The sequence below is a fragment of the Zootoca vivipara genome, chromosome 7 (assembly GCF_965207765.1).
Source record: "Zootoca vivipara chromosome 7, rZooViv2.hap1.1, whole genome shotgun sequence".
In the NCBI taxonomy this organism is placed as follows: Eukaryota; Metazoa; Chordata; class Lepidosauria; order Squamata; family Lacertidae; genus Zootoca; species Zootoca vivipara.
The window spans coordinates 56,167,456-56,238,535 of record NC_142590.1 but is presented as its reverse complement, the minus strand read 5'-3'; the positions used below and the strand labels follow the sequence as shown (position 1 = coordinate 56,238,535).

General features: G+C 42.9%; 4 protein-coding genes across 11 annotated transcripts; 3 read left to right on the top strand and 1 right to left on the bottom strand.

The window, feature by feature from the left end:
• The first annotated feature begins 16,685 nt into the window (after positions 1-16,685).
• AVPR1B (arginine vasopressin receptor 1B) lies at positions 16,686-19,829 on the top strand. The gene is made up of 2 exons (XM_035123662.2): positions 16,686-17,661; positions 19,065-19,829. Exons 1-2 carry the CDS (start codon positions 16,686-16,688, stop codon positions 19,385-19,387), a joined length of 1,299 nt encoding a protein of 432 aa, XP_034979553.1. The 3' UTR covers positions 19,388-19,829.
• A 1,719-nt stretch (positions 19,830-21,548) lies between these two features.
• Positions 21,549-32,735, bottom strand: LOC148685088 (uncharacterized). The gene is made up of 6 exons (XM_088673557.1): positions 32,602-32,735; positions 29,828-29,902; positions 27,512-27,612; positions 25,448-25,649; positions 24,638-24,674; positions 21,549-23,970 (listed from the first exon to the last, which is right to left on the bottom strand). Exons 2-6 carry the CDS (start codon positions 29,836-29,838, stop codon positions 23,824-23,826), a joined length of 498 nt encoding a protein of 165 aa, XP_088529683.1. The 5' UTR covers positions 29,839-29,902; positions 32,602-32,735; the 3' UTR covers positions 21,549-23,823.
• A 3,205-nt stretch (positions 32,736-35,940) lies between these two features.
• CTSE (cathepsin E) lies at positions 35,941-48,100 on the top strand. Of its 2 annotated transcripts, none has more exons than XM_035123991.3 (9): positions 35,941-36,021; positions 36,530-36,686; positions 37,687-37,804; positions 40,900-41,018; positions 41,832-42,031; positions 42,260-42,382; positions 43,707-43,848; positions 45,901-45,999; positions 46,702-48,100. In XM_035123991.3, the coding sequence occupies exons 1-9, from the start codon at positions 35,966-35,968 to the stop codon at positions 46,864-46,866; spliced, it is 1,179 nt and encodes a 392-aa protein (XP_034979882.1). In that variant the 5' UTR covers positions 35,941-35,965; the 3' UTR covers positions 46,867-48,100. The 2 variants fall into 2 exon arrangements, with proteins under 2 accessions (XP_034979882.1, XP_088530458.1); XM_088674332.1 differs by having other exon boundaries at positions 45,901-46,113.
• Positions 48,101-56,673: 8,573 nt separating this feature from the next.
• Positions 56,674-70,838, top strand: RAB7B (RAB7B, member RAS oncogene family). Of its 7 annotated transcripts, none has more exons than XM_088674330.1 (8): positions 56,674-56,895; positions 59,156-59,220; positions 62,254-62,341; positions 64,842-64,903; positions 66,382-66,508; positions 67,418-67,633; positions 69,133-69,258; positions 70,065-70,838. In XM_088674330.1, exons 4-8 carry the CDS (start codon positions 64,851-64,853, stop codon positions 70,143-70,145), a joined length of 603 nt encoding a protein of 200 aa, XP_088530456.1. In that variant the 5' UTR covers positions 56,674-56,895; positions 59,156-59,220; positions 62,254-62,341; positions 64,842-64,850; the 3' UTR covers positions 70,146-70,838. The 7 variants fall into 7 exon arrangements, with proteins under 7 accessions (XP_088530456.1, XP_088530455.1, XP_060133101.2 ...); XM_088674329.1 differs by having other exon boundaries at positions 62,254-62,378; XM_060277118.2 differs by lacking the exon at positions 59,156-59,220.
• The last annotated feature ends 242 nt before the right edge of the window (positions 70,839-71,080 follow it).

Genomic DNA, 71,080 nt, shown 5'->3' with positions numbered 1-71,080 from the left:
TCATTACCAAGCTTAAAACCATGGAGCCACCTGGGATGAATAGAGACATCGGATTCTTATCTCATTATGCATGATCAAGCTTTCTTTAGCGCCTCAGCCCTTGCTTCCCCCCCCCCAGGACTAATTGCAGTCACCAGCAGCCGTTAACAGCCATCCACAGGTTTACCACTCCCATCAGCCCATCACCCATTCCCACCCACCCCCACCACCCTCTGTATATATACAGTATAAGGGTCTGACACTTCTGTTTCCAGTGTATCTGAAGAAGTGTGCATGCACACGGAAGCTCATACCAAAATAAAAGCTTAGTTGGTCTTTAAGGTGCTACTGAAGGATTTTTTTTATTCTACCTAATTCCTGTCCTTCTGGTTCCTAGATTTTACTAAGCATTCTCCACACTCTTTCAAGCCTATCTCTGCAGCCATGTGGTTAATAAGATTTAATCTATAAAAATAAATAGGAGATCCTCTGGATGGTTTATTCTGGGCCCAATATCAAATCCCATTCTTGCACTGAATTGCAGAATATATGGATCCCTACATAAGGATTGCCATAGCAACCATTTTTTCTTGCTCTTAAAAAACCCCAGACAGCAGATATAGCAAATGTAGCAGAGTTTCCTCCCATTACAAGAGACTGAAAAACTCTGCTTTGTCAGATGTTGAGTGATGGGGGTGGGCGGAACAGACTCATTCAGTTCTATAAGGCTAATTTTAAAATATCCAATTCCTCACTCAAACCTGACTGAACTTAATGGTTGTTCCTTGCATACATTTCAAAGGTGGAATTTTGGTGGTTTCCTTAAAAAAAACAACCTCAACCCTATCCTTGCAGCAAAAACAGAGATAGAAGCCTGTTTTGCTCAAACATTTGGATGAGGAGAATTTGGGCACAGATCAGTGACAATACTGGGAACATCCACACATAAAGCTAAACAATGGTTGGGTGCTAAAGCTCACAGCAAGTGGGGCTGAAGCACACACAGAGAGACACACATATTCTCTCTCTCTCTCTCTCTCTCTCTCTCTCTCTCTCTCTCTCTCTCTCTCTCTCTCTCTCTCTCTCTCTCTCTCTCTCTCTCTCTCTCTCTCTCTCTCTCTTTCCCCTTCACACATACAGAAGAGGAGAGGAGAGGAGAGGAGAGGAGAGGAGAGGAGAGGAGAGGAGAGGAGAGGAGAGGAGAGGAGAGAAATTTATTGAGAACAACAACACAATTGCCAAGGGATAAAGCTAGTTTATAGAAATGCGTTGATGAGGACTGTGCTTTAAATTCAGCTCTGAGTTTGGAGAGTGTTGAAATGCAGGGTTTGGTTTAATCTCACTGCTACCCTGTTTCCCCTATTTTAAGATGTTGTCATAAAATAAGCCATAGCAGGATTTTTAAGCATTCAATGAATATAAGCCATACTCCGAAAATAAGACATAGTGATAGGCGCAGCAGCAAAATAAGACATCCCCTGAAAATAAGCCATAGTGGTTTTGTTTTTCTTTAGGAAAAATAATATAAGATGGTGTCTTATTTTCGGAGAAACACGGTACTTTGCAAATAAAATGAAAACAATCCACTAGCTTTGATGCTGCTTGTAGATGTGAGGAACCAAGTTCAAATCTCAGCTATAGTTCTCTTGCAGCGCAAGTTTTGGGGATGGGTGTATGTGGGGGTGAGTGCTTTTTATCATTAAAAAAAGCTGTTTACATTTTAAAAGAATATGAAACCAAACAGCCATTACCTTTGCAGCCTATACTGTAGTTCATTCTAGTTCAGTTATGGGATTCTTTGGAGGAAGTCATGTGCTTTAAATGTCTGCAAAAGCACTTTAAATGTATCCCCTGTGATTTTCATAATGATTGGCCCCATGCTGTTATCAAGCTTCGTTCTAAGTTTAATAGTGATGTCGGGTGGGGGTGGGTTTTCCTCATAATTGTTGGGGGGGGAGTATAAAATTTCCCTCTCCCTGCAGCTGCCAAATCAATGCAAAGATGCAAACATCAGCTTTGTTCTATCCTCCCCATATATATATATATACATAATATGGAACAATTCCCTATTACAGTCTGTTATTCCATCTCAGACCACTAGCTGCACTATTCTATACAAGTTTATTCATATCTAAGTCCACTGAATTCAAGCCACTAGCAGCACAATCCCATGAGTCTACTCATTGAGTTCAATAGGCATATTTCTAAATAAATGGGAATAGGGTTGTAACTTGGAGGTCATCCACACCTCTGTTTGCCCCAGCACTTTCTCCTGGGAAAACCCTGGCAATCAGGTTTTCTGCGGATTGCCATTTGTTCCAATTCAGCACTAAAGTGCTTTCTAGGCACAGGACAAGAGAAAGTGTGGACAAACTCAAGAAATTGTTTCTGCCACTTTCTTAATGGTTGTCCTACCAAAGTATAGCAGCAATAGCTGCAACAAATGGAAAAATCTAGGAATTCATGTAATTTTAACAGAGGCTATGCAGATAAACCACAAAAGGTTCAATTTAGTCCAATCCAATATTAATTTTCTTTGTCTATTTGAAATTAATTTCTTTTGTTAATATGCATTCATAACTTTTTATTCTATCATTGGCAGGCATTTTTTTTACAAAAGAAAAAACTTTCATAAAAATTAAAAATAATAATTAGAAAGACATGCTTGATCAAGAAGAATGTGTGGCCCAATTGACTGAGTTAACTGCAACTCTTGACTTTTTTTTACTGGAAACCAAATAACTATTGATTTCTAAGGGAGGGTTTTCCAGTTTATCTATCCCTAGGATAGCTCAGTTGGTAGAGCATGAGACTCTTAATCTCCTTGTTTGCTTCTCCCATTCCTCGTACTCCAAAGCAGAATTTGTGACAGTGATCATCTTGGTTGATGAGCACAGAAATGGCTCATGATGTAGAGAGCCTTAGTCACAACTTGCTGGACCTTGGTACTGAAAGGACTGAAGAGTCAGTGCGTATTCTGACTTACCGTGTTTCCCCTTTTTTAAGACGTAGTCATAAAGTAAGCCAGGGCAGCAATTTTAAACATTTGTAAAATGTAAGACATACCCCGAAAATAAGACATACCTCCGTGCCTGCCAGCTCAGGGCCTGGAACTGGTGGCTGCTGCAGCAGCAAGCGTGCGGAGCACCCAAGCCAGCGGCTGGTCCACTGCCGAGCCTGTCCGAGGAGCCTTACACCCCGCCGCCCGGAACCGGCTGCTGCTGCAGCGCCGAGCACGCGACATCGCCGAGCACTTGGAGTGCGCGGCAGTGCCGAGCGGAGCCCCTGAAACAGCGGCCGGGCATCTGCTGAGCCCGGCCGAGGAGCCTTCCACCCCGCCGCCTGCAACCGGCGGCTGCTGCAGTGCCGAGCGCGCGGCATCGCCGAGCACTCAGAGCGCGCGGCATCGCCGAGCGGAGCCCCTGAGCCTGTGGCCAGGCCTCTGCCGAGCCTGGCCGAGGAACCTTCCACCCCGCCGCCCGGAACTGGCGGCTGCTGCAGAGCCGAGCGCGCGGCAGCGCCGAGCACTCAGAGCGCGCGGCAGCGCCGAGCGGAGCCCCTGAGCCTGTGGCCAGGCCTCTGCTGAGCCTGGCCGAGGAGCCTTCCACCCCGCCGCCCAGAACTGGCGGCTGCTGCAGTGCCGAGCGCGCGGCAGCGCCGAGCGGAGCCCCTGAGCCCCGAGGAGCCTTCCACCCCACCGCCCGGAACCGGCGGCTGCGGCAGCGCTGAGTACTCAGAGCGCGCGGCAGCGCCAAGCGGAGCCCTAGAACCAGCGGCCGGGCCTCTGCCGAGCCCGGCCGAGGAGCCTTCCTCCCTGCTGCCCAGAACCGCCGCTGCTGCATCGCCGAGCGTGCGGCATCGCCGAGCGTGCGGCATCGCCGAGCGCGCAGCAGCGCCAGGCGAAGCGCCAGGCGGAGCGGCCCACCACCCTGAACCAGCTGCTGGAGCGCACCGAGTGCTCAGCAGCTCGGAGCACCCTTGCCCCTTTCTTCTTCTTCTTCTTCACTCTCTTTTTTTCCCCATACGCCCATCCTGTCAACAGCATATCCTCTGCTTTACCGGTAGGTGATAGAAATAAATGAGAGAAAAGCTACATCAGCAGAAAATAGACAGATTTCTGTCTGATCTTTATTTCCTAGGAAAGTCTTCCCACTGCAAAAGTAGACTGCAGCATTAACTCAGATCTCATGCACATTTAAAGAACTTGCTTTCCCTCAAAGAATTCTGGGCATTATACAGTAGTTTACTCCTCATAAATTTACAGTTCCCAGCCAACCCTTAACAAACTACATTTTTGCATACATTGTATTGTTCTAATACATACAACAGCCTTGTCAGGTAGGACAGAGCCCAGCAGCGCTGTGTGCAGCGCCCTGAGCCAGCGGCCTGGCCCGGCCAAGGAGACCGTAAGGTAATAAAAACCATAATAAAAAAATAAGACATCCCACCAAAAATAAGCCGCCCTGTGTTTTTTTGAGGAAAAAAAGTTATAAGACGGTGTCTTAAAAAAGGGGAAACACGGTAGGCATTGCTCCAGTTTAGAGTGATTAAGGCTGAATGATTTGCGTCCTTGTTAAATGACCCAGAGTGCTTCTGAGCAGGGAGGGAGGATCCTGATGATGTGACCTCAGTGACCTCACTGAGAAAACACTGCTGTGGTATATAATAGAAATTATTGGCCCGTTGGCTGTTCCTCCACTTTGACTGAAGTCTCATTAGTCCCCTAGTTTTCTCTGTTGCAGTCATCAGAGTAAATTAATATCACTGCCTCTGACAGGGACGGGCATTCTGGCTTTCAAAAGCTTTCAAGCTTCAAAGGAAGTTTTCGGCCTTTCTGGGTTAGGCCCACTCTCTGTTGCTTTTCAAGCAAATGTCTTTTTATTTTTATTTTAAAGAGACATTCATGTTCTGTAGTTAACATTTTAATTTATGCTACATGTCCCTGTAGTCAGTTCTACACCATTTCTTCTCTCTGCTGCAACTGTTTGCAATTGCTTTTGACGATGTATCAGCCCAGAAATGGAAAAGTCCCCTTCTAAGCATTTGCTCAGTGGTGCAAGAAGGCTTCGGATTTTGCTGCTACCGTGCAAAGAGATTGCTTTGAAATGTCATTCCACTCCTTTTCACAATAGCTCTGTGTGGGCATTGTTGTTGCTAGTGTTCAGATGGGGCACAGAGGCAACAAGCTTGCCATTTGCCCAAAGCCATACAGACAGTAGAGGCTGGTCCACCGGTGGAGGAAGCCGCTTGGGCGCTTGGGGCAGCAATGCCCAGGGACAGGGCAAGCTGCCAATAGGGGAAGGGTGCACCGCAGGGCCTCCAGAGCCTGCCTGTCCCCTCCCACTCAACCACCCTACAGCTGGGGGGGGGGAAGGCAGCGGGTGGACCCAGGAGAGACTTGTGGTTTGGGCGTGCTGCAGGCCCCGCGGTGAGCGCCGCCCGGCATTTTGTCACGCCCCCCCCCCAGTGGTGACACCCAGGGCGGACTGCACCCTTCCTCCGCCCCTGGGCTGGTCAATTTGGACAAAGAAGGCACTGCCACACCAACCTCAGTCCAAAAGAAGATGGATTTCAAATAAATCTTCACAAGGTTTTATTGGTGTGATGCGGAGTTTAAATAGGAATCAATCCCAATACTGAAGGCAAATAAAGGTAAACAGAGGTAAAAAGGGCAAATCCATGCGTATATGCAGTTTTGTTACAACCTCATTTCCTCTTTCATTTAAATTCTGCAAGCAATTTGAGCTAGCAAGGCAAACATACTTGGTACACTTTGACCTGTGAATCTTTGGTAAGCTAACTCTGTTTATCATAAGCAATATAACTTTGTCTTTAGAAAATTACATGTATTCCTGAAATAAGGATTATCATTTTAAGATGGTTTATCATTTACAGCACAGACAAGCTATTTCTGTACATTATAAGCAATTTAACTCTTTATTTAGAAAACAGAATGTAAGTTTGATGTAAGGTTAGTTACTCACAGATATACCTGTTATGTTCATTTAAACATAGTCTCTGTCTTTTACATATGATAAAACTTTATGTTTAGAGATCTGAATGTATAAAGAGAATTATTCTAAGATTTATTTCAAATTTCTTAATATTCCAGCTGACGAAGAATAGTCGAAACAGGGCCTTGTCCTGATTTTTACTGGAATTTACCTTTATTTGCCTTCAATATTGGGATTGATTCCTATTTAAACTCCGCATCACACCAATAAAACCTTGTGAAGATTTATTTGAAATCCATCTTCTTATGGCCAGAGTTCTTGCAATTTATCGTTTATTTCTGGACTTTCCCAAGAACTCCAATTTCTACTACACCAACCTCAGTCAGCACCTGCCACCCCACCCCCTTCTTATTTACAACCAGCCAGGGGTAGCTCTGCCTGCCATGGGCTCTGACTCCACCTACTGGGATCTTCTGATCCTTTATCCTTGACCTCGATCACCCAAATCCTCAGATGGAGCACACCTGACTTCTGGTGGTTCTTCCCCGTGCCCTTGAGGTTCAATTGTCCTTTACTGTGGGACCAAGGAGTCCCTGTCCTGTGGAACTCCTTGCCAGTACAGGTTTGGCAGCAACCATCCCTCCCTTATTTCAAACATCTTCTGAGATCTATACAGCTTGGACAGGCCTTTGTGATATGAATTTTCTCTTTCCAAGCAATCTGATGCTTTATAGAGGCTTTAAATTATGTTTTTGTAGATGCCTTTGTCTGATTTCATTTTTATATGTTGTATACCACCTTGATGTATTTTTTCCAATGAAAGTGTGGGTTATAAATATGCAAATAAATAAGAATAATTGTGCTCCCTGTGCCCCCTGGCTTCTGCCTATCATTCCCAGTAATCACAAAGTTTGACGGCTGCTTTACAGTCAGGGCATTGCTCATAGAGGTGGGTTCTGCAAGTCCTTCTGCTGGACTGAATTGGTTAGGAGTCATGGAATACAGAAAACAGCCCTGTGTTGTGCAATTTTCTTGGAAGAGCAAATGAGGATCTTTTTGCTAGGGATTTCAGGATAGGTACTGGCTTGTCTAGGGGTTCTTGGGAGAGATGCAGGATTCCAGGGTTACAGTGACACCAAGGGCTATGTACACCCACTCTGATAAATATCAACAGTAAATGTTAAAGCACCTTAAAATAGACAAGGCCTTCTAAAGAGAGGGGAAACAATGGAAAGGCCATGAATTTAAAATATATTCTGCCCCCCTTTTCTTGGTTCTACCTCACTTTGTATGTGATATTTGAAGCAACATGTCAAAACAATCATTGGGCTTTCCCTGGTGTTACAGCAGCCTGTGTTTCCTTGAAAGCCTCAGAGCCTCTCCTTTCTCCTGTGTATAATTTCATACTTAGTTCACCATATCAATTCTGCCTCTCTGCATGATAGTTCTTAAGGATGTGCATAATTTGTTGAATCCAGAGACTTGCTGAGAGATAAACTTAAGTATGCAATCCTGTTAATTAACTTGGTGCTGTTCATTAATTTTGCAACGAGAGGCAGGATATTGTTTTCACACCAACTCATCTGCTGATCTGCAAGATTGGCCATCTCAAATCCACCTCCTCTTCACCACCTTTCAGTACAATCTCTGCTCCTTTTGTACCTCTCATCCTTGCACATTCTGGTAGGTACATTTCAGCTGTGGGCACTGTTGCTAGCAAGCGATGCTATTTTATTTGATTGTTCCAAATTACTCAGAAGAAAAATAAGCTTGTATATAGCTTGACAAATACAGTTCTGCTCATGGTTCATCAAAGCCGTATGTTCCTAAATTTGTATTGCAGGATTAAATGCATCTTTAAATTACCCCAAAATAACAATGAATTGCATCAACAGAGCTAATGAAAAAAGAATATATGAGGACACAGAGTGACATAACAGGTAGACTCTGTTCTTCTGGCTTTGTTGGACTAAAGGTGAACAGAGGCTTTAGTAGTGCTTGCTTGTATATCTATCTCACCTAGCAGGTAGCTGTAAATCTCCCCCTTGCTGCCTCACCTCCTTGTGGCAGGTCATGAGATGTTCTGGCAAGGGAATCTGATAGTCAGCGTGGGCAGATCAGAATGGTGTGTGTTTGGCCCCCACAATAAAATATTTGGAACACACACACACAAGGTGTGCGTTCCAAAATGCGGCATCACCCCAAAAAGTTCTTGTACTCTGAAGCTACTAAGCAAAACAAAAACTAATTCCTTTAGACATCTTATGAAGGCTGTATTCTTCCTCAGGCTTTTCCTGATCCATAAGATTTTGGTTTTTGAGTCTTCTGGATTTCTGTTTTATTGGCTCCTAAGTGTTTTTATACTGCCATTTTATTGAGTCTAGGTTGTTTATAATGTTATAATTGACCTGTGTAGTCCTTGGCCTGCTCTATCTCAGGCTTCATTGGTGTCATGTTGGTCAGCAACTCATCTTTGACTGAGAGCTGCAGGATTAGATCCCTTTAGTTTATGCCTATTAGCTTGGGAAAGTGGGAGAGAAAAAAGAAAAAAGGCCATTGTGTTAAATTCTTTAGAATTCTGATGGCAATAGGTTTGGAAATGTGCCCTTTTTAATTCAAAACCATCATTGCAATCAAGTCTTTCTTTTCTACATACCGTATCAGAATGTATATTTAATAGGATACACACATGCTTACAACACAGAGACAAAATATTAAATATCCTATTATAGATTGCTATCAAAGGCTTAGAGAACACACCAGTCAGGAAGCCGGACAATAATTTTATTTTCTCTCAGCTGCAACAGGAAGTTCCTGACTCCATCCAGATACAACTAAGTCCAGTGCCACCTAGCAGGGGTGCCAACTTGAATAAAATATTTTCGAGGCACAGGTAAGCCCTGCCCTGCATAACTGATCACATTATGCAGTGTGCACACATCATTTAAATGAGAATGCTCGTCAACTTTGCAGGGGCCTGGCCCCCTTAAATTTTTTATTGTGGGGGCCAAAGCCCCCATGGCCCCTAGAAGTTGGCTCCTATGCCACCTAGCTATTGAATGATACTCTCCATACATAGATAATCAAACAAGGGAGAATAATTACTGGTCTGCAACCTAATCTTTTAGGAACAAGGAGGAATGTTCATGAAAATCTAGATCACCTTCGGTTTAGCAAATGAAAGCATTAAGTTTTCCTATGCCACGGAATCTGTATGACCTCCCCATCACTTCCTGTAAGTCATCAGCACCATCAAAAAGTAAAAGGAACGTGGGTGGACCTGTCTGCAGCCATGACTCTGTCTGTCTGGGCATCAAATGCTTCTGCACCAGTGATGGCAATTGCGTGTTGAACTAATGGCTAAAAGCAAGGGTTTGCAGACAGTGGCTAGAGCCATAAACAAGAGTACAGAGGAGACATCCTCAGACATCTCTCGAAAACACTTTCCCCACCCCCATACATCTGCCTTTGACTTTCCTGAACAGCCTGTCAAATTCAGTGACAGAATGGCCATTAGGAATTAGTCCAATAAACAGCTTCATTAGCATCATGCTCTTGGTGACCCCCTTATGTACTTTTCGAAGACTGTGAATTCCAGGAGTCATTGTACAAGAACTGAAAAACTGAATATGTATATAAAAAACATACATAAGGAAACACCTTTGAAAAGCCTGTCTTCCCAAACCAGGCTGCAGCAGGTGAGGGGGCAGTAATATAGGAAGCTGCCGCCATATACCAGGACATACTATTTGCCAACCCACCCATTTCTTAGCTGGCCCAGCTCCATTTGCCCCTGGCCTCACATTTTGTGAAACGGGCTGCTCTAATGCCTGCCCAGCCTGAACTAAGAAACTTTGCAAGCCCACTTGTTATCAGTGGACCCAGCTGTTATAAGGAGCACCTACTGCAGCTTGTCCAGGAAATGTGTTGCTCTTCAATATGTATGACTGATAAAAGGAAAAATGCTCCACTGGGTGGTAATTGCCAGAAGGTTGCATCTTGCTTTATGCTTTCTTGAACTTTGAAGGCCCGCCACTAGTGCTTTCCATTTAATTAGGTAATCACTGGAGGGCATTTTTCGTGCCTTGCTATCTTCCTCAGTGTCGAGGCCCGTAATGGAGGAGGGAGTCAAGTCATAAGGCCTTTATGTTGTAAGAGATTTTTGCGCTTTCAAAAGTTAGACGAATCCTGGGACTTGAAATCTTTGATCCATTAAGAAAAAAAATGAAAACTTCCCAAGAGCTTTTAGGAAGACCAGAATAACCTACACAAATTTAGCATGTTTCTTCTGTTGCAAAGAGTACCTAAATTGGAGCATATACTGCAGGGCCAGGAATTTGCTTCACTAGCTGAGAGGCTGCGCCGTGTCTCTCTCCTTCTCTGAGGACTCCGTGCTACGCCTCCTTCTTGTTCCCCCAGCACTGGATTCCGCTCAGTCGAGTTTCGCCACCAGCGCGCGCACAGCGCCCAAGCAGCTCTTGCTGGTCCCGCGGTGTGCGCGCTGGTGGCGAAGCTTGACTGAGCGGAACCCAGCGCTGGGGAAACGAGAAGGAGGCGCAGTGCGGAGTCCTCGGAGGTGGCCTCCCGCTGCTGCCGTGGTCCGCTTGGCACTCCCGGGCCCTTGGAGAGGCTCTGGAGGGGGGCGCTGGAGGGACCTAGCGCCAGGGCGCTGGATGGGCTTAAGACGGCCCTGCCCTCAATGAGGCCAAACTTAGATTCACAAAATGTTTAGGCGTAGCCCTGCGTCCCCCCCCCCAGATTAAGAGCATAAATGGAGACTTGCAGAGCAATCCTATATGCATCTACTTGTATTGATAGGATTGCTGCATTGGACTGTGATGACAACCTGGAGACACAAAACACGTTGCTGTAATATGTTCTGTGCATAGATGTAACTGGCTTGCATCTTACTTCATGTGAGAAACTGATGCAAACAAATCCAGAGCATACTATACGAAAACGAAGCAGGAAGGGGTATGGCAGGAAAACAAAAGTTCCAGGAAGTCTTATTCTCAGATCTCTCATATTGCATCTAGTTTGGCCCTGAACAGTGAAAATGCCAGCCCCAGATGCTAGCCCCAGATTCAAGCTTCGTATTCCTTGCTCCGTGAACAAACGAGTTCACACAACAGCACACACACCTTCGCCGAAATCAACAGTACGCTGGCAAATGGCTATTTTCCACCTAATTAGGTCCTTGATTTAATTAGGCCCCATACTAAGAACAGTCCAAGCCTGTAGGGAGATGAAGAAACAAGAGCTGTAGCTGAGCTAGCATCATTCAGTTAGGCATCTTCCTGGAGCGAGAGCAGATACTGTACAGCTGGCTGATAAATAAATAGATCAGTCTGAATGCACTCTAGGGGGTTCAGCTGATTTCATTATATTTTCTTTCAAACAAACAAAAAGGAAGCACTTGCAAGTGGAGATGGAAAGAAAACCAGGAAACAAATTGCCCGCCATGCAAACAGACATGGTTGTATCTGCAGAATAATAGCTTCTTAATAGGGTAGTGAATCATTGCAGCAGGTCAATACTGCCTCTGGGAGATGAGCGGTAGGATACAAATCAGCATTGTTCGCTTAGCCATTGGAATTATTTCATTAGCACATGCCAATAAATAGTCCTCCAACCCCCTTGACACAGTTTTATATACTTTACTTTTTTCACATACCTACTTGTGGGGTCTGAGTTAGGGGGCGTAATTGCCAAACGCCTTTTGAAAAATGCACCTTGTTTAAAAGCCGGTGATAAGAACCAAGATTCTAAAGTCAGATTCTAAACCCTGTGCAATAATTCTTCAGGTACCCGGTGTAGTATGACAAGGCAACGCTAGTCTCTTGCCTGAGCAAAACTAAAAGCAAAGAAGAGAAGGAATTTTATCGCATTTCAGAATTCTCATACCATTTGAAAAGGCAACATCCCTAAATTCACAACTGCCCACAACTGGTACTCCCAAAGATATAGTATAAAATGATGTTGGTGGCTGGAGGTACGTGACCAGTTGTCAGGCTGGGGCCTAGTTTGCAAAAGACCACCACAAGGTCTGACATGGTCTAAGACAGCCCTCCATTATTTTGGACTACAACACCTATCAGTTGCACTAACTGGAGTTGATGGGAGTTATAGTCCAAAACTTGTAGAGGGCACCAGGTTGGTCAAAGCTGCTCCAAAGGACATTATCTTTCAGGGTAACTCCCTAAACAGTGGATATTCCACATACAGCCCCAGACATTAGGTCCAAACTAGCCCATCGTTCCCAATGGAGCATGCCATTGTATCTCACTGGCCCTGTGCCAAGCCTGGGTAGGCTTGAGAGAGAGAAAGCAGTAAAGGTTGATTGCTGGCCAGCTTGAATCCGAGAGTCAGGCGCATGGTTTAAAGCACCCAATGATTTGATAGCTTAATTAAACAGAAGAGAATAATGTGAGAGCTCTAATTAAGTAGAAACAAATAATGGCAGTCAAACTCTAAGAACAGGCAGTGACATGGCTTTAACAGAGCATAATTGTGCATCAGGCACGACCAGTTGTTGTCATTGTTGTTGTTGATTCTAATAAGACAAAGTGCAGGAAAAGGCTTTTCTTTCTCTTCTATAGAACAATAGTAGACCACTCTTCTGCTTGACATCAAGTTTTCCATATGGGTTTTTTTTTTTGTATAGAAGATCAGGCAGCAATGGCAGCCCACCTACAGCTTGAACTGTTCCTGCCTTGACAAAGATTTATTACTCCAGTGAGAACAAATCCTTAGTCATACTGCTGATAATAATTGTGTGAGCGAGGAGGGGCTTCAAGCACATAACTGAGTGCTCTTTTTCAGAGCCTGGTGGTGTGGGAATGCGATGCAGCTTGTGATACTGTAGTGTCCCTTGTACAAGGGCAGCTCCAGATCTGAGAAGGCCCTTGGCCTTTTGAGCCCAGCATCCTGTTCTCACAGCAGCTAACCAGATGCCTGTGGGAAGCTCATAAGTAGGACCCAAATGCAACAGCCACTTGTGGTTCCCAGCAACTGGCATTCCAAGGCATACTGCCTCTGACAGAACATAGGCATCATGAGTTGTAGTCATTGATAACCTAATAATAATAATAATAATAATAATAATAATAATAATAATAATTTATTATTTATACCCTGCCCATCTGGCTGGGTTTCCCCAGCCACTCTGGGCGGCTTCCAACAGAAACATTAAAATGCACTAATTTCTTAAACATTAAAAACCTCCCTAAACAGGGCTGCCTTCAGATGTCTTCTAAAAACATGGGAGGGCGTTCCACAGGGCAGGCGCCACCACCGAGAAGGCCCTCTGCCTGGTTCCCTGCAACTTGGCTTCTCGCAATGAGGGAACCGCAAGAAGGCCCTTGGAGCTGGACCTCAGTGTCCGGGCAGAACGATGGGGGTGGAGACGCTCCTTTAGGTATACTGGACTGAGGCCGTTTAGGGCTTTATCCTCCAGAGAGCTGCCCTCTCCGATTGGTCCTTGCCATCTGGCTCTATTGCCTCCTTTGTTGCTGTGCTAGAATCTGAAGAGAGTCTCCTGCTTAATACAACATGCACAACACACACACACACACACACACACACACACGTGGATGTCTTTTCTTTCTGGAGCGAAGAAATAGATCAAATATTTATTTATTTATTCATTTATTCATTTTAAAACCCATTTTGCTTCTGAAGTGAAGATCTTTGGGCATCTAGATAGCACAGGGTGTTTTGGGGGCAGTTGTGAAATAGCAGATTGGCAGTTTTTGAAGTAAGACCCAGGCCACAACGAAAGAGCACCGTAAGTTGGCTGAAGGGTGCAGGGACTACTAATACGGGATAGTGGGTCTGTGGCCCGCTAGGATTGTCTGCTGTTTGCCTATATTTGTAAATAAAGCGATTATTTTGAAAGTTAAATCTTAGCTGCTGTCTCGTCCAAAGCAAACCCTCCCATACTTCTTCCTGCTTTGGGAAGTGGGGATGGTTTAGCAGTCTTATTAAAGTAACTGCACTTTACTGTAGAATAGGCTGTTATGAAATAGGTAGTTTTTGCATCAACTACTGAATCCATAGCAATAGCCTGCTACGGAAGAAACCCTTTCAATCTCCCTTCCTTCTCAGAATGTTGTTACAGAGTATAGGATATTGCTATTATATCAAAATAATGTACAATCTACCTGCCCAGAAAGATGTACTACCAGGAATCTTATTTCCATTCCACTTCTGCCTTCAATTGGATTTCATTTCTGCTTTTAATTTTATTTCACATTTTAGTAAACTGCCAAGAAATCAGACAGTCTGATTGTGGTAAAGAAGAATATTATTCCTTGCAATGCTTCTCTTTCCCCACAAGTCCATGATGACTTCAGTCATTTCTACAGGATGGTGTAGCCATATATTCACAAGATCGTTTGTGCTAATTTCTGGTTGACCTATACAATCTTTTTCATGTGTTTGCATAGCAAATTGACTGTCAGTCCCTACTAAGAGAAGAAAAGCAAACACACACAGCTCAGACACTGCAAATACCCCAGGCTGTAGCAGTTGGCCTTCTGAAGAAAACGAATCGTGTTGAAAGAAAACCCATAAGATTTGGGAAGCTGCTTTTCGTTTTCCTCCAAGGAGTAGCAGCCAAGTTAGCTTTTGATGGCAATACGTGATGTCAATGTTTAAAAATCCAAAATGATCACTCCTTGGAAACAAAGGACACTATGCTATTACAAACTCCATAGCCAAAATATACCTGCAATAAAGATATTCTTTTGGGGCAACGCATCACTGTAATGGTGTACTCTATACCACTGTGTTCTTAGGAAGTGCTTAGGATCACTGAAAATTATTCACAGCTGTTGCTTTCATCAGGTTTGGCTGTAGCCAGTGGGCCAGCCAGTCAAATTTATTTGTTAGAAACCTTGGGCCATTACAAAATACAAACAGTATAGAAGTACATTTTAGTACAGGTGGTCTTGTAATAAAATTCTGTTGGATCCTTGATCCTTTGAGCAGCTAAGGCAAACATAAATACATGTAGTGTATTTCTCCTGAACCATCAACAAATAGCAGATTTTATCTGTATTATTCTTTTTTAAAAAAAAATTATTCATTTTATAAGAAACAACAAACAAATAATATTTCTAGCAAACAATAAATGAACAAAATGCAACAAACAAATACAAAACTAAACTAAAAACATAAAAATATTTCTTATATAACCCTTATTTTCTTTCACATCTCAAATGACTTCCCTCGTTCCCTTCTTTCTGAATTTCATTATAATACATTTTTAGCAGTTTATTCTTTCTCTGTATTATTCAAAAATGAAAGTCATGATTTCACATAGACAGTTCTATCAACAATTCTCAAATCTTTCTGAAGTCTCTGGAAAGTAACAATTTTGCTAAATTTGTGTTTAACAGCATTACTTAAAAAGAGCACCAAACTACCAAAATAAAAAATAAAAAAATCCACAAGAATAACCACAGAAACAGTTTATCACAACCTCTAATGCCAAATTCGATTCTGTTCCTAAGGATTCCAAAATTATCCATGATTGCGATCTTGTGGATATTTGCTAGCCAGCTTCTAGGGAACGTGAAGAAAAAACAGCTGATGATAGGATTCATTGAAGCAAAAAGGTAGATCATAAACAAGACATATTTTCATTGACTTTCCATTCTATTCTGTTCATTTATCATCACAAACTTTGACCACCTTGTGAATAAAGAGAGAATGCTGGGGGGGCGGGGAGGGGAACGTTTATGGATATGGAGGAAAGGGAGCAATATTGCAAATTGGCACACTTCTGCAGAATATATTAGCACTCATGGCGAAACTAATGAAGTTTCCCCAAAAAAAACCCCACCCTGTACCATCTGGACGCCAAAAGATCTTTACTTGGGAGCTACAGAAGCAAAATGGTGGTGGTTGTTTTTATTTTAAAAAAGAAATATTTGATCTATTTCTTCGCTCAAGAAAGAAAAGACACTCACCTGTGTGTGTGTGTTTGTATGTATGCATGTTGTATTAAGCAGGAGACTCTCTTCAGATTCTAGCTCAGCAACAGAGGAGAAAATAGAGCCAGATGGCAAGGACCAACCAGAGAGGGCAGCTCCCTGTCTATAAAACCCAGATCGAAGCAGCAGGCAGTTCACACAGCCCGGGGAATCAGCTGCGTTCAGATTTAGCACCTACCACCGGCACACAAAAAGAGATCCAGGATCTTGGCATTTTTATTGATTTGCAAATTCTTATCTTCATTCGATTTACTGCTTAGGCAAAAAAATCTGTGCCTGATGGTGGGATTTTAGTTATTTTAATTGTTGTTGTTTTTTCCTGAGACTTCTATAAAAGACTCTGAAAATTAATAGTAGTGCTGTCTGAGCCAGTCAGTGCAGAGAAGAATTCAATGAGCTTTCGGATCCCAAAGCAAAGCAGGGGTGTTGATGGGCGCAGAAGAGGGAAGTGAAAACTGAACAAGATATATTGTAAATAATTCATATTCATAAAAAAAGATTTGCAGCTTTCCAGGCAAATTAGAAAAGGGGATTTTAGACAAATTATATTGTTAGCTGAATCTGACTCACCTCGTGATAACAGATAAACAGCAGGGCCAAATATTAAGGGAAGAGGGAACAGTTAAAAGAAAGATGGAAAATTAAGCTGGCTTCTACAGATCTACAATCATGAGGGTGGTGCTATTAATCTAACTACCTGATCTCTCAGAGAGTCTCGTACTTACTTTCACCGAACTTCTTTTAATCCTAGTCAATGGGGAAGAATAGCACTGACCATAGCAGCTTTGTGAACAGATCTTTCTTGGAGAGCACCAGACTCTTTGAGCCAAAGGATGGAGACGGCAACCAGACTATCCTCCACACCCGAGACGAAGAACTTGCCAAGGCTGAGATTGGGGTCCTGGCAGCCATCCTGGTGGTGACCCTGGTGGGGAACCTGGGTGTCCTTCTGGCCATGTACCGGCTAAGGAAGAAGATGAGCCGCATGCACCTTTTCATCCTGCACCTGGGCCTGACCGACCTTGGGGTGGCGCTCTTCCAGGTCCTTCCGCAAATGATCTGGGAGGTGACCTATCGCTTCCAGGGGCCGGATCCTCTTTGCAAGGCTGTCAAGTACCTGCAGGTGCTCAGCATGTTTGCCTCTACCTACATGCTCATTGCTATGACTCTGGACCGCTATATGGCGGTGTGCCACCCGCTGCGCACCCTGCAGCAGCCCAGCTGCCAGGCTTACCAGATGATCGGGGTCACTTGGCTGCTCAGCTGCCTGCTCAGCTTGCCTCAGATCTTCATCTTCTCTCTGAGGGAGGTGCAGCAAGGCACTGGCGTGCTGGACTGCTGGGCGGAATTCAAGTATCCCTGGGGGGCCAAAGCCTACATCACGTGGATGACCTTGTGCGTCTTCGTGCTGCCCGTGGCCATCCTCACTGTCTGCTACAGCCTCATTTGCCACAAGATCTGCAAGAACCTTCGAGGGAAGACGCAGAGCTGCGGTCCTTGTCCTGCCCCTACGACTGCTGCTGCTGCTGCTATTTCTTATACAGCCACCGTTCATAAGGGAGAAGAGTGCCAGTCCGGTTCCCGGGTCAGCAGCGTGCGCACCATCTCGAGGGCAAAGATCCGCACTGTGAAGATGACCTTTGTCATAGTGCTGGCCTATGTCGCTTGCTGGGCTCCCTTCTTCAGTATGCAGATGTGGTCGGTGTGGGACAGGAATGCCCCGAATGACGGTGAGTGTCTTTGAGGAGGAGGAGGAAAGAGAGAGGGTCAGGATTCAAAGACTCATCCTGCTTCCTACATCACAGTCAGTGCAAGCTCTGGACCTTAGTCAGGCCTCCATGTGGTGATCAAGTATAGCCTTTTCTTTCCTATCCATCCCGGGGGGGGGGTGATTAGATGAGTAAAACAAGCCAGAAGAAAACAGATTTAATGCAACACTCACAAATAGGTATACAGTACGCACACACTTCAATGACTCCCTGTCTCTCGCAGCAAATGCACACCAGCTCCTGATTTGCACATGCAACCTGGGAGAAGGAAATCTATCATTCATTCATTCATTCACTCACTCACATCAGGCAAGAAATGTTTTCCCCGACACACTCCTACCTACATCTCACCCACCAGCATAGTAAGATGCAATGTCTAGGCTGATATCTGTCACAAACACACATTTACAACTTGTACCGTATTCTAGTAGCAACTGCATTGCTCTGCATCTCCATCTAGCTTTCATCAAGGCAACACGGAAATGACTGTTTTCGAAAAGATTTGTGCGTGGTGGGGGAGAGGGGGCTGTTTTGCCTTTGCATTATTATTTTCACTACGGTTACAAGATACACCTACAAGTATGGTTTTGAAGTAAAATAATAACATCACATGCCATTGAAAACTGGTTGCTAAAACAGAAATGCAAATGTGTGACCCTCATGTTGTTTAATTTCCCTATTTTGAGTTCTTTACGGAACATGGAATCAAATTATGCTTGGATTTATTACCTAGAGAAAGATTATATAGATGTTCAAATAATATTTTTTTTAAAAGCAAGCAAGAGAGAGAATCATTAAAAGAACCAAGCACCATCCCTTACCTGAAAGATTTAAAATGAAACCCAAACAGTGTGGTCAACTAACCAATAGCTGAGGGTTGGTAGATAGTGGAGTCATTAGAGTGTCGGGTTTAGACTCTCAAAGACCTGAGTTCTAATCCTCCTTCAGGCACAGACTATCTTATTTTACACATTGCATGTTGGCTCCTATGTATAGCTGTGTTGAGAATTAGTGCCAGTTCCAACTACCTGCCGCATGTACCTGTAGAATACTAGCAGTGTGACAAATGTCACATCCACACCTTGAGTATAATCTTTCCCTATGCAGGCACAGTGATTTTTGAATAGGACTTAACAGAGCCCTGTATCTTACTGAGTTTCAAGCCACACTCGCACACCCCTCTCTATCCTCTATCCAGACAACTAAGAGGCATCATTCACATTTAAGGACACCATTAGCACACACAAATATATGTGATACATTTGGCAGTCTACATCTGCCAGAGACATACCACACATTTTTTATTTGCATGGAGTTGGTTGGGGAGGGGAAATTAACGGCCATCGTTTCCCTCTCCATTTCAGAGTCCAGCAATGCAACTTACACCATCACAATGTTACTTGCCAGCCTCAGCAGCTGCTGCAACCCCTGGATTTACATGTTCTTCAGCGGACATCTTCTTCATGATATCATGCACTTTTTCTCCTGCTGTGGGAACCTTCACTCCAACCTCAAGAGGCAGTTCTCCAATGGCAGCCTCTGCAGCCGGAAAACCACTATCTTGACTCACAGCCCACAGAGCACCCTGGTTGCGGCTGGTGCCGGTGTTCAGCTACAACTGGGGAGCTTGAGAGATTTCTACCAGCCCTATGAGGAGGACACAGTGACTGAATCAAGGGAGCTCTAGAGTATAGGCTTGGTAGTTACTCTGTGCCGGGAGCTCCAAATGGTAATGGAAAGCAGGGGGACTTGATGGTTTTATCATGTATGGGATTTAAGTCTATCTTTCCACGAGAGCTTTGTTCTGCAGAAACTTGAGAGTTGGCAAAGGATACCTGCATCCTATTTATACTTACATGTAATATACTGTGAACTTCTAGGTAGTCCCTGTGAGAACAGAGTTCTGAGCCAGATAAGACCTCTGGTCAGATCCAGCGAGGATCTTCTTATGTTCTTACCTGTCACTTTGGCTTTTCTATCAGACCTGAGCTATTTCTTTCTCAAGGATGCTGGTCGCAAACAAGCTGCTCAGTGGCGAGCTGATACCTTTCTGTGCTCTGGCTATGGCTGCATACACAGTATAGCACATTTGAAACACATTTTTTTTCCCTTAAAGAATTACGGGCGCTGTAGTTTACCCCTCACAAAGTTACAATCCCAAGCAATCCTTAACAGACCACAGTGGCCAGAATTCTGCGAGGAAGGAAATATGTTTCGAATGTGCTTTAGGCTGAAGGTGCTCAGCCTAGATGTGTGCAAAGTACCCACTGGTGGAACAAATGGTTTTGCACAGGACAAAAATCCAGTTGTAACACCTCCCAGTCCCTCCCTCCCTCCACTGCTGCTTTCTCTCCCACCTCCCTAGTAACAGCAAGCATGGCTCTTATTGCCACTCCACAGCAGCAGGAGAAAAGAGTAGGCAAAAATAAAAATGCTTGACAGCTAGAGAGGTGGCACTGCTCTTGAGCTGCTGCTCCACCCACATTCCCCTCTCTCTGGCCACACCCACATCTGTCATCTTGTCTTGCCCACCTCTGCCTCTGGCCCCAGCCACCATTGGCAGAAGGATGCCTAGGAGAGAATGCAACCCTCAAGCTAAAGAAGATTCCTTACCCCTGACTTCATGCTACCATGATAGCAGGAGGCAAGTTATTACCAAGTGCAGGAGGGTTTGCTTATGCACTAGTTTCCTTCTCTAGTCTCCCTTTCCTCCACCCCCTCTATAGAACTGGAAGATGGAGAAGTGAGGTGAAAGTGACAGCCATACTTTGAAGGCCACATCAGCCTCACCATCACTCAGAATCATGTGGTATAAAAATTCATGTTCTCTCTAAGCGGGGACAAACTAAGGTTTTGAGCTCCCCTAGAAGAATTCAAACTAAGCCTTAACGTAATAATTCATAATTATGGAGTTAAATATTGCATCCAGTTATTTTGGGTTGGAGCTAAGACTCCATCCTGTAGCTTGCTATTGTGGTTACTTTTATTTTCCTATGTTATTGTTGTTGTTGTGTTGGCCTGTTCATCAATAAACAACCTCTTGTTCTGGGCTTACAAAGTGAGTAAACTTGACTTATATTAAATAAATAAGAACTTAACACTTTTCTACTCTTATTATATTGTGAGCAGCATGACCCCATCACCAGTGAATTAATCAAGAGCTGGCCATTAAACAATTTTTAAAAGTTTCATCTTCAGAGTACAGTATATCATTTCTTTATTCAGTTACTTATTAAATCCTGTGGAGGCCCCCAGGCAGTAAAAATCTCGCAAATTCTCTGGAGTTGGTGGGGACTCGTGACGCACTAACTTCCCTGTTTAGGGAAGCTTTTAATGTTTAACAGACCATTGTATTTTAATATTTTGTTGGAAGCCGCCCAGAGTGGCTGGGGAAACCCAGCCAGATGGGCGGGGTATAAATAATAAATTATTATGTTACTTCTTATTATTATTTTTATTAAGTCACAGAAAGCTTTGTATCTGGAGGTTTCTCGTGTGTGTGCTCTAGTGGGATAACATTGAACTAAGAAATGTCCACTTTTCCTTAGGATGTCCCTATTTCATTGGAGAAATGTTGGAGGGTATGGAGTTGTCTGCCCCCCCCAAACTGTCTGAAGACAATTCTCTATATAGGGAAGATTTTTTAATGTTTAATGTTTTATTTTGTTTTCATATATGTTGGAAGCTGCCCAGAGTGGCTGGGGTAACCCAGTAAGATGTGTGGGGTATAAATAGTAAAATTATCATTATGGAGTGGGACGTCCCTATTTTCATTGGAGAAATGTTGGAGGGTATGCTATCTATACCTCTTCAATCTTGTGAATCAGGAGCCATTTTGCTACAATTAAACTTGAACAGAAAGCAGAAAGGTATGAAGCTGTGTCTGAACAAGCCTGTTTAAATATAACATTATTTAGTCCCAGGCTGTGTATGCTCTGGTGACAAAAAATACAAGTTGATTAATTTGATTCATTTCCACTCAAAGTGACAGCTTCCCTTCCCTCATACAAGTTGGCCTGCACACATTCTGACAGTATTTTCTCACAGAACAATTAGAAGTGTTTATGGACATTCCAGCTATTACAGCTTCTCAGTCAATTTGTGTCAGTGGCTTCACTGCCTCAAGCACAAAGCAATACTATAAGTATTGATTTTAAATACAAAACAACACCTTAAGTCCATACCGCTTCCCCAGTTTCAGCCTTTGTTGTGCCCACATGTAATGAAAAACTACTTTACCCTAGCATACATGGTTTATTTATTTTTTCCAGAAAAGGGGGGGGGGAATACAGTGCAAGATAGACCAAATCTTTTTACTTTATAGCTATATATTTCTATCAAGCTTTATATGTCATGTTATAATAGTTTATGAAGAAAGGCCATTTTTGGCAATGCATTATTATTATTATTATTATTATTATTATTATTATTATTGCAAATGCTGAGGTTTCACTCCTTCTGTACATTTCATTGACTAGCTTCTCAATCTTGGCTACATTTTAGGATTGAGGAAATGAATGTAAGCTGTAGGTTTTTTTACAGTATCTGCCCTGGACTGTCTTTTCAGAGATTATTAAATGCATTATTAATAAATTACAGCTGTTTGGAATCTATTCAATTAAATCAAATTAAAAAGATTAAATAAAATCAATCGTAAATTTAAGTCCAATTCAAGTTTCACTACAGTATTCCGAACACAGTTATAACAATGTAGCATCCAGTAAGTATAAGGTATCAAACAGCCCTGCCATGAAGCATATGGATCAGATCTGCACAAGGATATTACACTTCCAATATTTGCAATATGTTTCTGAAAACATCTCACTAAGCTTCGTGGGTGGCAGATGCCATCTAAATAGTCATTTATACTGTGCCTTTCACAGCAAGAACCTTAATGGTATCCTTTTTGCCAAATAGCATTGTTGTTGTTTAGTCGTTTAGTCGTGTCCGACTCTTCGTGACCCCATGGACCATAGCACGCCAGGCACTCCTGTCTTCCACTGCCTCCCGCAGTTTGGTCAGACTCATGTTGGTAGCTTTGAGAACACTGTCCAACCATCTCGTCCTCTGTCGTCCCCTTCTCTTTGTGCCCTCCATCTTTCCCAACATCAGGGTCTTTTCCAGGGAGTCTTCTCTTCTCATGAGGTGGCCAAAGTATTGGAGCCTCAGCTTCACGATCTGTCCTTCCAGTGAGCACTCAGGCCAAATAGCATACATGACATGTTTAAATGAAGGCTAATGTTTCTGACTCTGAAGCCGGCTACAGCAGGCTGGAAGGAGATTTTTTAGCATTGTTTTTAGGCTAGTCATCACAGACAATTCCTTTGCCCTGCCATGGGTATCACTCCCAAAGTAAAAGACTGAGATGCAAGAGGTTTGAGGGATAGTGCTGACCCATTCAGTTTCAAACAAAATATTGTATTTTGGAGTTGACTTCACCATTGACATTGCAAAAAGCATGCACAACATCCATTTAAAGCACATGACTTCCATCAAAACATTCTGGGAACTGGAATTTGTTAAGGGTGTTGGAAATCATAGCCCTATGAAGGGGAAATTACAGTTACCAAGAATCTTTGGGGAAGTTGTGTGCTTTAAAAGTAGGGTGTGTACACAGCCAAAATTATTTGGGAAGGCCTGGCTTGTGTTTTGGGAACAGCTTAAGCACCAAAGAGAATGCAGGTGGAATTTCATTTCTGCAGAGAGCAAGACTCCCCGTAGGAATACAACACAAATAGCAAAGGGTCAAGCTTTCGATTTCCCAAACTAAAATATGAAACTACAATTCTACAGTACGCAGAGCTCCTCTGTGTTGTTTACAGAGAGATTTAAAGGTATAAAAATGAGGAGTTTGAGTCATTATTTTTACTCATTTAAAATAAATAAAAATGTCACTTTTTATTTGACCTCCACTTTACAATTTTCTCTTTTATATATCTCCCAGAAAAGATTTCACTTCGTGCATCTGATGAAATGGGCTTGAGTTCACAAAAATCTATGCCTTCATCTGTACTGAAGAAGGTGATGCATGAACAGCTGGTCATACGTAGGCTTTCAAGCAATCAAGAGGGCTGAATGGGAAGCAAGTGGGCAAGAGTGTGATAAGAAACCAGCTTTTGTTTCCTAGGGAGACACATTCTCATAGTGTCCATGACCTCTTAGATCTTCATTTCTTCTTCCCGAGCTGGTCCCATTCGTGGGATCTTGGAACACAATGGTTGTATAATTGATTTCATCTGACCCAGAATGCTGAAGTACAGGTAAAGCATGCTGAAATTCAAACATACAGGGTAATAGTCAATTGCGGTTCAAGAATACCAACATTCAGTCACTTTGTACCACTGTGTGATTATGCCAATCCCCTGTATTATGCAAGAGCTCGTATAGCATAGTGGTGATTAGACCATTAGAGAACTGTAAGGATTAAAAATGTAAGATGTTAGTAGCGCAAGCCATCATTGCAAAGAAGCACTGTCTTTTGTCTTTTCTGAATCATCTAACATGCAGCTTCCTTGGATGAATCTAGCTTCTAGGACTGAGAAAGACATAGGCCCACAATGACTCTCTCTTTCGATCTTTTCACACTCCCATTGAGGTACTCAATAACATTTTGATTATCTCCACTTTGACTACCTAGATCTCCTGATTGCATATTCACAGTATACATCAGAGCCTGTACCATGTGATGTAATCAATAGTCCTGTTTATATGATTATTTTGGGATGCCCTTAAATATATTGTTTTGTTTTACTACATCTCTGAAAGATAAATAACATCTTAACCATTATTTTTAAGAATAAAGGAAGGATTCATTGCGAAATATCCTTGCAATTTGCACAAAAAGCCTCTACGTCTTGGTATACTAATGTAAGATTAGCACTAGCATAGCAATCTCGTTGCAATTCATGTGAGATGCTGTTGAAGGAAACGTCATTACCTTTCTGGCGAGAGAGCACAGTGAGCTTTCTGAGCTGCTACCTATGACAAAGAAGAAACATTATTTCCATAACAGTTTAAGTATTTGTGATAGGCAGAAGGGAGAAGATTGAATTGAAAGCAGAGACAGAAACGGCTAAGCTATGGGTGGGATTCAACATTTATAGGGGAGGTGTTTGACTTGCATACTGTGAAACAAGATGAGAGTCAATTTCAAGCATAGATATGGGGCAAATGAAGAACAACCAACTCCCTCCATCCACAGGTGAATGAAGAGTGAATGAAGGTTGGTTTTAGAAATTTTAAATAAATGTAATATACTTCCTGATGAATGTACTTAGGAGCTATAAGATCCTAGGTTGCTTACCAAGCTTTGTCCAAGGTACAGTTCCAGAGATCCCTACTTCTAGTACCGTACCTTCTGACCATAGAAAGGGTTTTTGTGGTTCCTAGCAAATCAGATCACTCTGGGCCCAAGAGATCTTATAACCTTTGGATCCCATCCCAAAGTTTATTAAGCAATTCAGCTTTCATCTGAAGGACCATATGAACTATCTACAGCTACCAGCATCTGACTGTGGCTAGAGATATGAATTGATTTTGTATTTTGGCACCTGGCACACCTGCCAATGTATGTTGGTGGTATCTTTGAGTTCTTGGAAAGGGATGGGTCTGGTGGAGCAAGCTTTAGCTGAAAAAGTAACACGTTAGAGAAGGAAATGCTTTTTGGTCAATGTATACATCTTGCCATTTCAGACAGGGGGGCAACTGTTGATTGTCGTACTGGAAGATTCTTTTCCAAGCTGAGGACTTGCCTGCCATGAAACTGTCTCTTTGAAAATGTGGCCCTTGCCCCTGCTGGGCTTGGCTTGGGTTTCTCGACCACAGAGAGGGCAATTCCAGCTCGGAGGATGGCATATTCCCAGCTAAGGCATTTCCAGCTAAGGCATTGTTGGGCTTCTTTGCTCTGAACCCAGGCTGTCTTCTTCCATGGTGTTTATAGGCGTGTTGCTCTGAAATAGAGAGGGCAATCTTAGTTAGGATAATATTCCAGTAAGAAACTAGGAGTTCTCCTCATCAATGCTCTACACTCCTCAGAGGTTTCTGCTCCCATCTCACCATGGCACACACATGGTCAGGGTCAGAATCAGACCCACCACTGATCTCATGAGTTTGCCCCCAGGCCCCTTCTTGCAGTTACAAGCGATGGGGGAGAGATGGCCTCTTCTGCTAGGACAGGACAATGGGAAGCAGTGCTACTGATGAGAACTATTGAATGAAACCTCACTAAGGGCATCTCACCCAAGTCCCATTGCTTTCAGTGGAGCTACTCTGAATGGAACTCGAATCTGGATCCAACATTTATGGCCCCAAACCAACTCTAGTCTGTTGTGCATATGGGATCAGCACTGTGCACAGTTCAAGGTGATCAGCATAAAACAAAGCAACTACAACAATTTAAACAAGTTCAGACCAGCATAAAATCATGCTAGGGAGAATTTGGTGCAAAGACTAAAGCTGCAACAGAAAAACGTGGGATAATGAGGTGGTCTTCAACTGGTGCCTAAAATATCATAGTGTGGGTGCCAGGCAAGCCTCTTTGGGGAAAGCATTCCTAAGTGGGGCCCTCTCCCTGGTAACCACCTGCCTCATTTCATTTGTTGGGTGAACCTGTACAAGGACTTCTAAAAGAGATATCAAGGGCAGGATGCCAGGGGTGGGTTGGGTCAGAGGCAGAAGTGGATGGGGACTGTTTCCTCTGCACAGGAGACTACATCCCACACAAATCAGAGTTTTCTGTTCATCCATCCTCCCATTCTTAAGATTCCTTACCTGCTTCCATTACCATAAGGTCTCTCTCTCTCTCTCTCTCTCTCTCTCTCTCTCTATATATATATATATATGTATATATATATGTATATATATACAAGTATAAAAAAACAAAAAAGTGTAAAAATAATTTAAAAGAGTTTGACATCCACACAACTCTTCGTTGAGATGAGCAAGAGATGTTATCACAGTTCAAGGAGACCATCCAGCCCAGCAAAACTGGACCTGTTGTGGGTCGTGTCCAGGACCACATATACCCCATGGGCTTTAGGTGCCCCACCCCTAATGTAGGACCATCAGTTCATTCTCTGTTCATTCATGGTACAAATCTCCCATATACCGTGTTTCTCCGAAAATAAGACACCATCATTTTTCCTCAAAAAACCCCCACTATGGCTTATTTTCAGGGGATGTCTTTTTTTTTCCTCCTCCTGCTGCGGCGGCCGGCATTGCTGCTGTGCCTGTCACTACAGTGGTGCCTCGACTTACGAATTTAATCCATTCCGAAGGCACCTTCTTAAGTCGAAAAATCCGTAAGTCGAAAAATGCCATTGGAAACGCGATTTCCCATAGGAATGCATTGGAAATGGAAAAATTTGTAAGTCTAAGCAACCCTATCTAAAAATTCGTAAATCGAAAAATCCCTATCTAAAACCGCCACGGTTTTTTTCCGTAAGCGGTTTTTTGTAAGCACGCGGCCATTAGCCCCATTCGTAAGTCAAAAAATTCAGTTGTCGAGTTGTTCATAAGTCAAGGTACCACTGTATGTCTTATTTTCGGGGTATGGCTTATATTCCTTGAATGCTTAAAAATTCTGCTACGGCTTATTTTCGGAGAAACAGGGTATGAATGGGATAATGACGACCCCAGAGAACTGCTACATAGGGTGCAGTATAGTAGCAAATGGATAAATTACAGAAAACTAGTGAAGGGTTGTCATTATGCTAAGCAGGACAGCTACATCAAAAGTAAAAAGCTCAGGAATGGAATAGAACAGACCAAGGCTGAACTCGTTTAAATTAAAACTTGCACAGGACAGTGTTACCTATTTTCCTGCAGAGTTTGGCATAGACTAGTACAACCACAAGAACACAGACTATGGAGGTTATGGCAGATATGACAATGCTTTCCCACAGCTTGGTACATCTAAGAAGAAAAACAGATTGATAATGTTAAGGCTCACAAGGCAGGGTGGTGGATACATAATTGCAGCAAGAACATTGTTTTTTGTGCCTGATCCAAAGTTCCAATGCACACCAGGCATAGAGTTCCATGTATTGGACAGAAGCCCTGCACCATATTTCTTTATGAAGCTCCTATAATTTAACAGCTCTCCAGATTTTAAGAAGCAAGATCCCTGTCGTTGAGAAAAGCTGTCTTTTTATACAGTGCAATGCCGGCCCCACTAAGGTTTATGGCAGGAGTGGGGAACCTGTGGTCTTCCAGATGCTACTGAACTACAACTCCAATCATCCCTAAAACTGGCCATCCTGGCTGGGGCTGATGGGAATTGGAGTCCAACACCATCTGGAGGGCTACTGGTTCCCCTCCTGTGTTTCAGAGAAACAGTGAGGAAGGTGCCATACATTATCATTCTAATGGCAAAAAACAGGATTGTTTTGAACTACTTTAGAATACAGTAATTATGCACATCTATACAACTATATGGGATGCGGGTTGCGCTGTGGGTTAAACCACAGAGCCTAGGGCTTGCCGATCAGAAGGTCCACGGTTCGAATCCCCGCAATGGGGTGAGCTCCCCGTTGTTCTGTTCTAGCTTCTGCCAACCTAGCAGTTCGAAAGCATGTCAAAGTGCAAGTAGATAAATAGGTACCACTCCGGCGGGAAGGTAAACGGCATTTTCGTGCGCTGCTCTGGTTCGCCAGAAGTGGCCTAGCCATGCTGGCCACATGACCCAGAAGTTGTATGCCGGCTCCCCTCAGCCAGTAAAATGAGATGAGCGCCACAACCCCAGAGTCGGCCACGACTGGACCTAATGGTCAGGGGTTCCTTTACCTTTATACAATTATATATTATGCTTTGGAATTATTGAGTTGGATTCAGACTTACAGTGCATTCCAAACCCAAGATCCGTTAGGATAAACAAGTTCAAACTAGGCAGATCTTGAGCTGTTCTGGGAATGCACTGGTATTGACCACAGAGTCCAGCAGAATTGGAGCTATGATGGCTCAGCTGGGGCTCAGCCAATGGAACATGAGCTGGCAGAATTTCCACAAGCAAAATTCCCCAAAAGGGAGCGTTCCAGGAGTGTGACATACTTATTGGGACTGGTAGGGTAGAAAGCAAGGAGGCTGACAGTAGGTGGCGCCAGAGTCAGTGACAGGCAGGGCAACACTGAGATTAAGAAGGAGGAAGATGGCATACAGTGCCAATCCCTGGACTGGTTGTAAGTAAAAAGTCAGGGCAGGTGGGGGCTGGCTAAGGGTGGGTTGAGGTTGGTTGGGCAGTACCCCATTCACCCCAGTTGGCCAGCCTCCACAAGGCTTACGCCTACTGTAAACCTCTTTCAGCTCAGCTATGTGACCTGGCAACCTGGAGGGATTCCCCTGGCCCAAAAGGTACTATAAATCAAACTCTGTTTTAAAGGCTTGTTTGAATCTGAACTTATGAAATGGTTTATTGTTGTTGATCATAGTGTAATCATAAGACTGACATAACTTAAACACAACATGGGGTTCTCTCTCTTGAACCTTGCTTGACCTTGGTACAAGCCTGATACCAGCCTCATCTTAGGAAATACTTCACACCTTGTAAAAGTCAACACATGCCAATCAAGTCGCTAGCAAAGTCTATTTAAACTCCTGAATGGATGCCTTCAAGTTAATGGTGGTACAGGGGGCAGACAAAGAGATGGCCAGGTTTGGTTAATGGAGGCTATCCCAACTTTTAAACTCTTTTGTTAGGCAAAACACAACGTAAAAATACATGATAAAACACAAAAAATATGATAAAAACAAGAACAAAAAAACACTTACCCAACTTTGGGAAGGCAACACAAGGGCTGGGGGGGAGTCACATTTGGGCTTTGCTCCCCCCCCCCCGTGTGACAAGGCAGTGTGTGGCCTGTGGGCTCTGTTTCAAACACTCGTGGCCCACTTGGTATGAAAAGTTGGACTGCCCTGCACTAGCACAATGGGGATTCCACCCACCCAAATTGGTTCTTGGGGCTTAGGAGAAGCACATAGGGGGGAGAAGAGCGTAGATCATAATGTGTGGTGATGTCTGTGATGACAGAACAATCATAATAGTGCCACACTGAATTCTACCAAATAGCAAGAGTTATGCAAGAGGATTTCTGCGATGATCTGTGCAATAACTCCTTGACACAAACTAACTTACTCGTCAAACATTCTTTTGGCAAAGGGTCTTGACAAGCCCACAGCTCCTCCTGCAACTGCTGAGTTGCTCAGAGCCCTAGCAAAGAAAAGAAGTTGCATCAAAACAGCATACGTACATAGCCCTGACGTTGATAGAACTAATTCAAACTGTTACGCATTGTCCCACCGTTGTGCCCTGCCCTTGCTTGTGCCTTTAAGAATATCCACTGGGTCCCCATCATGTCTAAGTGGAGAGGTGACTTCTCTCACTCCTCCAGCCTGGCCATGTCTAGATACACAAGCTAAGGAATGTTCATGGCCTAGCAGGGAGCACTGTATTTTTCCGTGTATAAGACTAGGTTTTTAAACAAAAAAAAATAGGTTTAAAATTGGGGCTTGTCTTATACATGGGTAGTGCTGAGGGGTGTTTTCTTAATCTGGAGTCCCCTAAAATAGGGGGCACCTTATACATGGGGGCATCTTATACACGGAAAAATACGGTAATTAAGATTTTGACAGCCCCCATCTCCTTGCCATTGACAGAGAGGCTGCACACACACCATACATTTAAAACCCCAAGAATCTGGGAACTGTGGTTTGTTAAGAGTTCTGTAGCTCTGTGAACACCCAGGCATTACATGCATGAGATAGTACTGGTGGAAATTAGCACTAAATGTTCCGTTACATTCTCCCATGCTGCTTTGTTGGCTCCCAGCCTTTGAGGAGACAAAATAGATAATTGCATTTTAAGGAGCATATAATAATTGCCAAACACATTAATCAAAACTGAATATTCATGTACTGAGATAACATTTTGAAACTTCTGAGAGAATCACGAGGGAAATCAATTTGAACTTAACTCATTTTAAGTGATCCTCAGTTAACAGAAAATTTGCTTCCCTTTTCAAGTTATAGTGATGGATACAGTGGCTAGCTAATGCTTCTTGATTCATGCTTCATTTATAGAAAAGGCCGACACACCTAGAACGTGGATTTTTAATTGTTCAGCATAGTTTGAAGTTGGCTGTCACGCTGGTAATTTTAAGATTGCTGATGTTACCTAAGGATTTTATTTATTATTTTTTAAAAAATGTGTTTTAGATTAAAGTATTGTACCCCATCATGAAACCAATATGATACGTTTAATAAATAAAAACAATTTTAAAATGATATGTGAAAGAAGGGTTGCTGTTCCATGTGTTGACTTTCAGTCATCAAGAACATGGTCTTGACCATCCATTGACCTTATATATGTTACTGCTTTCTGCTGAACTATACTGGACTTTGAAGCTAATGAGGGAGAATTTTTCTGTGAATAGTGCGTACTGCTGTGCATAACTGGTCTTTCTTGAATCTGGCTTTTGACTTCTGAACCAAAACTCAGCTTTGACTGCTCTTGGATTCTGATGTTGTCCCCTAGTGAGGATGATAAAGGATCTTAGGCAGCTCTGGATGAAGATGAAGATGGAGGAATTGACGCATAATTTCTCCCCCTTAATATTTGTCATGACAGCAAAAAAAATTGTTTCCCAAAGTAGACGAAGAGCTTCTTTAATGCCTGATGGCTCACCACAATTTAGATGCTGCTATTAATTACAATGTAATTTTACCATGGCATTTGCTTCCATTTATCAGTGACTATCTCAAGATCTCTACAGAACAGAGAGTTTTCCATTTATCACACTGAAAGAGTCTTGCTGCTGATGGAAAGGGAGGTTTTGTTTTATTTGATTCGGTTTCAACATTTTTGTATGCAATCCTCATTGCAACTTTCCCAACAATTACATTTTTCTCTGGGAGTTTAACTGCTGAGCACCATGCAGCTCCACTCTGGTGCTCTTGCCATTAGTTCTTGCCTTAAATTAGAATTTTAGGGGATCCTCGTCTCAGTGTACATTTTCCATCTTGGCTCCTCGAATGCTTTAGTGCTAATTGTAATTATTATCCAGAATTTTGTTTCTCAAAAGCCTCAGCTCCTGTCTAACTGCATCAGGGTTTCAAATGCAAAATGATAACTACTTTTTTATTCTGTGCTATTCAGACCACATCTGGAGCACCATATCTAACTGGAATCAGTTCAGAGGAGAGCAAGAAAGGTGACCAGAGGTGTGAAAAGCAAAGCCTAGAAGGAAATGTTGAAGGACCTGCATATGATCAGTCTTGGACAAGAGAATAATTGCAAATGTTGGCATTTCGTCCACAAATTTCACTGCACTGAAAGTGCAAAGCACAATTTCTGCATAAGCCACTTCCAATAGGAGGTTTGTTTTCAAATTGTGTTCTCTCCTGGATTTCAGCTGCATTTTGTGATTCGTTCTTCATTACATCTTTGTGATGAACAAATCTGATGTGGAGGATTATTTGGGGTAATGCAAAACTTCCCAGGTTCAGTCTTTATTAGAGATAGGAAAAACCTCTGTCTGAAACCCTTGAGAGGTGCTGCCAGCCAGTATAGGCAGGGAATGAGGAACCAGCAGTCCTTCACATGTTGTTGGGCTCCAGCCCCAGTCAGCATGGCCAATGGATGATGGGAGTTGTAGTTCAGCAACATTTAGAGAGGCATGGGCTCCGCATCCCTGGTATAGTCAATACTGAACGAGATGGACTAATGGTCCAATTTGCTTCCCACATACGTTGTGTGGAGATGGATCAGTACATAGCTAAATAAACAGATATGCAATGAACCTGTTTACACTTTGTATAAAAATGGAAAATATTATACCCAAAGCTGTTGCAGAGAGCATTCGCATAGAAATCAATTTCCTTCCCTTTTAGACTCCTTCGGATTCTACTTACCCACTGAGTTAGGCAATCTTCACTCTAGAATACCATTCCCTTCTAGCTGTATCATGAATAATTCCATTTTGTAGTGATTCCTTCCTGCAAGGATCCTTCTGCAGTGGCAGTCATCTGCGATTGATTCATTTCCTACTGCAGCATTAAAGCTACTACTCTGGCTGATAGTGATCTGAGAAATGTGGAAATGTGCAAGAGGAAATTACAAAGACCCCCTATCCAAAAATCAGTCACAGGCAGCTTTGCATAGCTGCTAAATGTTAGATTACAAAATGAGATGAGGGACGGGACTGATAGCCATATAAGAAGATATGAAATCTGCCTGCCGAGTTCTCAGAAGTTATCTTGCCTTGAGGAAGAGGCTTCAGTTTTTCTGCCCTATTCTCAGAGCACTTTAGCATTTCAGTGGGTGCAGGGTTTGGATGCTATGTTATGATTGTAGTGGTGAGAGCAGGGGTTGCCTACCTTTCTGAGCCTATGGACACATTTACCAACCAGAGAAATTGTTGTGGGCACCACACACACACACACACACACACACACACACGTTCTAGTGGGTGCAACAGAATGCTAGTTTCAGAAGGGGAAGGGAGGGGACCCTTTGGGCACCAAGGAAGGCCTCTGCAGGACCATGGGGTGCCTTGTTGGCAACCCCTGTGTTTGAGTGTCGGACCAGGGCTGGGGACATCTGGGTTCAAATCCCCGCTCTGCTATGAAGCTCACAGAGTTGTTGGGAGAATAAAAGTCGGGCTGGCTGGCTGGAGAAGCATGTATAAATCATTCTCTTAGGAAGATTAGGATAACAGTGTCAATGGTGCAAATACGTGGGTCTTCAGGGCTTTCTCAATAGCTAGCATCTGTCTGTCAACAATTTTCATTGCCTTTGTGACAACCAGGAATGGCATGAGTGATTCTTGCTATAACCAAGTTCAGGATTCTCTTTCTTTAAGACTTATAGTGTAGGTTACTTAGAGGGTAAAATGTTTTCTTTTCTTTTTATGCTCTCTTTCTAATTCTCCCTGATGCTTAAGCTTTCGTAATAAAGCATATTAGTTTGGAAAGCGGGCTTGGTGCTCCCCTGTGCGGTAGATCACTTGTTCATGCTGTGCTCTGGTCCCTGGAGGCAATGGGAAAACAGGCTGGGCTGGGGCTGGGATGGTATTACCTAGACAGATTTAGCTGGTGATTGCTCTCCCAGGTAAAAACTTACAAATCTTGGAGCCCCCACTACCACACCACTCAACATACCGGTATTGGGTAGACAGTGGGATGGTAGCAGTAAACATACATTTGAGGAAGATGTGCTTCAGGTAAGGTGGGTCCATTTGCAACAAGAAAGCAGCAATGTTAAAAAAAAACAGCTCACATCACAACACCGGAATATATAAAGGTGCTTTAAATGCAACAGTTGCAATTTCAGCCTTTCCCTGGAACATATTCGGGCAAAATGCACATAGACACACATTTCACCATCCATTAATGTTGGGCACCCAATGGATAGCCCACTGTTTGGGTAGGAAAGGGCCTGCCTTCTCCTTGCCTGCATAGGGAGAGGAGAGTGTTTTGCAAGTGAGGAGCCTGGTGGATCTGTAAGGGAATATTGAATAGATGGTGCTCTTTGATTGCTTGATGTTAGACTGGGTGATTTTTCAGTTCATCTACCTCTCTAAGATCCTGTAATGCAAGAGGCAATATATTTGCTTGACAGTGATGGCAATGAAGGCCACATTGCAACAGAGTGTTCATAATCTTTGCTATCAGAACTGTTCTTTTTCCTGTGTAGCCTCATGATTTCCTTTGGCATTTTGTTTCCTGATACTGATGAAACTTGGTTGCCAGCTGGAGCCTATTTTCAGATGAGATGAACTACAAAGGATGTTGTGAATAAGATCACAGAGTAGGTCTTCAAGACACATTTTATAATCAAAAACTATGCTCGAACTACAAACCCATTAAAGAATCATTATATCAAACATCAGCATACCAAAAATAGTCATATGAAAGAGAACCACACTATAGGGCAAACTGCATTTTGACATTTGAGGCTTTGAATATCTTCAGGTTTTGTTTTTCAACTTTGCATAGACATTAGTTGTATCTGTCAGGACAGATAAAATGTGGTTGAGATATGGGTGGGAAAATCTGCCAATTTTGACTTCTCTCGGTTTCTCATTTTTCCAATCTTAAAATCAGTTCTCTGCATTTCTACATAATCTATATTCCTGCGTATAAGACGTATAGTGTGTATAGTGATGTATGGAAGTGAGAGCTGGACCATAAAGAAGGCTGATCGCCGAAGAATTGATGCTTTTGAATTGTGGTGCTGGAGGAGACTCTTGAGAGTCCCATGGACTGCAAGAAGATCAAACCTATCCATTCTGAAGGAAATCAGCCCTGAGTGCTCAACTGGAAGGACAGATCGTGAAGCTGAGGCTCCAATACTTTGGCCACCTCATGAGAAGAGAAGACTCCCTGGAAAAGACCCTGATGTTGGGAAAGATGGAGGGCACAAGGAGAAGGGGACGACAGAGGACGAGATGGTTGGACAGTGTTCTCGAAGCTACGAACATGAATTTGACCAAACTGTGGGAGGCAGTGGAAGACAGGAGTGCCTGGCGTGCTCTGGTCCATGGAGTCACGAAGAGTCAAACACGAATAAACGACTAAACAACAACAACAACAAAATCAGTTCTTTGCATTTCTACATAATGTATATTCCTGCGTATAAGACTACTTTTTAACCCAGGAAAATCTTCTCAAAAGTCGGGGGTCATTTTATATGCCGGGTCGTATTTCTTATACGGCAAGTATATCCCAAACTCTATATTTTAACTGGAAAAGTTGGGGGTCATATTATACGCCCAGTCATCTTATACACCGGAATATATGGTATGTCCTTTAAAAAAAGACATTGTGAAAATTCATCAGCATTTCAATGTTCAAAAGTATGCATATTTTTGCATACAATTTTGCCTATTGTATGCATGTACAAAAGTAATAAAAAGTGCAGTGACACCATTAAGACTTAGAGCTACTTCATATATATTCAATTTCAGAAACTCTATACAGACAGGTAGGACATTGGTGCCTTTATCTATATACAGTGGGTGCCATTATTCCTCCCCTTTCCTGATTGAGTGTCCAGAAATCACCTAATCTTTTGTCGCTGGACTGGCACACAGGTACAATGACTCATTTCTCTTCCAAGGTGCTATATTGACATTAAGTGGTGTGGCCTTTATGCTGTATATTTTTTCTTCAGCTTTATCACAGGGGCTGGGCAGGGCTGGGCATGTGGGTATAAGTACAAAGCCTTTGTTTAGTTGTTACAAGTCAAGGAAAGCATAAGACTTGCACTGCCAGGATGAAGCCGTTGATCCTTTTCATGTTTTGTATTTGGCTGGCCAGTGGATTTCACAGGTAAGCACATTTTCTTGGCTTTATTTTTTCTTCTTTCAAGCAGTAGACATTGCCCAGTCACAAGGCTTAGCTGTGAGGTACAATCCTGCAAACTGCAGGACACTTAAAACTAGTGCCCCAAATTTGTTACAACACACAGACTTCCAACACTGGCACACAAGTGCACCAAGAATGTATGGTGAATGATGCTCCAAAGCAAAGGCGCGTGGTGATCAAATCTCACACTGTGTGGAGCATTGCTAATGGGATCCACAGAGTGCATAACAATACATGGCAAATAATGGCCAACTGCAGAAAAAGTGCAGTATTGCCACTTCAGTAGGTTGATACCAGGTAACAACAACAAAGCCAGAGGTGAACTCATAAGAAATGTGCCATGGACAGAGTTCTAAAGATATGAGCAATAGAAACCATAGAGCTGGTGGCAACTATAGTTGTCCCTCATAAGAATGCTTTTCTTAGTTTTTACAGTGCAGCATTACTTACATTTTCTTCTGCTTCCCCTCAGAGTTCCCCTGAGAAGACATAAATCTTTGAGGAAGACTTTGAGGGAACGTGGGCAGCTGTCTCAGTTCTGGAAGGCCCACAAGTTGGATATGATCCAGTACACCCAGGACTGCTCGGCTATCCAGGAAGCCAATGAGCCACTCCTCAACTATTTTGATGTAAGTTAAGAGCTGGAGCGGAACCATGAGAAGCAGCAATATGGCAGCGACAAAGGAGACAGATGTTGCATTGTTGTTGTGTGTGGTTTTTGCATGAAGGACCTTTAGACAAGCTCCCTGTCTCCCCTTTCAACTGAATCTATACAAATTCAGAAATTAGATAATATATGGCACCTTGCCATATATCTGCTCTGCAAGCTGTTGGCTTATTCCTTTTCTTTTTGATGGGTCACTTAGAAAAGCAGCTCCAGTCTTAGACAAAGGGTTCCATTCAGTCTATGCATATGTGTAATGAATCCAATTATTTCTACATTTTACTTCCCTCGTGGGGAAGAACACAATTATAATTTTATGTGCTCCCCACTTCCTCCAAGCAAGGAGAAGTTCCGAGGGCAGCACTTAACCCAGCTTAGGTTTCCTTTGAAATGTACAAGTTCAGCACAGGTGGAAACAGGCAGCAAAGCACACCTACAAGCAGGAAATCCACTGCAGAATCACAAACCCCACCAGGATACCATCTAATTCTCTGCCTCTCTTCCAGTCCCGCCAGGCTGGTGTTTATCTCGCTGCTCCTCTAGTATATTCTGCAACATGTCCCTGGTGCAATAATAGTGCATTAGTGATAGATTTATACTGGATTGTCCACACATTGTTTTGCTTTATTAGCTGTTCTGTGATGCTTCCCCAATGTTGTTGCATTATTGCTATCTGAAGGGGGAAAGAATCACATTATTTCCATCAATAAGATGTTTTAGTTAGAAAGTTGGGGTGGTATATCACATCAACTGTGTACTTCTATGTCAAGATACAGAGCTAAAGTTCAGGTCTCTTTTTCGAAGTCCCTAATACCACATGTCTGTGCAAAGGGGCATATTGGAAACGCTGAATGGGCAAAGGTTTCCATTCAGTTGGGAAAGGTTTCTGCTTTTCTGTGGCTGTGCTGAGTATTTCTCCATCACAATACCTGGAAAAGAAATGTTGTTGTTTTCCTTTCTGCTAGGTAGAATATTTTGGACAGATCTCCATTGGGAATCCTCCTCAGAATTTCACTGTGCTCTTTGACACAGGTTCCTCCAACCTCTGGGTGCCATCCATTTACTGTGTCAGCAAAGCTTGCGGTATGGATGGGGGTGGGAGGAGAGGGATGGGCTGTTGGCGGACTTTGGTTGTGTTTAAAGAGTAAATTCACTATAAGCTGCAAAAAAGTGATATATAAGGGTCCACTCCCAGAGGCGAAGGCAGTGGTCAGGTTCCTTGGTTACAAAGTGCTTTTTATTTTGATGTACGAGTCACATCTTGATTTTACATATCATGGAGGCCCATGAAGAACCCACTTTAAACTGTGCTCTGTGCAAGCTGTTGCCATGCAGTTCAGAGGTGGTGAACCTCAGGCCTTCCAGAGCTCTCTTATCTTGCCCTCAGGAGACACCCCTGTTCCACACCCATCCTCGAGTGCTTTGGCCAGCCACCAGAACTTGTTTCTGAATTGTGATAAGGCCTCTTGCTTGCCTGGCTGGAGGGATGTGTGTGTAAACCTCTGCTTTGCATGGAGCTGACTGTACAGAGATAAGACTCACTTGTTTCTTGACCTGCTTCTTCACCTCTGCCCATCCACCACTGGCATATGGCCCCTGAAAGATTGCTCATGAGGAAATGTGGCCCTCAGGGCAAGCTGTGTTTGATGGAAAGCTTTAATAAAATCTTTTTAAAAAAAAAAACCACACACACACTCAGGCCCTCCATCATAGGGTTGGGCAATTCTCCCTATGCCTCCTACCGATATTCCCATATGGGTGTTTGTAGTAGCTTGATACTTGGATATAGATCACATATCATCACTGCTTCTGTGTGATACAAATTAAATTGGGCTGCATGTGGTGGCTGCGGTATGTAAACTGTACTTTATCCCATCTGTAAAATGGGAGCCAAATTATCTTCCTCCCCAGCCGATTGTGTTGCAAGTTACAGTACTCTCTTGTGATTGGAGAGTGTTTGCTATAAAATGAAGAATCTGTTGTAAAGAAGGGAAATAAGAGGATCAGTCAGGAGGGAAAATGATTAGCCATAGAAATCTTTGTGTTAAGTCTTTCTTCTTTTTGCATGTCAGGGTGTGATCTTGATTTCACCACAGGGAGGCGCATTTACTATGATAAGTGATGAAAAAAAGAATACATTCAGACAGTTTCCCTGAGGAATGGTTATAGGAAAAAGCAGCTTGGGGTGATTTTTCTAAGTAAAAAATTATTGTGTAAATAAGCAAGGCACTGGAAGAATTGTCTAATAGTGAATGCAAGATAATTGACTGTAGTCTTCTGCATGTTTACTCAGGAGTAAGTCTTGCTGTGTTCAGTGAGACCAAGGTCGTTTCCACACAGCAATTTTTTTGGGGGGGGGGATGGTGCTGCATAAAAGTATCCACATGATGTCACCCGCATCAGAATGGCATCTCATATCCCCCCTCAATTTATTTATTTTTTAAAAATAGATTTTATTAATTTCTTTCTTTAAAAACATAAGACACACAACACATATACATACATTTGAATTTCTTCTCCTCTCTCATAACATTTTACAAAACGGAAGTAGAAAAGGAAAAAGTTAAAGTAAAGAAAGAAAAAAGATAAAGAGGGGGGAAAATACTATTACCGAAAAAAACAAAACACTCCGACTCCATATACAAAAAAGAACAACAAAAAACAACAACATTAACATATTCTTTGTGATGACTTCCAATTATTCTCTCTGCAATCTATATATTAACCTTATTTTATTCTGGATTTCTGTTTACATTTATTTTTCTTTAAAATATCCCCCCTCAATTTAATTTGGACACATTTTTGGGGTGGTGGTGCTACTTGTTGGATTTTCCCGGACATAGCCAGGATACTGTTAGAAGCAGTGTCTGAGTCCGCCCAGCAAAATCGGCAAAATGTCTGGGACGTATGGCAACGCATGTCGGCAGTGCCAAAAAAAAGTTCAACAAAATATGTGGCTGACTTTGGTTTGGACTGTGTCATGTGGATACTGTACAAAACCACAAAGCAAGGAAATGCAAAACCCAAACTCAAAAGGCCATTAAGGCACAAAATTGGGTACAATAAATATTAAGGTAAAGCTAAAGGTACCCTTGACTGTTAGGTCCAGTTGTGGACGACTCTGGGGTTGCGGCACTCCATCTCGCTCTATAGGCCGAGGGAGCCAGTGTTTGTCCACAGACAGCTTCCGGGTCATGTGGCCAGCATGACTAAGCTGCTTCTTGCAAATGCCATTTACCTTCCCACCAGAGTGGTACCTATTTATCTACTTGCACTTTGATGTGCTTTCGAGCTGCTAGGTTGGCAGGAGCTTCCAGTTCATGTGGCCAGCATGACTAAGCTGCTTCTGGCGAACCAGAGCAGTGCACGGAAACGCTGTTTACCTTCCCGCCAGAGTGGTACCTATTTATCTACTTGCACTTTGACGTGCTTTCGAACTGCTAGGTTGGCAGGAGCTGGGACCAAACAATGGGAGCTCCCCCCGTCGCGGGGATTCAAACCACCGACCTTCCGATCGGCAAGCCCTAGGCCCTGTGGTTTAGACCACAGCGCCACCCACGTCACTTCAATAAATATTGATTTCTGACAAATCTGGAAACTTTAGGCTAGGGAAAAAATGTTTTTAGGAAACTCATCAATCACATCTATAGGGTAATGCAGAATATGGTGTTTTACTAGTGCTCAAATGGCAATAGTAGATGATGCTCAATTCAAGCAAACTCAGTTTTAACAAAGCAATAAAGCAACCCACAATAATTAATACAATATCTCTGGGCACTCACAATGCATATTTCTAGGGCGTTCTCCAGGTTTCTGGTTATCAAATGTCACCCATCCATCCTGATTAATAGAGGCCCCAATAACTCAGGTGTTACTCTAAGATGCAATTACTGTGTATTGTCATCCTGAAAAGGCAGTAACAAATACCACCCGATTCACCTCAAAACATATACAGTACTTTTCATTGGAATCTGTCTGCAACATTGCACTAGATTTCTGCTTGAAAGAAAGACCCATTGAACACAATGGCACTTCTGAGGGTAAGCATATGCTGGGGTGGGCAATGAGGGTTCATGCCGCTATAGCTCCACATGTTCCTCATATGCCTGTTATGGAGTGCCATATTTTACTCCTGCAGTGTTCTCACAATTCCCCCCCCCCTTATAAAACCCCCACAGCTACACACTCCAGATATCAGCCATCACAATCCAACACCTACAGCGAAGTGGGGACTGCTTTTTCCATTCAATATGGCACAGGTAGCTTGACGGGAATAATCGGAATGGATCAAGTGACTGTGAGTAGAAGACCCACTTCTTTCTTTTATGCTTCTCAAAGCCTTCTTATCATATCCTGTACTCTTTTGAGACAATAAAGTGTTACCTGGACAAGACAGGGCCACACATGAACACCTTTTAGGAGTAGGAGCAGGGGGCATCCTTGTTTTTCTCAGGGTTTCAAGTCCAGAACTATTCCTAGCTCCAAAGGACCTGATCTTAGAAGATGCTCAGCACTCCTAGTTCATATAAATCAGGATGTTCAAAGAAAATGACTACCATGTCTTGGGCCTTAAGAGATTCTCCTGTAATATTTACTGCACCTTGAACATATGAAACTGCCTCACATTGATTGATACTATTAGTCTTTACTACCATCCCAATATGGTATACTTTAAACTGGCAGCAGCTCAGAGTGGCTGGGGCAACACAGTCAGATGGGCAGGGTACAATTATTATTATTATTATTATTATTATTATTATTATTATTATTATTTATTTAGTCCAAGCCTTGGTTGAGTCTGTGTTGTCAGGCATCAACTCCAGTCTCTTCTCATGTTTCCTTGTTATATCTTTCATTGTACATAATTTCTGTAATTTTAAGTTTTGCTTTAAACTTTTTTTCACTATTGTGTTTTGATATTAACATTGTGTTTTAATAGTTGTAACTAGCCCTAAGACGTTAAGTTGAATGGCAGGTAATAAATTTTAATAATAATAATAATATCCCAAATGTTTCCTTCTCTCTGAACTTTACCTTCTGGGTTTCACTATAACTGGTTTCTTACGTGACCATAGGATGAGAAATAATGTGTAGGACTTCTGCCCTCCAGGTTGAAGGAATCACTGTAGCCAATCAGCAGTTTGCAGAGAGTGTCAGTGAGCCTGGCAACACCTTTCTGGATTCAGAATTTGATGGGATCCTTGGTCTGGCCTACCCATCCCTGGCGGTGGATGGAGTCACCCCCGTCTTTGATAATATGATGGCTCAAAACTTGGTGAACTTGCCAGTATTCTCTGTTTACCTGAACAGGTATGAGAACATGACCAACAATGCCAGTCACTGGCTTGTCTTTCAAGGCCAGCAACTGCATTAAATTAAATAAATGAAAACTGAGACCAAAAGGCAAGCAGAATGTGACTATTTAAACATGCAGAGATTTAGAAGAGGCGGGGAATTCATGTGAAATACCAGTGGAGTAAAGTGGAATTACACTGATGGAAAGGCCCACATCAAAAAGAAATCCCATTTTTTTTCCAGGAACCCAGACTCCTCTATAGGAGGGGAACTGATCTTTGGTGGCTTTGATCCTTCCCATTTTAGTGGAAGCCTCAACTGGATTCCAGTCACTAAACAGGGATACTGGCAGATTCAACTGGATAAGTAAGCGCCTCTTATTTCTTGGTGTTGGAATTCTCTGAAATGACAGCGCAGAAAAAGATGGGAAAGTCTGTAGAGAGAATGCTGTAATGAAAATCAGTAATATGCTTTCCTGACATCAACGAAGGCCAAAATCTAGGGAACTGAGGGCAGTATCCAACTAGCATGCTCTGACATCACACAAGGATATCTGCTTGTGCAATGGAAATCCCCCACTTCTCTTGCCATGGGTGCCTTGTGCCCTTCCCAGATCTGCTCCGGAGGGTTGGGAGAAACCCCAGAACAGGAGGGGGGAAGTTCTGTTGTACAAGCAGATATCCTTGCACTGATGGAAAGTGTTATTAGACAATTGCCTTGGGTGCAGAAATTCCAGGCTACCTTCCCCAGTTATGTAAAGGAGGCAGCTGCTGCCTGTAGTTTTGAAGCTTAGTAGCTCATTGGTTGGGTGATATCTATTAGAATCCTGGAATTCCAATATGCAGCCATGGGGGTCCTCCAGTCCAGACTCGGACCATGATGTGTTCCTTTCCCCTGTAACATCCAAAGCTGCCACTAGTCTCCAAAATGGCAGCTTCAGGAGGTGATTCACAAAGGGAAAACAGAGCAAGAGAAAGGGTTAAATCCCCTGCATGCCATACTCCTCAGAATACAAAGATGCATTTGAAGCAATATCTTGTTTGTCTCTTATGGATCTTCTGATCTTTACCAGTTGCCCAGGGTCTAGATGGATACAGCTGCAAAGAGCAAAAAGCCAAGAGGAAAATGGCAGTCGTTAAAAATGAAAAGAGTATTCTGGTCTGTCGGAACACGCTTGGGGCCCCCACACAGCCCCTGGAATGAGGCAGACCTCTCCGGGCATCTTCCTGATGAAGTGCAGCCTGGGATGTTCACAAATCAGTCCTGGTGCGCACCAGCAACGCATATCTAAAGACCATGTGCACGCTCAATCAGCAGAGTATAGCAGAAACTATTGTGGAGCGTAGGTGTGTGCATGCTAAGTATTTATTAAGCAACATATACAGGACAAAGCAATCATGGCATCCTCTGAGAGAGAGAGAGAGAGAGAGAGAGAGAGAGAGAGAGAGAGAGAGAGAGAGAGAGAGAGAGAAGAAGTACTAAAGTACACTACAAATGGAAGAGATAAGAATGGCTTCGGTTCTCACACTTTCCAAGCCTGGAAAGTAAACAATCACACATCCAGGAAAAGAGTATTCTGGTCAGGTTAGCTTATGATAAGATGGGCAATAAGGGCAGCAATGCAGTTCTGCTGGAGCAGCAACCATCTGCACCCTTTATTCAGGGCTGATTTCATTGTCCTTCTTTTCAGTATCCAGGTGGGTGGAACAATTGAATTTTGTGCAGAAGGATGCCAAGCTATAGTGGACACAGGGACTTCTCTCATCACAGGTCCTTCTGAAGATATAAAGCGAATGCAGACATTAATTGGAGCAGTACCTATGGATGGGGAGGTAGGTTCTGATTTGGAAAATAAACTCACCACAGCATCTCAGATGGAGTGCCACACATCATTCTAGGGCAAGCTCTATACTTTTCTCTTTGCACTTCTGTTTTACTTCCTGCTGGTTTTAGGCCTTTGTATTTCCTCCTTCATCATTAGGGACTGGGGGGTGGGATTTGTCCCAGTTCACATTTAAAGGCAAATTTACCTGATTTGCACCTTCCAAAACAGCACAAGAATCAGAAACACAGACATCCTTTTTTAAATTCACACTTCTCTGAATTTTGCAATGCAGTTTTGCAGCCAAGTAAACGGCGTTTTCGTGCACTGCTCTGGTTTCGCCAGAAGCGGCTTAGTCATGCTGGCCAGATGACCCGGAAAAACTGTATGTGGACAAATGCTGGCTCCCTCGGCCAGTAAAGCGAGATGAGCACTGCAACCCCAGAGTTGTTCGCGGCTGGACTTAACTGTCAGGGGTCCTTTACTTTTACCTTTTTAAAATGTGTATGAAAATGCACGTACTAGTATAAAGTGTGCATATTGATATAGGCAAAAATCTGCCTTTATTCCCTTATTGGGTTCTCCATCGGTTGGAGAATATAACAGAGGCCAACCAGAGAAGTTTGAGAAGCAAAGCCTTTATTTTCGCTGTTGCAACAGGGTCCTTCCCCTCACGCAGGAGAACAAGGAAGGAACCCCAAACAAAGGTGTCCTGCCCTTAAAAAGAAATTTGAAATTGGTTTCAGCCCACCCCCCAGAAGCATCATCCATATGTCACAGAAGGGGTGTAGCCCAAGACCCCTCTCCCTAGATTCATCATAGGTACATCATGAAAGGGGAGGTCTGGTGGCAGTAATCTGAGCATCCTGGACCCTGCCCCCAAAACCTAATCAACAAAAGAGAGAGATATTTACATTTCCCTGTTTCCCAGCCAAGTTAATCACACCCTTTTGTCTGGCACCCAGGTATCAGGATGCCAGGGATTATCACTTTAATTCCTGAGACAATGAGAAGGTTCCCCCCACCCCCCTTCTTCCTTGCAGAGGAACACCTGGTCAGAGAGAGAGAGTCAAAATGGTGTCAGTCAGGCCTGTCTTCCTGTGCTGCTTCAGACATGTTTCTGTACATTCATGTACATGTTTTATGAACAATTATTATATATATATATGACCTTAAAATTCTTATAACAATATAAATGCATCTATTAGTGAAAATAACATGCAAAGATGCATGATATTGGGGGAAAACTGCTTTGCAAAAATATATCTTAAACAAATTACATAGAAAAATGTGTATGTTGGGGAAAATCCTCACTAAAATCTTGATGGCTTTTCATGAGGGCTAATTAATTTGTTGTTTGTTTGCAAGCTGAGAGAAACTGAAATGGACTGATTTGCCCATCCGTATTTATACCCATCTAGGTTTGGGGTGTTGTTTTTTTGTTTTTGTTGTTGTTGTTTACTTTGTACTGTATTTGGCATGCTACTTTAAGTACTCATAAGTGTCTGCTAAATACAGTTTCCAAGTGAGGGTCTTATTTTGGAGGAAGGGGAGTTCTCTGAAATGACAGCCCAAATGAATTTGGGAAGTTCTTTGGGAGAAAGCTGTCATGAAAATCAGTCATGTTTGAAATTGAAAATGGCCCAAACCCAGGTAATCATGTAGCTAGGTCTAATATTTCACAGCTGAAAATAGGGATATGCTTGTAACCCCCTAATTCTCATATTGAGGATCACTTCATGAGCCTCACTGCCACATGCTGCTGAAATACAGATGGGGAGAAAGGGGGATGTGTAACCTTTTCACTGACAGCTGTGTTTTCTGCTATAACTTGTTACTTCCAAGCTTTCCCCCCCCCCCCTTATGCAGTTTGAAATGTATATTTATGAGCCAATGCCTTTACATGCACATACCTTTAAATGACCCAGTGCAAGAAAGAATGCATCCATTGTGTCTTCTTTTGTATGTAGACTTCCCTCCCCAAAATTGCATAGGTAGGTTGGTTGGTTTTACTTCAAAAATCTGTATTCGGACCATTGCAAGTATCTCCATTGTTTTGCAGTATGCCATCGAATGCAACAACCTGAATGTAATGCCTACCGTCACTTTCACAATCAATGGGATCCCTTACACTCTTTCCCCAGAGGCCTACACCCTCCAGGTAAGGCCTGCCTCTCTTCGGTCCTCTTCTGCAAGACAAGAATGCCTGCCGTTCTTGAGGAATTATGGACTAGATTTTGTGAGATCTTTCTTTAGCTTCACATTGAGGAAAGAGGTAGGAGAACAATTCTGTTGGTGTTTTCTTCTTTCGGAATAATAGCTTCCACGTTAAGAAACTTTTCCATGAACTCAGATTCAGAAAAAGTCTGTATAGGGATCATGCATCAAAGAGGTCAAAACAAAACAAAACTGTGGCAGAACTCCTAGGGCTGCATAGCTTGGATTGTGTAATGACAATTGGTTACCTATTAACCCTCTTTAATGGAACTCTACAATCAAAACAGTTTAAGAAGGGACGAAAGGGCCACGGCTTCCATGCATACTTGCTATGTCAAGGGGGAATTTTAATCTGTACAAGTAAATGATGACACACAATAATTCACAAGGTGTGGGCATGTGCACACACAGTTAAGAGTGTGTGTTGTCATGTGCATGTTGCCATGTGGTGCTCTCAGTGCTTCCACTTTATTTGCCTTTTAAAAATATAAAATGGTAAAAACAGCCTGTAGCAAAGCATTTTCAGTTCAATGGATGAAACTCCTATTCTGTGTACAGAATGTTGGCATCCTGGATTGGGAATGATTTGCTCCCACATTTATAATATTGTTTGCTCTCACATCTATAATTGTTTGTTCCCCAATAGGAGAATAGCGATGGGATGGCACTCTGCACCAGCGGATTCCAGGGCTTAGACATGCAACCCCCTGCTGGACCGCTCTGGATTCTGGGGGATGTTTTCATTGGCCAATACTACTCTGTCTTTGACCGTGGAAATAACAGAGTGGGGTTGGCTCCTGCTGTCCTGTAAGGCACGTGGGAAGTATGGGAGTCAAAGTGCCAGGCTCTACTACGCTACTTGAAGGTTTTCTCTTCTATTTTCGAACAAACACTTTTATCAGCACTGGGCTATGACAGATTCAGATTCACAATAACTGATGGACCTGTTCACGTGAGATTCCCGCTCCCTTCCTTCTCATGCAACAAAGAGAAAACAAGACTGTGCCCTTAATTACAGTAGTACCTCAGGTTACAAACATAATTCGTTCCGGAGGTCCATTCTTAACCCGAAACCGTTCTTAACCTGAGGCACGCTTTCGCTAATGGGGCCTCCCACTGCCACTGGGCTGCCAGCGCGGGATTTCCGTTCTCATCCTGGGGCAAAGTTCTCAACCCAAGGTACTACTTCCGGGTTAGCGGAGTTTGTAACCTGAAGCGTTTGTAACCCAAAGCATTTATAACCTGAGGTACCACTGTACTTAAATTGGCATGCCCATTTGTTTTGCTGTTGTTCTTCAGATTTGTTACTGCAAAAGAAAATGTGGAGGTAGGTAGGTAGGTAGTTAATTTTTAACTGGCAGCATTGTGTTCATTACATTGTAAGTTCTTTAAACTATTCATAGCACTTTTTTCAATATTTCAAAAGGCACCTTATATTAAAGTTTTCACAATATGCAAATGTTTTTAAATTTATTCAGATAAACAAAAGACAGGGGATTAGTTAACAATTCTTTAATCAATGGAGTCCCCTTATAAAGTGCTTTCTGTCTTCCTGAAATAATACTCGGTTCCTGCAATGCTGATGTTATCTAGGTGTTTTTCTGGAAAGGAAGAATAATACAGGGCTAGATGAAGTATCACATTTCAACACCTAATTTAAATGGGTGGCATTCGCTGCAGCAGTAAGGAGAACATTCCATAAGTTCAAAGATTTCTCCTTGGGCAGTGGAATATTCTCCCCCTCTTCTTCCTCTAAATCTGCACTCCCTAAATTTATTTTAGGAATTCCCCCAATCCCCCAAAGCAGATTTGTGGGCGGCGGTGTGTTCTGGGCTGCAGGGGAAGGAGAGGGGGCAAAGTCCTGCTGTGCTAGCACTAATATTTGCACTACTGTAAAAAATGCAGTTGAATACCAACCAATGGTTTTAATTTGCTACGGTACATAGCGAGGAACAACTGGTCAACATCAGTGTTGCTAACTTGGATTTTGAGAAATACTTTGGGCTTCTATAAACATTTTATTTACAATTGTTATAAGAATTTTAAGGTTATATATATATATATATATATATATATATATATATATATATATATATGTTCATAAAACATGTACATGAATGTACAGAAACATGTCTGAAGCAGCACAGGAAGACAGGCCTGACTGACACCATTTTGACTCTCTCTCTCTGACCAGGTGTTCCTCTGCAAGGAAGAAGGGGAGTGGGGGGAACCTTCTCATTGTCTCAGGAATTAAAGTGATAATCCCTGGCATCCTGATACCTGGGTGCCAGACAAAAGGGTGTGATTAACTTGGCTGGGAAACAGGGAAATGTAAATATCTCTCTCTTTTGTTGATTAGGTTTTGGGGGCAGGGGGCAGGGTCCAGGATGCTCAGATTACTGCCACCAGACCTCCCCTTTCATGATGTACCTATGATGAATCTAGGGAGGGGGGTCTTGGGCTACACCCCTTCTGTGACATATGGATGATGCTTCTGGGGGGTGGGCTGAAACCAATTTCAAATTTCTTTTTAAGGGCAGGACACCTTTGTTTGGGGTTCCTTCCTTGTTCTCCTGCGTGAGAGGAAGGACCCTGTTGCAACAGCGAAAATAAAAGTGCCTTGCTTCGTACGTCCTGGTTTGGTCTCTGTTATTTGGTGGGCAGGAGACGCTTAAATTCGTCTGCCTGCCAGGATACCTGGACTCTACCTGTGTCAAGGATCCACTTATTCCTAGGACCGTGTAGCTCCGCAAATTTTTACAACACATACATACATACATACATACATACATACATACATACATACATACATTGATATCCTCCTGCCTATCTTCTCTCATGGGACCCAAGGTGGTGTTCACGGCAGTCACCCATTCAGACACAGACCATCTCCTTATTTGGAAGTAACATGTCAGGTCCAGACCAGTTACTGGCGTTCCTGCTTCAGATTCTGCTATGATTGTAATGACTTTAATGTTTTTGTTACAATACTGTGTTTTTATCATTATTGAATTTGGTATGGGGCCACCATATTTGCTCTGCAGGTAATGAATTTAACATATAAATGAAAAAAATGCCAAGAAGAATTTTGTAGCAGTTTTATTGTAATTTAACTTGCATCTTAGCACATCTTTGAAACATATGATGACAGCAAGGTATGTTGACCTCAATATAAAATAATTGCTTGCTCGATTATTTACTTCATAACTTTTCTACACCACTTGATCTTAAATTAAACCTCCAAGTGGTTTACAAAAAATATGTTTTAAAATGCTAATGTTCTTCAAGGGGCTAACTAGCAGCCAGGATTGAAGAATGCTATTTCTTACATTATCTTATCATTTCAAAGGCAGAAGAAAGATAAGATGGGAATTTACTGTTATATTGCAGGATGATATGCAGGAATGATGTAAGGGTTTTGACTCCTAAGTGCTTAACAATAGCAACAACAAATGGGCTTTAAAAATAAAAATTAGGCTCTCAAAATGAAGAAAGCTTGTGAATTTCTTCTAGCATTTAGAACTTCTAGCTCAGTTCTAAATGCTGATCTACTATTTTGCAGCTGACTCTAGCAGGTGGATTTTTGAGGGCGTTGGCAGATATATTTACTAGTGTGCACATCCCTGATTTATACCACAACTCCTAAGAGTTTGGTCTGATGCTAAAGTCAAGGATTACTCTTGTGTTAAGAAAGTGTACATGACACAAAAGCAAGACACATCTTGGGAATATCACAGAAGGCAACAGATAAGGAACTAAGGCCCCATAGATATGAAGCTGAATGTGTAGCCTGCTCTTATGCCTTTGATTTCTATTTAACTACAGGTATTTCCTTTCCTTTGTAATTGGGACCAGAGGAAAGGGAGGCTTATTGTTCCCCTGATGACCCTATCAGGTTGAAAATCCACCTCACCTCCTCCCATGACAATGAGGTATAGAGAAAGCTTCTGTTTGTGACATGACAGGCTTGGAACTCCAATCCTTATTGAAAGAGATTTTGGGTGACATTTGACTTAATTTTATTCAGAGTAGACCTATTGAAATTAACATGATTAAGTTAGGTACATTACTTTCAAGGTCTGCTATGAGTAAAACTTAATTGACTGCTACCCTTTTATTGTTGCCTTTACGAATATTGAATATAGCCTTTACGAGGCTATATTCAATTTTCCCAAAGGATTCCTTTTCGAGAAATGGGTCAATTCAATTCAATTTTATTCGACCGTCAGTCAGAAATAAACATTTATCCATACAAAATTTAAAACATCTAGGCATTTAACATCTAAACATCTAAAAAAACTGAAACCGACAATAAATTAGACTATATATTTAGACCCATGTCGGCGCTGGGAAATGGATCAACATAAGGCTCAGATCTCAATACTTTCAAGGATCACATGCCCAGGCTTCAACTGAAATACAGTACTATCAGTATATAGCACTTCCACCCGATGCCTCACCCCTATCGGTGTACTGAGTTTGTACCAAACTTGTCTTGCCAGGCGCCGTGCCCATCTTCTCTTTGTCATCTTCGCCAAATGTTTTGTGCAGATACCTGCTCACACGTGGTCTACCCCTTTAAAGACTGCAATTCCGTTTCTGGGTGTACTTGAAAAATCACCCTTAAGCAAACTGAACTGCAACCTTCTGGGAGTTCTGCTCCAATGGACAGTTACACTGTGTGCTCACATGAGCAGTTAAAACACAAGAGAGGAGCAGCTGGGGCCCTTCTATGCTACATAGAATTTTGGAGTGCACTTCTCCAGTAAAGGCAGTGCCAGCATTTGAGAGAGCAAAACGCCTTTGGCTCAGCCATGCTCCTTCTGGGAGTGGGAGCAGGTCATCTGTCCCTAACAACTTATGGGAGGAAGAAGAGTCATTACAGAGGTAGCCCTACACAGAGTACATTGCAGTAGTCCAAGTGGGAGATAACCAGGGCATGTACCACTCTAATGAGACAGTCTGCAGGCCCATAGGGTCTCACCCAGCATACCAGATGGAGCTGGTAGACAGCCACCCTGGACACAGAATTAGCCTGTACCTCCATGGACAGCTGTGAGTCCAAAATGACTCGCAGGCTGCACACCTGGTCTTTTAGTGGCACAGTTACACCATTTGGGAACAGGGAGTCCCCCACAGCTGCCTGTCTTCCGTCCCCCAGAAACAATAACTTCTATCTTGTCAGGATTCGACCTCAATCCATTAGCTGCCATCCATCCTTCCACTGCCTCCAGACACACAGAACATTCACCGCCTTCACTGGGAAGTGAAGCTGCATGTTACTGGAAAACAGAAGTGAGTTTATTGCAGATGACTTCTGGTTCTGTCCTTAAGAGACTCAGAAGCTCAAAGAGGAAGTGAGATTGAAGGCTTTCATGACTCTTCAGTAATCCTCACTGCTAAACATATAACTACTGTGATTCGCAGCTGCAATCTGCCTCTTCAGCAACCTATAGCAGATCATGTGATTTCATAGCCATAGAGCCAGTTCAGAAGTTTTTTTAAAAAACACACGCACACACAGATTACAATGGTAAAGAGGTGATAGGTTTTGCTTGCGGTTCGAGGACCCGCCCCCCACGAGAAATAAAGACACAGTGACACATGGTATTATAGTTAATGGGTAGAATAAGGCCACAACTTTATTGGTTAGAGCAAGTGAGAGGTATTGGACTCGCTAGCAAGCGTGACTCCACCCCGCTCGGCGGGGGGGTCATATCAGGTTATCACCCCGAGGAAGGAGCCTGTTGATGCAAATACAGCTGAAAGCTCCCCCTGGTGTTACCGGGGGTCGTGCCATGGCCCTAGCCACCAGCAGGGCGTCAGAACAGGATCCACGACCGCCGGATCCCTTAAGGGGATACCCCTATAAGAGGAGGGTTGGATGATGGCCACAACCAGTCCTCGAACACACCAGACAACTCCATATTCCAATGCCTACCGCCAAATACCGAAGAAGTTGTGACGAATTGCTATGAGGTAGGCGAAAAAACCAAGAGGCCGGTGCCAATTAGCCAATTGGATAAAAAACTCCTACCAGGCCCTTGGGCAACCAAAGGCAACCAACCGAAGTCCATAGCAAGGTCAAAGCGAACACCCCAATGGAAGACCTAAAGGGAGGGTGGGCGGGAGATCCAATGAGGAGCAGCAGCAAAAGGGGGCAATCTGGAGGCTGCCGCGCTCATTTGAAGCAGGTAACCCCGCCCACAAGCTGGCCCTATTGGCCAGCCAGGGCTCTGAGCACGGCAGCAGGTATAGGTAGAGCAGGGGGGCGAACACGTCCCCCCTGCTCGGTGCGTGGAGCGGGTCCCGCCTGCAAATTCCCCCCTCCCTGAAGAGGAGGGATCTTGTTTTTTCTTTGTTTCGACACTTCATGTCAAAAACTCTCTACAGGGAACTTGGGTGCTAGGCCAGATTCCAGCTGTCTGATACACTAGGAAGTTTAACAAGCAATGTCCCCCACCTACATTCTGAAGTGGTACAGTCAAGGACGATCTGTAACATGTTTCTTCTGCATGCTTGCATCAGCTCATAACCCGTATACGTAATACCACTGATATCTCCTTCAGCATAATACTTTTCAAAGGCAGAAATCTACATGTTTACCTGCCTGCAAGTTATCAATGCAGATGCAGTATATATAATTATTTCTATACTGATCTCCCTTTTAAAAAATAACTAAAATGCAACAAATACCGGTATAGAAATGGGGTGAGCTGAACGTAAAATTGGAAAACTGAGAAATACTGAAAGTGACTGATTTGTTCACCATGTTTCTCTGAAATCTTGGAGAGCTGCTGCCAATCAGTGTACAGTCATACCTCATTTTAAGTATGCTTTGGTTTGAGTACTTTCAGTTTAAGTACTCCGTGGACCCATCTGGAATGGATTAATCCACTTTCCATTACTTTCAATGGGAAAGTTCGCTTCAGGTTAATTACGCTTCAGGTTAAGTACAGACTTCGGGAACCAAATGTGTACTTAAACCGAAGTACCACTGTAAACCAGTCTTTCCTAACCTGCTCCAGATGTTGTCACACTACAACTCCCATCATCCCTGGCCATTGGTCATGCTGACATGATCTGAGGGGAGTTGGAATCCAGGGTAGGGAAAGCTGATGCAGACAACAATGATCCGGCCATGCCAATTCTCTGACTCAATATAAGGGAGCTTCCTGTTCCCATGTGTTCAAATAACAAATGAAATTTAGTTGTAATTCCTGCATTGGACTCTAACTCCCATCAGCCCTAGCCAATAGGGCGAATGGTCAGGGAGGATGGGAGCTTTAGTCCACAACACCTGGAAAGCCATAGGAGATCAGTTCCTGATCAACATCCAGTATACTACAGTGGTACCTCTACTTACGAATGTTTCTACTTACGAATGGAGCTCCGTCCACCATCTTGGATGTGGTTTGATAGGATTTTTTCTACTTACGAACTTTTAGATAGGGTTGCTTCTACTTACGAATTTTTTCTCCCAATGCATTCCTATGGGATTCGACTTACAATTTTTTTCGACTTACAAATGTGTGTTCGGAACGCATTAAATTCGTAAGTAGAGGTACCACTGTACTTTCCTCTTTCAACATCCTATATTGAGTTCATCATCAATAAAATGGAAACCAAACCTCAGCCTTGTCTCAGGTATTTTAAGGACAAATACAATCCAAATTAGGTTCCCAGAGGCAGCATCATTAAAAAGCCAGATGAGGTTATAGGTAGAAATATTTGTTTTAGAAGTCTTGTGAATTTTAGGCCAATCTTATGATTTTGCAGTTCTGACTCATAAATTGCTTTGCTCACTTTTACTGCCGGGGTTTCTTGGTATGAGAGTCACATGCCAGCACTATGCTTACTTTACTCTTCATTTCCCCATAAGCTGAAAGTCAATAAACAAGCAAATCTTCTTTGCTGTGTCTCCCAAAGATTGTGGCATTGTAATTCATAATCAGGAAAACTTCTGCAGGCCCGTGCAGATTAGGCAAGGCAGCTATAAAAGCAAATGTAATCAGGAAGTTAAAAGATTCAAGAACAGGCAAATTTATTGACAGCTCTAGTTACAGGTAGGTAGCCGTGTTGGTCTGAGTCGAAGCAAAATAAAAAAATTCCTTCAGTAGCACCTTAAAGACCAACTAAGTTTATATTTTGGTATGAGCTTTCGTGTGCATGCACACTTCTTCAGATCTGAAGAAGTGTGCATGCACACGAAAGCTCATACCAAAATATAAACTTAGTTGGTCTTTAAGGTGCTACTGAAGGAATTTTTTTATTTTTATTGACAGCTGTGTGTGTGTGACTGAGATATTCCCCCATCCTGCCCCCCCCCCCCGGAAGATCTATAGAAAAGATTATTTGCATTGCTTATGGAAGAATGGGAAGAATCTGTCCTCCTACAATTTTATAGCAATGCTTCAGGTATTCACCACCCAATCTTCAGAGGTCATGTATTCAATGTTTCTGTCCTTGAATCAATTTCCAGGTAAAGAAAGCTGGCAAAATAAATAAAAAGACAGTTTTCTAAAGGTTCACGACTATGGGAGAGGTGTTTTGGAACATTGTAGGAACTTCTGAGGTGTAAAGGAATCTGCTTACGTTTGTTAGTAATCAAGTGCCTCAGGCATGAAGCCAGTCCCTTCTCCAGTAAGCATTGAAGCAGATACCTGCAGAACTTGTTTGTTATCTACTGTTGTTAGAATCTGTGTTTATGGCTGCCAACCACCCAAAAATGTGCAGAAATAAGCAGATAGAGCTTTTCATGGCACGGAACTAAATGTGACCATCTTGTTGCTTAGTCCGTTTCCTACATCACTGAAGAACCACATTGGTTTTCAGATATATGGACTAATACCTCAGTATCTTGGGACGCGGGTGGCGCTGTGGTCTAAACCACAGAGCCTAGGGCTTGCCGATCAGAAGGTCGGCGGTTTGAATCCCCGCGAGGGGTTGAGCTCCTGTTGCTCGGTCCCTGCTCCTGCCAACCTAGCAGTTTGAAAGCACATCAAAGTGCAAGTAGATAAATAGGGACCGCTACAGCGGGAAGGTAAACACCGTTTCCGTGCACTGCTCTGGTTCACCAGAAGTGGCTTAGTCATGCTGGCCACATGACCCGGAAGCTGTACGCCGGCTCCCTCGGCCAGTAATGCGAGATGAGCACTGCAACCCCAGAGTCGGTCACGACTGGACCTAACGGTCAGGGGTCCCTTTACCTTTACCTTACCTCAGTACCAGATCTCTGAGAATGTTCCTGTTCTTCTTAAGTTATGCAGAATTAACAGGACTGGAACAAAATGTACACTACAAGAGACCAGTATTTTGGGAGAAAGGGAAGTAACAGTGGCAAAAACAGAGTGAAAGGGATTTCTCCCGTTCCCAAAAGTCAAGCCGATCCAGTGACTCCTGGTGCTACCTTCAGGGGAAGAGCCATAGCTCAGTGGCAGAGCTTGTGCTTTGCATTCATAAAGTCCCAGTTCAGTTCCTGTCACATACAGACAGGATAGAGCCAGGCTGCCAATCAGTGTGGGCAAGGATGAACTAAACAGAACAGTGGTCCTGTGGCCATTGGGGTTATCAACTACTTATTAAAGCAAAACAAAAAGCAGGTCTGGCAATGGTGGAAACTGTAAACTGGATCTCTTCTGAAAATTAGGAAATGCAATATAAAAATATTCCTTCAGTAGCACCTTAAAGACCAACTAAGTTTTTATTTTGGTATGAGCTTTCGTGTGCATGCACACTTCGTCAGATACACCTGACGAAGGAAATGAAATGTTAGAGTGTCAGGGCAGGAGGCAAACACTCACTGCTCAAAAGAGCTCTGGAGTTTGTACGATATTTTATTTTTAAAAGATAGCTTTTCCCCAGTACAGTGGGAAAAACCCAGAAGAAACATGGGAGGGAGGATTACAAAAGGAAGGTGGAAACCCCTGTCTCACCTCCAATAAATGTGAATGAATGTACTATGGCTATTCTGTAATAAATGACCCACCTGGAAGCACCCCAAGAATGATAAAGGATCGTTCACTTCAAGGACTACTGTTTGCAGACTTGAGGAATGAGCAGATAAAAAAACAAAACTGAACGATTAAAGAAATGAAGTATTATAAGGACCAACCCAGGAGAAGCAAACCTAGCCTGTGTGTGGACTGAACCACTCTACGCTCCAAATCCATTTACACCAGGAAGTAACGCATACTGTTCTTTTGCGGCACCCCCCCCCCCACTTTTCTTACTACATTCTAGCTCAGGCACCCCCAAACTTCGACCCTCCAGATGTTTTGGACTACATTTCCCATCTTCCCCGACCACTGGTCCTGTTAGCTAAGAATCATGGGAGTTGTAGGCTAAAACATCTGGAGGATCGCAGTTTGGGGATGCCTGTTCTAGCTTATGCAGTCACCGCTGTGCAATTTTCCTTCCAGCCTATATTCTTAACCATACTTAATACCAAGAAAGCTTCAGAGAGTAGGAAAAACTTCCGAGCAAACTTGCTTACTGCCCTGTGCTTTGCGCGCTGCAGACTTTTGTGCGCGTCTAAAACTCTCAACCCTCTTGCAAACTCTTGTCATGTTTGGACGGCCTCTTTCTGCCTCAGCCCTCCCACTGGGGTGGGGGCTGGGAGGAAAGAGAAACGGGAGAAAAAGAAGATCCACGCTCGAGGGATCTGCGGTGGCAAGAGATCCTGCTCTGAACTCCTTCCTTCCTTTCTTCAGCCCCCTCCCCAAACACGTTTCTCCTGCGCGCTCTCGGGAGCAGCACAGAGGAGCCGTGAGGAGTTTGCACGGGCGCCAAACCTCGCAGCTCTGCAAAAAAGCCGGGTCACGCCGGAGGAGGAAGACCAGTAAGTCCTCTTTCTTGTTGCCCTGTAGTTATGTAAGCCTCCTTTTGAAACGGTTCGCCTGCAAATGGAGCAAGCGTGTGGCAGATGGCCGGAGATGGTGGCCCTGGGATCCATAAGTTAAATGCCCAATTGCTGTGCAGGCGGATTCATTTGTAACGCCGAACTTGAAGCACAAAGAGCGAGCGAGATTTGCACCCGAGCGGTGGCTGAGAGAGAACCCTTCTCAGAGCTGGGGAAACTTCTCTAAGAAGCTGACGGAGGAGATCTAGGGAGGTTGCATGGGGAGATCTTCCCCAGCATGTGGAATAGGAGATCAGGGGAAGAAAGAGCGGCTGTCTCTTCTCCCGTTTCTCCACCGCTCATAGCAGAAAAATCCTCAGACGTGGAGAAGAGGGGGAAGTATCAGATTCCACTCCTTCGTGCCCGGGACAATTGCTTTCATTTTTTGTGACTCACCGAATAGAGGGGAATTGAACAGGGCTGGGCCTTCTGCTCATGCGAGCTGCATCTTGAAAAACAAAGGATAATTTTAAAAGGCGGGGGTGGGGGGACAACACTAGGGAAAAATGTAGGAATCTGAGCCCAGCGATCAAGGTTCACATCTGGCGTTCTGGGCAGGAGCTGGGCTGCTTCTCGGCCGGTGCAGCACAATGGGCTGAATAGGCCCAAGGCTATTTCCAGGCACTGTCTGAGTGCATATGGAGTCACAAATAAAGTCACAGGAGGGTGGCAAGCATAATCTGCCCTGGGACTTATGGTGAGAAAGTGCCGGCTGCAAGAGCAAGTGATCATTGTTCCATTTAATGAGGGACATGGGTACATGTAAGGAAAAAACAAGTGATTTTGGATTGCCAGGTTTCGTTTTGCTGTTTCTGCAACTTTCACCAAAGCTGCATAACAACTGAGACTAAAATCTTACCTGGGTGTCAAGTCTAATTAAATTTAATGGTGCTTCTGACAAGGCATGTCTTGGATTGCGCAGTAGGCAAGTTAAGCTTTTCCAACCATACCTCTATGCCAGGGAAACCAATTACCTGAGTCATACCTGTGTGTCATGTGGCTGTGTTAAAGGCAGAGTCAGTACGAAAGGGAAAAAAGGAAGAAAGAGAAAGTGGCATTGTTCGTCGCTTTCTTTGAAACAAACACTGTGTGTGAACTCGGCAAATGGCATTTATACCCCTTTTTCCAGATGCGGGAACTTTAAAAAGTTAGTGGAAATTTGTTGTCCAGGAAGCCATAGCTGTGACGTTAGGGAAAGAGCAAACAATTCAAGCAGGAGAGATACGGAGGAAAGACAGGGTTCCAGATTGCAAAAGAGCATGGAGCACCTGCACCTTTGATAAATCCATCTATATAGTTATTGAAGGTGCAAGAGCCCCGTCCTCTTTTCATGCCTAATGGAGAAGCACAGGTACAAATGCACTGCTGGAAAGAGGAAGCCTGTTCTGTCTGCTGCTACAGAGCCCCCCCCCCAAATAACTTCTATACGTCACTCAGCCCAAGGGGGAAGGTTGGCCTGTATATGCAGCCAGCACAGCATAATCGTAAACAGTACAGTATATGATTGCTGAAATTAGAATCCACTTTTCTCCTGGCAAGGCTGCTATTCCTTTTATAGCAGCATATATAACAGAAACACGGAAAGCTGCTTTATAAAGAGTTGGTCCATTGGTCCATCTCGCTCAGCAGTATTCCTGACAGCAGTACTCCAGGATTTCAGCCAAGGGCACATTCCCAGGCCTACCTCGAAATGCCAGTGATTGAACCTGGGATCTTCTGAATGCAGAGCCAGGGTTCTACCACTAAGCTGCAGCCTTGCTCTGACACAACACATAATGATACAAGATCAGATCACTGTGTAGCCATATCAGCAAAAGCAATCTCTCTTGCATTTCTGCCTGTTGTGCAGGTGTTTGGGCATACACAAAAAGCTGGCCATATAAACACACTCGTGTGTGTATAAGCACCCAAAGGGAGACTATAGATAAAATCTCTGTAGCTTTGGTATCTCTCATTCAGGTATGAAGATCTTAACAGATAGGGCCCTTCTCAGCTAACACCTGCACAACATAAGCATGCAGAGATGGCTTTCGTTTCTTTCATTCTTTGGATTTCATCCCCCACCCCCATCTGTTTCCTTTTGGAAACGGATAATAACAGGTGCAGCTTTTCCAAGCATGGCAATAAAGCACTGTTGGAACCTGCACCTATTGTACTTCTGCTCATTTTTAAATTGCATTTATATCCTGTTCTTCTCCAGGGAGCTCAAGGTGATGTTCAACGTTCTCCCCCCCCCCCATTTAATCCCCACAACAACCCTGTGAGGTAAGTTAGGCTGAGAAGCAGTGACCAACCTTGGGGTTCAAAACCTGGTCTCCCAAGTCCTAGTCTGACATTCTAACCACTATACCACACTGTCTCTTCAAAACTTCCTTTTGACATTGCTAGGATCTAACTACACACTGAATGCAAAGTTCTGTAACTAGACTGAAGTCTAACAACATCTGGAGAACTACAGGTACTCATCATTGCATTAAACACAGAATTTAACTTTTTTCAGTCAAAACGTGCACAGCTGCAGGTGCAATGGAATTATGGCAGATGTAATATATATTGTCAGAAGTTGCAAAAAAAAATATATCCTTCTGGATGGAAGTACTGAACATTATACAAATAAGTACAGGTTATGCTCTCCCAGGTAACTCTAAAACAACTCTTCTTCTGATAGTTTGCTCTGAGGGCATTAACACTGATTTACAGCTTATTACTTCACTGCTAACGACAGCAAAACTGTGTTGCACAAAAATGGAGAGATAAAGATCCCTCTACCATAACCGGCTAATGAAAACCTGACAAACTATAGTAATGATGAAAAATGTGATTCATCATAATCAAGAAAACAAACTTACTGAGAAATGGGTCTTGTTTTTACATCTCTGGAATAAATGATGATATATTTCCTTTTGATCTATTCATGACATTATATTGACATGAATATATGTTATATTGTCCTCCCCCCCAAAATGCCAGTTTCTTTCTTTTCAATTCTGTTTTATTTTTATTTTTTTAGTAAACAAGGATGTCTGTTTTATAAATAGATCTGCCAACAAATTGTAACTGTATAACTATTATTATTATTATTATTATTATTAAAGCTGGGGGAGAGAGATAGTATCCCTACATGGTACTGGCCTAAATGAAAGGGAGAAGCATGCCATATACAAAAGGAGTTCTATGTAAATCCCATTGGTAAACCATTGTGACCTTGTGGGAAGGCTGAACCCACCCACGTAAGAAATGACTGGGTTGTCATTGCCAAACGTCATCCGGAGCAGAAGTGGTGGGTGAAATCTGAGCAATGTCATGGGTTGCTGTAGCAGTTATATTTGGAAAACTAGCCCTGCCAGGTGGTGACGAGGATGGAGATTTCTTCATAATGAAATAACAGTTCCCTGCTGTCATTATGGGTCTTTGTTCTTTTGAAATCCAAAGTGAGTCAGCTGCTTGTGCTTGGAAGATCTCACTTGTCATAAGATTGGCAATTTGGCTCTTCAATCTGTGGACTCCTAAGCCTGTGTTGTGCTTACAGTGGTACCTCGGGTTGAGTACCCAATCCGTTCCGGGGTGCCATTCGCACCCCAAAAAGTACTCAACCCGAGCAGCGCTTTAGCACATGCATGAAGCACCGATAGAGCGCTTCTGCACACACGTGAAGCACACAGAACACTTCTGTGCATGCGCAAAGCACTCAGAATACTTCTGCGCATGGGTGCACGGCGGAACCCGAAGTAAACACTTCCAGGTCCACCGAGTACGCAACCCGCAGCGTACGCAACCCAAGGTATGACTGTATTATGGTCTAAGGCAGGGCTGGAGAACCTGTGTCCCTCCAGTCGTTACTGGGCTTCCATCTGCCCCAGAACTGGCCAACAGTCAGGTAGAATGGAAGTTGTAGTGCAGCAATATGTGGAGGTCACAGGTTCCCCCCTCCTGATCTTTTTTTTTAAAAATAATAATAATTTTTATTGGATTTTATATAAGGAAAAAAAGAACAATAGAAAAATACAAAAAGAATATAAAGTAATTTCAACAAATCTTATTCCCCAAAATTCTTCACATATCAATAAGTGAAGATAAGATAGAATAAGATAGAAAAAACAAAAGGAAAAAAAGAAAAAGATAAAAAATTCTACTATATAACTTCAAATCTTAACATTTCGGACTTCCTCATTCCCCCTTCTTGAGTTCTAAATAATGCACTAACTCTTGCAGTTCCCAATTCTAAAATCACATTCTTTTTTCCAAATTGTAACTTCTTTATAACCAATAACCCTTCACAGTTCACATTGCTATTATTTATCTACTATTCTCTACCCTTTACCCAAAAATATTCAAACTTATCTATCAAAATATTTTACCCCCTATTATTCCCACCCACAAAACTGAATCTATCCCCCTTTCCTTGGAATCGGTATCTCCAGAAGCCTCAGCCGGTTCCTTAATGCATTCCGAATTCAGACCATTTTTTATCAGTCAATAGAAATTAATGCAGTTCTCCCTCATCCCACTCCTAATCTGTCCCAATCCAAATTTTGCCGAACCCTTTCCCCCCTCTTCTGTAGTTCCCACACTTTATTTCCATTCTCATTATCTTTCTGCCCCCCATCTACTTGCTTCTTCCCCTCTCTCACTGGGGTATTAACCTTTTTGTTTTTCCCCTGGGGGGGGCTTTTGAATTCCCACCCTCCCCTGTTTCACCTCTCCCACCAGTGAAACAGTGGTTTCTTCTTGATACCCTCCCTGTTCCACCTCTCCCACCGGTGGAACAGTAATTTCTTCTTCCTCTTCCTCTATCTCAAATATCAAGTCTGTTGGTTCAGCAAATTGTCCTTTAAGGTTATATTTCTCCTCTGATCTAGGCTATTCTCCTCCTGATGTAGGGTAAATGGCTAACAGAGTTTCACTTTAAGTCCATGTGACATTCACTGCAAATCCTGCATGGGTGGGGTTACCTATGCCCTGCTTGCTCAGGCGCTTCCTTGCAGATCATTAGCACTGTGATATTGTTGCTGCCAACTGGCGCTCTCAGGGCCTAGCTAAATGTCAACCTAGAGCCATCATGCTGCGACCAGCCTGCATTTGATTTCTCCTGCAATCTACGGTGTAAAATTGGAATGAAAACCAACTGACATGACATCACACCCAACCCTTTATAAGCAGAACCCAATGAATTAGTGGGAAGGGCAGGGAGAGCATGATATGACATGGTGGTGGTTGGCTGTTTTTGTTTGTTTTTAAAGAAAACCCAAAAGTTCAAAGGGAGATGTGAGTCACTATCAGCCACAATTTTCTTTGCAGGCTTTTACTGCACAAATTTAGTGGTGGAGAAGGTGCCTGAGAGAAGGGTGTGGTTGCTGCATTGAGAAAACAGCTGGATGCCCTGAAGGTCTGTTGTGAAAAAGAAAATCTGAGAATTAGTGCAGGCAAGTCAGAAACTTCTACCATAGGTCATTTCTCCCATTCCTACATGCTTGAAAGGGACTGTATCCAATGTAGTGCTCAGTAACTGTCATGCTTGTGCAAAGATTTATACTTGTACAACAGGACTTTCCCTCCCTCTCCCCTCCCTGCGTGCCTCCAGATCTGTTCTGAGTTTCTCCCCAAACCTCTGGAGCAGATTTGGGAAGGGTATGTGCCTGGGGCATTTGGGGTAGGGGGAGAAGAGGGCAAGAACCAAGCAGAGGGCCTTCTCAGTCGCCCGCCCTGTGGAACACCCTCCAATCAGAGGTCAAGGAAATAAACAAGTATCTGACTTTTAGAAGACATCTGAAGGCAGCCCTGTTCAGACAAGTTTTTAATGTTTGAAGTTTTATTGTGTTTTTAATATTCTGTTGGGAGCCGCCTAGAGTGGGTGGGGAAACCCAGCCAGATGGGTGGGGTATAAATTATTATTATTAGTAGTAGTAGTAGTAGTAGTAGTAGTAGTAGTACAGTGGTACCTTGGTTCTCAAACTTAATCCGTTCCGGAAGTCTGTTCTAAAACCAAATCGTTCCAAAACCAAGGCGGATTTCCCATAGAAAGTAATGCAAAATGGATTAATCCATTCCAGACTTTAAAAACAACCCCTAAAATAGCAATTTAACATGGATTTTACTATCTTACGAGATCATTGATCCATAAAATGAAAGCAATAAACAATGTACTGTACTATAAAATAAATAAAACAATGTTGTAGATGATAAAAAGTAAAATTAAAAATCAATCCGTAGCTGAACTGGGATCCACAGTCAAAAAAACAAATTAACTGAAAAAGCCTCAAAACAAAAAACACAAAATAAATAGCAAAAACAAAAGCACCAAATATAAGCTCCAGATATCACCTCAGAACACTGCAATCAGAAATAAAAGGCTTGAATTACAATGGGGGAATGCAAATTAGCAGCCCAACAGGAAATACGGAGCACGTTCGGTTTCCAAAAAAAGTTTGAAAACCGGAACACCTACCCCGTTTCTCCTATTTTAAGACGTAGTCATAAAATAAGCCATAGCAGGATTTTTAAGCATGGTACTTCCGGTTTTGCAGCATTCGGGTTCCAAATTGTCCTTGAACTAAGCTTTTCGAAACCAAGGTACCACTGTAGTACTGTGCAAGCAGATGGTTACTTAGCTCTACATTGCATACAAGCCGTTGTTCCCAAACCCTTCCACAAAGTGAAAGTAATCCACTCACTTGTTATCTCTAATGCCTCTTTATTAGGGCTTTAAATTTCCTCCCTTGTTTCAGAGAAAACACAAAATAGAGCCTTGGGCAACAGGCAGACAAATAGAAGTTCATGCTGTGCAGTTTTTGACAGCAGCAGTGATGCACCCAGAGAGAAAGGCTTTGCTCAGTGCTGCTGAGTGGGGTGTCTCTTGCCTGCAGCACCAACACTAATAGGCTTGTTCAGAGCCATTTTCGTGTCAATAGTCTCCTTGTCGACTGTATGTGAAGGATGCTCCCGGTCCCTTCTCCTTTCACCGCTGCAGAAAGTACTGCATAAATGCAGGAATTATTGGAGGGAGGAGGGGAGATGGGAACAAAGACACAAATGCCCAGTACTTATGCTCCCCTCATGGGTGGCTTACAGCATAAATATAAACAATTAAAATGCAGATTTTAAAAACTGCAAAATATAAAGCTCCATAAAACTAAAAAGCTAAAACAGCAGCAAGTACAGTCATACCTCTGGATACGAATGCTGTGGGTTGCGTACAACACGGGTTACGAACGCGCCGAACCCAGAAGTAACGGAACGGGTTACTTCCGGGTTCGGTGGTTCGTGCATGCGCAGAAGCGTCAAATGACATCATGCGCATGCACAGAAGCGCCGAATCGCGACCCACGCGTGCGCAGAAGCGCTGGTGCTGGTTGCGTACTGCTCATGTTGCGAACGGGGCTCCGGAACGGATCCCGTTTGCAACCAGAGGTACCACTGTAAACTCAGCAAAACTTTTTTTTTAACAAAAATTGTATACAGATTTTATAATAGATGCCAAAAGGCCTGGGAAAACGAGAAGGGACTGGAATAGGCATCAAGTAGGAGCCAGGTGAGTCTCCCAAGGGAGAGCATTCTACAGCTGGGATGCCACCTTGGAAAAAGCTCCGCACCTCACTTGGTGGGGACACTAGGATAATTTACTGGGGTTTGTGGATCTAGAAAACCTGTTAGGCATATTTTTGTTTTATTTCAAAAATGGACCCAAGTCTCAAGGGACAGTCTTAATCGAAGAGTCTCATCCAAGGAGAAGCAAGGATGCTTCATTTACAGTGACACAAAAGGCCATTGACCGGTCGGATGCCTGGGCTTTGTTGGCTTCCGCTATTGTGGGTATGGAGCATTTATAGCATTGTGATGATTCAAGCTACAAGATGTTGACGAATGTCTTTTTTCTTCCCTCCCTTTAGGCTCCATTTATGAATTCAACTAAAAGAGTGGATTTGAAACTAATAATTATTGGCACTTTAGGGTAAGCAGTATTCTTTGCTTTTGGAGTTTGAAAAGTCAGTTTGAAGAGATGTTCTACTTCTCCACATAAGCACTGTAATGGTGGTGTTGTTGTTTTTTTAAAAAAACATATTGGGTTTTAGATAGCACTGCTTATTTTATTATGTTGATTTTAGTTATATTTTTCCACATACCCTCCAAGAAGCCAAGGAGAGCATTTGGTTCTCCCACTCCCATTTTATCCTCCCAATGACTCGGGGAGGTGGGCTAGGCTGAGAGTTGGCAACTGGTCCAGGCCACCCATTTCTAAGTGTGGATTTGAATTTGGAACTCCTATGTTGGCTTTCCCAGCTAGAAATGTTACAACACTTCATGGCATTTTTAATCCCTATCATTAGAGAACTCTACCAATTTGACAATGACAGTGATCTCCTGGCTTTCAACAGTGGAGCTCGCTAAGTTCTGGGAGATAGCTATCATAACCATATCATAACAGCAATCATGCTGTATTATATTGTTGTGAGAAATACCTCTCAGAAATCAGGAGAGTCATCACAATGGATATCAAGTTAGGAAAAAGGTATATGCACCGTAGTTGTCCTATTGGAGAAAATATCAGATCAAAGCACGCAGCTCAGCCCCTCATAGAGCAGAAAATTGAATTTCTACTTGCTGGTTTTAAGAGAAATAGCACACCACAAGTGTCCATCTTCTCTATTGTTTTGGTCAAATTGCACTAGAAACGTATTGATGATGATATGAGGGATTGTCAACAGGACAAAGATCGAGACAAGCTAATTTTCTTAATTTTACAGATGAATTTTTTTAACTGTTTACCATATCAAACATCAGGGCTCCCATACGTTCCCCTACACATAGGCCAATGATAGGGATGTTGGGAGTTATAGTCCAGCAACATCTGGAGGGCCACAGGTTCCAGCAGTCTTTCCCTAGACAGACATATTTTTAGACAGTTAAGTCCAGAAAAAGAAGAGAATGCGGGAAATGCAGGCTAAAGAAAATTATACTCTGGAGAGTTAAGATCAGCCTGCAGAACAGACTACAAAAATCAATAGATGCAGCACTGAGACGATGACACAATGCCAGCATTGAGCACAAAGACTAATTGAACAGTGTTTTATTATATCTAGTAGTCATAAGTTTTTGGTTTGAACAGGGGATATATTAGCGACTTCCTCCAGTTTCATCTGTTCAGGTGAAGCAGACCACCAATGGGCATCTTCACCTAGTTCTGGCCTGCAGCCCACACTCCAGAATAATAATACTTTGCATCTTTTGGTTTTTTTAAAAAGACTTTTATCCCAAGTATTTTACAGGAGAGATTCAAGGCAGCCAGCATTGAAGCACACAAGTAGCAAACATAGAACAATCTACAATTCAACCAAATGTTAAACCAAACATCTAGCATAAAAATCAGGAAACTATTAGAAAGCAGTCATCAGAATTAATTCATCACGTGTGTTTCTTACTTCACCCTAGTGTAGGGAAGACCTCTCTCCTCCACCGGTATGTTCACAAGAAGTTTTACGAAGACTATCGAACCACTCTGGGAGCTAGCATCCTGACTAAAATGGTAGTTGTGGACAGCAGCCCGCTGAAATTGCAGGTGAGAGATACCTTGAAGTAGAAGTGCTTGGTTTACACACATCTAGCAGTGCTCAGAAATGGCAGGTGCTGTATGCTCCTATTGATTGATGGATGGGTGGGTGGATGGATGGATTGATTAAAAAGATTCCTATACCACATTTCAGCAGAGCTTCCAGGGTAGTTTACAAAGAAGATTATACACAAATAAAATACCAATAACAAATTAAAATATCCAATAATACATATAAAGCTCGGGGAATTAAAAATGTCTTCATCTGGTGCAAGGTAGCCCTTTCTGCAGGAGGAATTCCACAAACAGGGCACCAGCGCACTCTCGGGTCACCACCTCTGAGTACTTCACAAGGATTGATTTCGTATATACTTACAACTCATCCTTCATGGGTGTCCCGGGGGTGGGAGTGACATTATATGCAGTGTAATAGAATTAAGCCATATAATACATTGAATTTAAATGGGAGGATATCACCTTACACACCCAATGGCCTGTGGGGGAAAAAATGTATACAGTGTGATGCCAAAATGTATACAGTGACAAGGCCAGATACCCCTTGGAGGACAGAGTATTCCATAATCTGGGGGCCACCACAGAAATGGCTCTGTCACAGACAGGCCATGAACTTTACAGAGTGGTGGAAGTGTCAGATCTCTGCACCCAGGTAGATCTATGCAGGAGGGAGCGCTCTGTCAGATATTTGGGGCCCAAGCCATTTAGGGCTTGATAATGTTACGTAGTATGGCTCTGTGCCATTTTGTAACAGTTTTATGTCTTTTAAAATTGCAGTAGTCCACAGTGGGGGAAAGTTGGGGAAACACTGAGCCGGAGGAACCTGTCATCGTGCATGAAAGCATATCTGTAGCGGTTCAGAGATTGCTAACGCTAATGCCTGTATGTTTGTCCTACTTTCAGATTTGGGATACTGGAGGGCAGGAACGATTCCGGTCCATGGTATCCACATTCTACAAAGGTTCTGATGGCTGCATGCTGGCCTTTGACGTCACAGACATGGATTCCTTCCAGTCCTTGGATGACTGGAGGGAAGACTTCCTACAGAAGGTCATCCCTACGGAGCAAGGCTTCCCTATGGTTGTGCTGGGGAATAAAATTGATTTGAAGGACCGACAGGTAAGAGAAGGAATTGTGAGGGAGCGGGGCAAAGCTGGAGCTCTCGATGTATTTTAAATCTCTTTGTATCAAGATTGGAGAGGAGAATTCCTTGTGCTAGAGAATGGCGTGAGAAGAACGCCCAATCAATGAGGGGTTGATCCAGCATTTGCATTGCTTTAGATTTCTGTAACTTGTCCCATTGATTCCAATGGAATTTAATTGTGAAGACCATTCTAAGATTCAGTGATCCCCCATGTTGTTCTGTGCGACTCCTGTTGGCAGACTAGGAAACAGCAGGATCTAATAGCATGGAACATAATCTCTTGTGAGTGACCCTTAACAGAATTTCTTCCCTAATGGTATTCCACATGCACACCTGAAACTCAACACATTTCTTGCACAACACTAGCCATGAGGGAAATTCCCACGTTTTTATTTTTAAAAATTGAAAATACTTTTTTTAAAGCCATGACTAAGCTACTTCTGGCGAACCAGCGCAGCATACAGAAACGCCGTTTACCTTCCGGAGCAGTACCTATTCATCTACTTGCACTTTGATGTGCTTTCGAACTGCTAGGTTGACTGGAGCAGGAACTGAGCAACAGAAGCTCATCCCGTCACGGGGATTCAAACTGCTGACCTTCTGATTGGCAAGCCCTGGGCTCTGTGGTTTAGACCACAGCGCTACCCACGTCCCTTATTTAAATATATAGATGTGATCAATTACATGAAAGTATTGAGAAACGTAATGTTTCCTCAAATTCAGAGAAAAAGGAAAGCAAGCTACATAAGTATTTTTATTATATGGAGAGGAGAGAGAAATTAACAAATAGTAGGGGTATGCGCGCTTACTACTCAAATCTTTTGCAAGGCTGTAACTTTCATTGCTGGAGATCACTGCAGAGCATTTTCCTTTAGCCCCAGTTATCAATGCATTTTCAGTATATTTACAGATCATCACTGTCAATAAGTGTCAGCATACATACTAGTGGTTTTTTTTGTTTTTTGTTATAAAGCTGCTAGTATTTATGCACTTATTTTCCATCTGTCCAGGAACAAGGATTCATGTTGATGACATGATTAGGGCTATGAATTGGGGCAGCTAAATATGAGTCACCAGTAAAACCTAATTCTTGTTAGTAGAAGTTAAGAACCCTTTGGAGATTGAGACTTATCAGGACCTCAGCCAGTTGCACGTGGGTGAATCATGAGGGCGGGGGAGTTTCCACACCTTGTTCTACATCATAATGTGAGAAGGCAACAGAAAAGCTAATACTCCCGAACCAAGTGGCATTCTTGTGGATCAACCCCACTTCCTTGCAAAAGTTGAATTTTCATAATAAAGATGGAGTGATTTGGAAATGTCCTGGACATTGCTTGGCATTGCTTGCATAATGATTGTGTGACACACAGTACGACCTAACCTCCCTGTAAACAAATCAGGATCAATGTTTAAGACACTGGTTGTCTGGAAGCAACCTAAGATCAATTGAATCCCTTTCAATTTTGCCTTGCAGGTGTCCAGGGAGGCAGCTTTGTCCTGGTGCAAAGAAAAGGACATTCCGTATTTTGAAGTAAGCGCCAAGAATGATATCAATGTAGTTCAGGCTTTTGAGACCCTGGCAAGACAAGCACTATCGAGGGTGAGTAGCAGCCTTGTCCATAAGAAATAGCAGTCTTTCATCAACATGTGAAGCAAACAGCACCCTCTTGTGATCATTTCCATAAAATCAAAGGAGGAGCAAAGTTTTGGGTCTGGCTAATGTGTGATTTTTAAAGTTTTGGGCTTGCATATTTTCGCTTGCAGGCCTTCTCCCAAGTGCAGTGCAGTTCAGCTTCCCCCTTCCAGAGTGTCTTGATTCTGCACTGAAACCAAAACAGGTGCAGTGAGAGCAATATAGTATAAAAGTAAAGGCATGTGTTTATCATTTATTTACTTTTTAGAATGCTACAGTTTGCAAAAGAGAAGCCATGATACCTCTGAAAAATCTGATTTTTTTGGGGGGGGGTAGGAATTGCATGTGATTGTGGATTATAGGTACAGTACTCTCATCATATATATAATATGATGTTGCAAAAGGGATGAGATTTTTAGGACAACAAATATAAAGATTCCCAACCACAGAAATATGACAAACTGAAAACCTTACATCAAAACCAATTTCTGTCCATAAAACAGTTGTGCATCAAAGAGTTCTCTGGGTGTCGCTAATCTTGAAGCATGTGGGATGAGATTGCTGCCTCTGACCACAAGGTGTTGCCACATGTTCAGGTTAAGACAGAGAAAAAGGAGCTCAAAAGGATTTTTATTTTTTTAATGCCAAGATTTTGGTTCCCAAGTAGCTTTCTGACTAGGGATGACCCTTACCATATAGCAACTCAGCTATTTTTTTGTCTATTGTTTTGCTCTGTTTTCATAAACTCATACTGGGTTACGTTTTTCTTTTAGTACAAAGGGATCATCGAGAACTACCTAACCGATTCTATAAAGCTCACTCCTGAAGACCAGCCCAGGACAAAATGTTGCTGAGATGTCATTAAGAAAGGGATAACTTTTCTACTCTGTCCAAGTCCAAAGCTTGATGTGTGGAAGAACCGCTGAAGTCTCTCTTAAGTCTTGCCCATCAGGGCTGGAGGAAGAACTGAAGGGACCCCCCCCCCATTTTCCAGCAAAGATGGGCATTACTGACCATTACTGAGCATGCTGATGGAAATCAGCCTGAAGCATCTGGGTCACATTAGCCCAGCAAAATTGAACTGTGGTTCTGATCCCTTTGTCCACAAATTTCTAAGTGGTGCTCGGACTTGTTCTTCAAAGTACCTCCAGGAAATAACTCGGTTCATTTGTCTGTTCTCAATTTAATGCTGTCTCCCATGTTTCATCGTGGTCTCTTTGTTAAGGCAGGTAGGCAGCAGTCAATCCCTCGATCTTCAGCCTTTGGTATCTTACCTGCAAATACAGCACATTCCTATTGTGCTCAACATAGCACAATATGAGCCAAAGCACAGATTTCAGTGCCTTCTTACTATGTATAGATTGAATTTACATCAGAAATGCAAAACATTATGTTTGTTCACCAAATGTGCAATAGCACCAGCTGTGTGAAGGTGTTACTATAGGTACAGGGCTTTTGTAAAAAGTAATTTTCAGAACATAGACTTTTTTGTATGTGCAACAATACTCCCAAATAATAAAAGCCTTTGGGTTCCTTCCCCCCCCCCATTTTTCGATTTACTTCCTCAGAAAGTCAGGTTGGACTTGCAAATTCACTTTAACCCATCAATGTCCTTAGTTTCCCCTAGGGAAATTCGTCTCGCCATGCTGCTGAAGCATCCCCACTGGGGTTTCCCAATACATTTCTTCAAGTGCTAGCAGAAATAGTGGAGATTTCCCCCATATACACACATTTGGAATGGGATGTTTTATACATGGAGAGAAAAAAATATAGCTGAACAACTGACTTC

Coding starts and splice junctions, on each gene's coding strand:
- AVPR1B (XM_035123662.2), top strand. CDS start 16,686: ATGGGGAAGAATAGCACTGACCATAGCAGCTTTGTGAACAGATCTTTC. Junction 17,662..19,064: donor CAGGAATGCCCCGAATGACG/GTGAGTGTCTTT, acceptor TCTCCATTTCAG/AGTCCAGCAATGCAACTTAC.
- CTSE (XM_088674332.1), top strand. CDS start 35,966: ATGAAGCCGTTGATCCTTTTCATGTTTTGTATTTGGCTGGCCAGTGGA. Junction 36,022..36,529: donor CTGGCCAGTGGATTTCACAG/GTAAGCACATTT, acceptor GCTTCCCCTCAG/AGTTCCCCTGAGAAGACATA. Junction 36,687..37,686: donor CACTCCTCAACTATTTTGAT/GTAAGTTAAGAG, acceptor CCTTTCTGCTAG/GTAGAATATTTTGGACAGAT.
- LOC148685088 (XM_088673557.1), bottom strand. Junction 25,650..27,511: donor CAAACTCTGCAGGAAAATAG/GTAACACTGTCC, acceptor TCTCTATTTCAG/AGCAACACGCCTATAAACAC. Junction 24,675..25,447: donor GACAGTTTCATGGCAGGCAA/GTCCTCAGCTTG, acceptor TGTCATAGGTAG/CAGCTCAGAAAGCTCACTGT.
- RAB7B (XM_035123888.3), top strand. CDS start 64,851: ATGAATTCAACTAAAAGAGTGGATTTGAAACTAATAATTATTGGCACT. Junction 64,904..66,381: donor ATAATTATTGGCACTTTAGG/GTAAGCAGTATT, acceptor ACTTCACCCTAG/TGTAGGGAAGACCTCTCTCC. Junction 66,509..67,417: donor GCAGCCCGCTGAAATTGCAG/GTGAGAGATACC, acceptor TCCTACTTTCAG/ATTTGGGATACTGGAGGGCA.